The following is a 72,089-nucleotide window of genomic DNA, read 5'->3' on the forward strand; positions in this document are numbered from 1 at the left end:
TGTAACAAACTATTTTAATAAGTTTGTTAAAAACTATAAATCAGATCAGGAAACCTCTGTGCCCCCAATATGTAATAATCCTGCAGTTTGATAGATTCCAAAAAGCTAGGGACCTCTGAGGAAAGTACTAAATGCCTCAGAGAGAAAAGTATGGCCACAAGGGACTAGATAGCCATTCACAAGTTGCGTTAGCACCCAGGATGGTTCCACTTGTGAGTTACTAATTAGGCCAAGATACAATCAATGATAACAATGTAATTAGTAACTTCATAAATCCAGAAACGGTGTTTGTAGTGCTGTACAGCAGATTATAAACTACAGCTGCTCTGTGAGGATTTGCTCAGTTGGTACATGTGTGTGAGAGCTATTTTTCCTGCGCCATCCAAAAATGACTATATAGCAGTAATGAGCTTGGATTAATGATCAAATAATAAATCTCATTTACAAATAATAATGGATAGTAGTTACTCAAAAATACCATTGATAAATGAGTCACTCTTGACAGAGAATCATTAAAAATAAATTGCCAGAACTACCACTGCATCTCCTATTGAGAAGTCATAGGTTGCTGTTATAATGCTAGACAAATGATGTATCTTAGTGTTAAGGAAAAATGGTCATAAATCAAATGAGACAGACAACAGAATCCTGAAGCATCCCGGTGTTTTGACCCTACCCCTAACCTTCGCCTCCCACAACCTAACCGTAACAACAACAAAAAACAGGAGCTGATTGGTTAGTAGTTTCTCTTTCCAAGCCTTAGTACAGCTGCCCCACTATATGAGACTGGGACAATATTGCACCACTGATGGCAGGAAATCATGCATACTATATGTGGGTATGATAATAGTCCATGGTTATGCAGTTGCCTTCTTGGTATTCATAAATCAGCCAAAATTGGACATTCATCAACCCTATGTCTGTCTATAATTTAGTTATAGTAGTCCTATTGTAGCTGCTTGCAAAAAAAATGTGAATGGAAGTAGAAGATAACCAAAGAGTGTGCATTTACGGGGATGGGATGTGGTGGTGGTATAAATTTCTTAGTAATTAATTTATTTATTTATTTTTTGTTCAATACATTTCTGTAGAAAGAAGGTTGTCCCTGACTGCGGTGTGATGAGTGGTGTGCGCATGAATTTAAGAGCATAATCATTCCTCTTTAAGTGACTAACAAAAGTGTTAAGGCCATTTAGATCCCTCATCCCAAATGAAAAATAAATCCATATATACTGCCTGCTGTGGAGTGCCAGATTTGCTACATTAGGGGTACCCATCCATATGTAGGTAAGCAAAGCTTGTGCCCAAGCCAGTGCTAGATGTCTGTGAATAACTAACTCTCTTGTGCCAAAATAATATAGATCAAATTTAGAATTAAGTCTGTATGAATACCCTTTTGGTGAGGGATATTTGTTTATAGTGGCTCAAAGTTACAAGTGTTACTATTGGTAAAAAAAAAAAAAAAGAGAGAGACACAGGATATGTGCCACATTATAGGGATGTGATAATAGGCAGGAACATTGGTGCAAGAATGGAAAAGATAAATATTTTTCCTGCCTCTATATTTCTCCCTCAACCATGGCTTTGTCATGTAACAATTTAAAATGTTTCTGATATTGAAAGGTATGGTTAGATTATAATTTCATATACAGATTGGTATTTAGTTGTCTTAAGGCATCTGACATATGGGGGGGATTCAGTTGTTTTCTCCCTGTGGCAATGGAGAAATCCAATTGTTCATTGTGCCTGAATAGTGTTGGAAGACACATTTCAGCTCACAGCCCCCGGAGGTAGCGATCTGAAAAGTACATATACCGCAAATTAGGAGTGTCACTGGTGGGAAGTGCAGTATTTCTAAAAGGAGGTTCTTCACACCTCCAATGTAGTTTACATACAAACACTGCATAGAATACCGCTTAACCAGCACTGTAGATCACGATTAATTGTTTTTTCCCCTCTGATCCTTCCAATTTCGTGTGATGTTTCTCTGGTTCCCATGAAGTAGTAATTACACCTCAGAGGTTACGGAAAAAGGAAATGATATAGGAACAAACATAGTGTAGTACTATAGAGACACATTTAATACAATAAAAAAACACATCAACAACAGCAATGGTTAAAAAAAAAAAAAGAAGCTATGCCACACTCATTAGTCTGGACAATGGCAGAGATTCAACAATGGGTTGCACCCCTTAGTGGAAAAACAAGATAGCCAATTAATGGTTATAGGAGAGAACTGGCCGCAGTCAGTTCTTAAGCGCGTAATTCAAGTGTTCCAGCTGCAGCAAGGGGGATCTCCTGATGCCAAATCTGCTCCACACTCCGGGTCAGTCCAGGCAAGTCACCATCCAAAAATGGGTCAAACCAGCAAGCAGCCACCCGTTCCGACCTTTCTCGGGTCTTTATCATGGTCGTTTTTTTGCATCGTGCCTATCACTTTGGTCAAGTTTAGCAGTTTCATGTGGCAAAACAAGGTCTGTGGGCACGATCAGTGTGTTTAAAAAAAAAAGTAATTGTTCCCTGTGATCTCCCACTATTTTAGATTTGGATTGGGAGTGCAAAACAATTTTATTGCCCCCTTAGGCTCTAAGTTCCTGTACAACAATGCCCCTGGTATTATCTATTGGTTTTATAATTAGTCTTGTCGAAAATGACTTAAAAACCTTGTTTTCACCAACAGATGTGTATTTCATCATCTGAGGGGGAACGTGTGCGCTCTCCGGTGCATGTGCCAGTGCCATTTCCCTTGTGATCTTTTCACTAAATATAGTGTTGGGCACAAGGTAAGTGAATTTAATGCTACAAAGTTATGCCACACTCAACAGATAAGTTACTTAGAGTGTAGCCTTTATCCGGTGTAATACACACATTTCTAATTTTGTAAAAGCAAACTACTTTCACACTTTAAACAAGTTTCTTTTGATTTTATAAACAGTGAAAAATTCCCAATATAGTGTGACGAAAAGGCTCTTACAAGGAAAGGCGTTGAGGAACACAAAAATAAAAGTCACTATTACGGAAAATATGTATTTCTGCAGTTGGAGGACTAATATCTATTTTGTTTGGCACAGCTTCTTGGATGTAGCTTATTGACTAATTTGGCTCTAATAGCAGTTCCGCTTCAAAAGGGCCCCATACACTATAACAATAATGCCCGATTTCATCCCAATTCGGGCGGATATATTGGGGGAAATCGGGCACTTTCGTTGTGCTTTACACCAGATCCGATGCGCGTTCCCGTGAGCATCGGATCAGATCGCCCTAGATCCGACATATCACGAGTGCTGCACTCATGATATGTCGGATCCCGCAGGAATGGCTGGGAATAGTAAAAGATACATTGTATGCAAAAGGTTAGCATACGATGTATCTTTTACTATCCTGCCGCCCGGGAGGTTGAAGGGAAACCCTACACAACATGACGGACCGTCATGTCGTATAAGTGTATGGGGCCCTTAAGCCTATGCAACGTTATCTTCACCAGGTGTGAATTTGCAACAGTTAAGTCAATAATTGACCTTCAGCGCAATTTTACTTCTATGAACGGCCAATGAAACACACTCTACACCAAATGTGTATTATTACAAAAGAATTTACCCCTAAAGAAGTCCATTTTATCAGATGAAACACGCAGGATTTCTTGTGCTGTGTCCATGTGCTAAGAGTGAGGATTCTGGCATCGAGCTAACAGCCAGGCATTGGTAGGAAATATCACCACCTCTCCTGTTAGTGACAGTGGATACCGTGACACCTTTCTAATGCGGTAAGCAAGTTTTCCCCGGCAGGGTCCACAGGTTATCCACAGGATAACAATGGGATATTATGGTGCGTCAGCAGATTGGCACCAATCGATCAAAGCTTTCTGGCCTCCCAGAATGCAACGGGCCCATCCATATATCCCCGCCCACTGGCTCAGGCAAATCAGTTTTTTGTTTGGTGCGGCAGGAGCCGGACCATGGTCAGAGAGCTGCTGCTTTTTAGCAGCCCTAAGCTTTCTTATTTTATTTTTATAGTCTTACTATTTGTTTTGAGTGATCTTTCTAAACAGCGTCTTATACGCTTAGAAAGAGTTGCTCCAACAACTCTCCGCCGGGTCGCGACAATGGTTACCCACGAGTACAGTGCTGTTTTGGCGGGCGTCTGTGTCGGATATACTAGCAGGTCCATCAGACGTTACCAGGCTGTGGCCGGAGCAGGGGGAGAAGGTAAGGCATCGGTTCCGCTTAGCTAGATGGAATACGGACACAGCCGCGCTGTTTTGGGAGAAGACTATCAAACAGTAGCTGACGCGCTGCCACCGCGGGTGCTCCAGTGCTAGGCCTTAGGGATCATAGGCTCCAGGAATAGTATGAGGCCGTGATCCCTAGGGTTGATGTCAGCAGTGGAGAGTCAGACGCTCTCCTGGTCGCCCCCCCCCCCCCCCCCCGGTTCATGACCAGTTTCCGCTGAGTCTCCCGCCATGAACTGTTTCCTCGCTTCCATCCCAGACGCTACCACGAGGGGACCCGGTCGCAGAATAGGTGGCTGTGTGACTGGTGCATCTGTGTTCATTGGGCGTCTGTACACTAGTAGTGTCTGGATCCACTCAGCGTTTGCTGATGTATTGATCGATCCTGGAAGCGAGGTGAGTCTCCCTGTATCCCACTCTACTGAGTACGGGTTATACAGCACTGAAATCTCTACCTGTTTTGAGTACGAATAGTTAGATAAGTGCCTATTGCATATGAGTCTATACATTTACTGTTGTTTCTCTCGCATTGCGTCTGAATACGCTAGATCAGTTTAAACATGATCAGTAATTTGTTCTCCTACATGCTTAAAAGATGTTTGTAGTTGATGATGTGCTCATATTGCTAATTATACTAATGTATAACGTGACTGACTGCTAGTGTGATTGCTGACTTTATTATATGTCTGTTAATTGTCCTTTCTGATCCTCAATGCTGGTGCATGGGTAGGGTCAGATTGTATGTCACTTTAAATACTTAAAATTGATTACAGTCACAAATTGTGTAGTACACTGTGACAGTGCTGATTATTTATTATGTCTAAGAGCGGCAAAGGCGAGGAAGGTACACAAAAAAGCAACACCAACACAGACTTTGTTTGTCTTGCAAAAATGTATTATCCTCTCAGGTTCTGGTTCAGGATGGTTTGTGTACAAATTGCTTTAGTTTTTAGCAAACTACAAGGCAGATCCTGGTACAATGTCAGGTACAAAGGGATCCTCCTTGCGCTATGTTTGCACAGACCTTATCCAGTATAGCTGAACGGATAATTCCTACCCCATCTGTACCGGGAATAGGTTACACTATTAACCCTTACATGCAGCTCCCTACCTACGGTTTATCATTTCCACCAGCACCTTCTCAAAAGAAACAGGTGGATAAACCGAGGGTAAGTAAATCTTCACCTTCACAGGCTACACATGAGGCCGTGGAAGATTCATCGGAAGATGAAAGCTCAGATAATGCTACTTCGGCATACGAAGAGGAGGAGGAAGGTCTCAGCTCAGTTGATATAGCTGAGTTAATTAGAGTTATGAAAGCCATTCTTTCCTTAAAGGATTCAGCAGAGCCTGTGCTAAAAACCAAGGCACCTGTGTTTGAACATCCCAAAACAGTTAAGACTGAGTTTCCAGGGTCAGATCAACTGACGTAAATCATGGTAGAGGCTTGGGCAACGCCCAATAAGAGGTTTAGAATTCCAAAGAAATTGGATTCCAATTATCCTCTTCCAGCTGGGGATTGTTTAAAAAGGGAGGTGGCTCCTAAAGTAGATACGCATGTGATTCGATTTAGTGTGAAAATGTATTTTACCTTTGCCTTCATCATCATTAAATGATGTTACTTATAGGAGAGTGGATGGGTTTCTAAAAACCATTTTTTCCGTGGCTGGGGCAGTCATAAGGCCAGCCATGGCTTCAGCTTGGATTGTATAGGCAGTGGCTGTCTGTGCTGAGACATTGGAGCAGGATTTTTCAGTATCCTCTAAAGAGCAAAAATCCCATGTAGCACACATAAAACAGGCTGCAATATTCTTGGAAGAAGCAGCATTAGATAGATATGGGTACTATTGCCTCCCGGGCTTCAGCTTCAACAATAGCTGCTCGCAGAGCAGTTTGGTTATGTACATGGAAAGCTGATTGAGTCCAAGAAGGTTTTGGAATCTGCCTTTTTCTGGAAATATTATTTTGGTAAAGAATTGACAGATATTTTGGAGACAGAAGCAGACTTCAAAAAGGCCAAGTTTCCTTCCACATTCAAATACAAACCTAAAGTACCGGTTTTTCGGTCTCAAGGAAATGGTAAGGGGAAAAAGTGATTGCAAGCCCCAATACAAGAAGTCTAGTAAGACTAAAAAATATTGGGCTACCAGAGGGCCGGCTTCCAAATCAGAGGATAAGCCATCAGCCTGATGGTGCGAGCCTCCACCTGGGGGATCCCAGGGTAGGGGCCGATTTCTTCAGTTTGCACAGATTTGCCAACAGTCTACAACGGATACCTGGGTGCAGGAAGCGGTGTGTCTAGGTTATGCTTTTCCCTTCAAGAAGCATCCTCCCCAAAGGTTTTTCTGTATCAGCCCGAATCGAGGCGAAGGCCAGGGCTTTGCAAGAAGCAGTTCAGAAATTGCTTCAGTCAGGAGTAATTATTCCAGTTCCTCCTGCACAACAAGGACAGGGTTTTTACTCCAACCTGTTTTTGGTTTGGAAGCCAAATGGATCATTTCGGCCCATTCTCAATCTCAAAATGCTGAACAAATACATTTGGGTACCTCTATTTCACATGGAGATGTTACGTTCCATAATCTTGGCCATGGAGCCAGGAGATTATATGGTATCCCTTGACATACATGATGCTTACCTACATGTTCCTATAGCACTGTCCCATCAGTGTTATCTCAGGTTGGCTATCCTCCAACAGCATTTTCAGTTCCAGGCCCTAACCTTTGGGTTAGCCATAGCCCCCAGAGTATTTACCAAGATTATGGTGGTCATGGCAGCATATCTCCGCCAGCAGGGGATAAGAATTTTCCCATATCTCGGTGATCTTTTAATCCTGGCACAGTCACAGGAGTTTCTCTTTTATGTCATCTCCAACAGACAATAACTTGTCTGCAGAGACATGGGTGGCTCATAAATTGGGCAAAATCGTCTTTAGTTCCGTCGCAGCGGATGACTCGCCTGGGGGCTGTACTGGATTCAGGTCAGCAGAGAGTAATTTTACCTCGGAACAAGATATCCAAGGTACAGTCAAGGATTCAAGACTTGCTACACAGTCAAACGGTATCCATTCACGCAGCAATGCGAGTGATGGATTTGATGGTGTCAACATTCGTCATGGTGGAGTATGCATAATTCCACTCGAGGCCTCTGCAGCGTCTGATTCTTGCCAAATGGAATGGATTACATCAGACAATAAAGAAACAAACTATGGTACTTTCGGTAAAAGTAACAAGGTCGTTAGCCAAGTGGCTACAGACATCCCATCTGGACAAGGGGAGACCCTTTTGGATATCGGCCAAGTGGCTACAGACATCCCATCTGGACAAGGGGAGACCCTTTTGGATATGAAGATTGGGAGATTCTAACAACAGATGCCAGTTTCCAGGGCTGGGGAGCAGTGTCCGGAAGATTGTACCTCCAGGGACTATGGACCAAAGAAGAAAGTTGCCTGCCAATAAATGTGTTGAAACTTCGGGCCATATGCATGGCACTGATTCAGGCAAAGGACATTCTTCAAGGAAAACCAGTCCAGATCCGCTCGGACAATGCAACGGCAGTAACATACCTCAACCATCAGGGAGGAACTCGCAGCCAAAAAGCAATGAAGGAGGTAAGTCACATACTAAAGTGGGCAGAACTTCATCATCCAGCCTTGTCCGCAGTATTCATTCCGGGAGTCCTAAACTGGGAAGCGGACTTTCTCAGTCGACACACCATTCAAGCAAGCAAATGGGCGCTACCCCCGGAGCACTTCCAGACTCTAGTAGACAAATGGGGGTTGCCAGAGATAGATCTCATGGTGTCCTGCTAGTAAGCAAACGCTGGCAAGATAGCTTCGGTTGACGATTTCAGAAGCATATTCTCAGGCTGATCTCCCTGTTCCGGCTAATATCTCTACTCAGTCTACTCGTAAGGTAGGTCCCTCAAGGGCAGCACAGCGTGGTGCTTCAGCAGAACAGATTTGTAAGGCAGCCACATGGTCTTCCATTAACACATTCATTTGACATGCCTTGGATACCTTTGCCTCTCATGACGCTGAATTTGGGCAAAGGGTTCTCCTGGCCAATCAAGAGAGTCCCCACCACTAAATTGTTTTGGGAAATCCCATTGTTATCCTGTGGATAACCTGTGGACCCTGCCGGAGAAATATACGTTATGGTAAGAACTTACCGTTGATAACGGTATTTCTCCTAAGTCCACAGGTTCCACAGGAATCCCACCCTGAAGCACCTGATTTGAGAATCCTTCTACTCACTAACCTCTTCCTTCTTGTACGGAAGGGTGTGCATGTGTGTTCTTCTCGCCTGATTAGGGCTCTACATGATGCTACTGCCTTGTGCTTTGGAATACAACTGATTTGCCTGAGCCAGTGGGTGGGGATATATGGACGGGCCTGTTGCATCCTGGGAGGCCAGAAAGCTTTGATCGATTTGTGCCAATCCGCTGACGCTCCATCATATCCCATTGTTATCCTGTGGACTTAGGAAAAATACCGTTATCAACGGTAAGTTCTTACCATAACATATATTTATAAATTTGTATATTGTTTTAATTGAAAATAAAAACATTGATATTTAGTTACTGATTGGGAATTTTGGGGTGATAGGGTGTATTTCCAGAAATATTCTGGATATAACACACTCTGCATCTGGATAGCTATGGTGAATCTAGCTGGAAAAATTCTTACAACAAATTAAGACGACACACTGGTTCAACAACTGGACATTTTTGCACTTCACATATGGACACATGAACTTTTAATATTCTCAACATTGGGATCTACTGTGCGCCCTCAGGTTTTCTTTGTGTTTTTATATTTGCTTGACCTGTACTTTTTTTTTTTCTTTCTTTATATTAATAAGCCAGTGTCCTATGTGTTCTCATTATTTAGCTGCTTCATTTCAGGGAATGTTGATGCTAGGTGAGCACCTTCTCCAATATTTCAGAGATATGAGAAGTTGGTAAGCTGCCATTAAAAAAAGATAGTTATTATTGGTCACATTTAGTTTGAGGCATCTTTTTCAGGGCGTTGATCATTGACATCATGCTGGTGTAATCTTTTGCATTTGGGGCTTGTGCTGGAGTTTTCTTGGTTTGAGGTGTGTTCTTCATGGTACAGGTCTCCCTCACCTGCATACAGGACTCTTGTGGCAACGTGACTATAGGAATCTGCTCAATAACCTCCACTCCAGCGCTGTCACAGCTACTTTCATGAGACTGTAAGAGCTCTAGAAGTTTAACCTGTAGAAATAAAAGAAAAGAATAATACACTATGAAATGTTATTCAGTTTATTATTATCCTTTATATGGTGCCACAGCGCCATACAAAGGGTCTGATTCCTACAAAAACGATGTATGTTCTGCGTGTGAGCAATACTGGTCCTTTGTGATTTCTTGCAGTCCTCCGTAGCCTCAGCATGATTGCCATGCTACAGCTTATGGGGAGCAGAACAGGGGCAGCCACCGTTCTCCAGTTTTTTAGGTGGACCTAGAATAGGGTCTTCCTGGACCAACCAGAAGAGTTTCAATGGTCAGTAAACTTTTGCTTTACACAGGTGGCCGAGGGCTGCGATGGTGATCTGATGGGGTATATGTGGGGAAGAGAAAGCTTTTCAGTCTAAAGGGGGGGTGGGGGGAGACAAGACTGGAGTGGTGAGTTACGATGAGAATGTTATGGATTTATACTTTAATTTTGAATAATGAAAGTATACGTTTTAATGAGTTGGCTTGTTAAATTCTATAAATACAGTATCTAAAGTGTCCGTACTTTTGGACACACTAAAGTGATTTTCATAAAGATACATCTGCTATATGAAGGGAAGTAAATTGAAACTGAAAAAAATATACAAAACCCCTCCCCCCCCACTAGTGGATTATTAGCCATAAAGGTTGTCACTAAAGATACCAGGAGAGAAGCAAACAGGAAAAACAGAAGAATCTTAATTGAAAAGTTATATTTACAGAACTGTGTTATGGGGATCAGTATGAAAAACCAGCGGCCAGGAACCCGGCCGTCAGTATACCAACAGTGGGATCCCGGCCACCGGTATGCCAGCAGTGGGGAGAGCGCTAGAAAGCCCCTTGTGGGCTCGCTGTGCTCTCCACGCTGAAGGCACGGTGGCTTGCTGCGCTCACAACAGGTTATATTCTCCCTCTATGGGTATATTGGGCACCCACAGAGGGAGAAAAGCCTGTGGCGTTGGGATTCTGGTGGCAGTATTTCACCGGTAGTCGGGATTCTGGTATCGGCATTGTGACGTACAGAATTCCAGCGTTGACATTGTGACATCCGGGATCCCGACTAGCGCTATGGTTACCAGATCCTGTGTTACACAACTGGCCAAGTCCTATAGCAAATTAGCTGACTCCATTGTGGGTGGGCTTGGCTCTGGCATAACATCATAACAGAGAGAACACCTAGTGCAGCCTGACTGCTATCTTACTGCATCTTCAGCCTGTACCCATCAGCTTTTTATGTTTCTCTTACGTCCTAGAAGATACTGGGGTCCATTTAGTACCATGGGGTATAGATGGGTCCACTAGGAGCCATGGGCATGTTAAGAATTTGATAGTGTGGGCTGGCTCCTCCCTCTATGCCCCTCCTACCAGACAGTTTAGAAAATGTGCCCGGAGGAGCTGGAGACGCTTATGGAAGCTCCTGAAGAGTTTTCTGCATTTATTTTATCTGTATGTTATTTTCAGGCAGGACTGGATGGCACCAGCCTGCCTGCTTCGTGGGACTTAGGGGGGGGGACGGCCCAACCTCTTGAAGGGTTAATGGTCCCGTTCCTCACTGACAGGACACTGAGCTCCTGAGGGACCTATTCGCAAGCCCACCATGACGAGCGTACAGTCCCGCAGCACGCCGCCACCCCTAACGGGGTGTGGCCTAAGAAAAGGGGCGTGGCTTTGTGGAGGACCAGCGATCGTGAGCCATGCCCCCATTTTTCCGTCACTGAGGGGGCATGCCCAGCACTCTGTGAACCGCTGGCATGCCCCCTCTCCCTCTGACTCCAGTGAATAGACACTGTGCGCATGCGCACAGCGTCTATTCACCGCTGCTCTGCTAAGCAGGGCAGCGAGAGACAGAGCCTCCCAACTGCCCCCCCCCCCACCGCGGGACACTGCGGCCCGCGGGTGGGACAGCGGGACAGTCCCCAAAAATCGGGACAGTTGGGAGGTATGGTGGTGAGTACTGAGCCGGCGCCCTGGCTAGCGGGACGCAGGCCATTATGGCGGCATGAGGGTACGGAGACGCACGGCTTCTACACAGGGCGGAATGCGACTCCAGACACAGTACACGACTGCGTCCCCGTACAATGTACACAGTACCCATACTGGCACAACAGCCTTAAAACGGTTTTCTCCATTTTAAGCACCAGTTTCCTCAGCCAGTATAAAAAAGGCGGGAAGACCGCGTGCCATTGAAGGGGCGGGGCTTCACTATGAGAGGATCCAGCAACTCACCAGTGCCATTTTCCCTCTGCAGTGGATACAGACGCTGACAGGACAGGGACGCGCAGCTCCTCCAGTGTGATTCCAGATTACCTCAGCGGTACCCGGGGGTCATAGCAGGAGGAGAGCGATTATTGGTGTACCAAGTCCCCTATCAGGGTACTTGGTCTGCGACCCGGCTAAACTTGGCATTAGCGATAAGGGCGCAGTGGGGACTGGCTCCAAACAACTCTGTGTATCCCTGAAGGGCTCTTTGTGGGTTAATTGTGCTTAACCTTTCGTGTGTGTGTGTGTGCGCTGTCACATTACATTATGTCAGGCAGAGAGTGCGTGTCTTGTACCGCAGAGTGTTCCTCTTCACCGGGGGGCTCACCACTGGGTACTCAGGGTTCACAGGCTAGCGGGGCTGAAACGGAATGGGTTAATTCTCTTAAGGGAATGATCTCATCTCTTTCTACAAAATTGTCCTGCAATGAGAAAGAGATGCAATACTTAAAACAAACTGTGTATGAGTTTATGAACAGAGACTCAGTCCCCAAAACAGAGTCTCAGTCACCTCCCATTTGTCCTCAAAAGCGATCTCTGGCCCTTATCCTGCAGTCTGACTCTGACAGGTCAGACATGGAGGAGGGAGAGGTGGACTCAGAGGGGTGGATGCAGCTCTGTCACAGGGAATAGAGGCTCTTATAGAGGCTATCAGAGATGATCTGCATATTCCCGATAATGTGTCAGAGGAGAGTGTGGTATCTTATTTTATTGTAAAAAAGAAGTCCTCAGTCACTTTTCCTGCGTCAAAGGAATTGAATACCCTGTTCGAAGAATCATGGGTTAATCCTGATAAGTTTCAGATCCCTAAAAGTTTGCTCTCGTCTTTTCCTCTGGAGGATAGGAAAAATGGGAAAATCCACCGATAATGGACACATCAGTTTCTAGGCTGTCATGTAAAATTGTATTGCATGTTCCTGGTGCAGCCTCCCTGAAAGACACGGCTGATCGTAAAACTGAGACTACACTCAAATCATTGTACACAGCTGCTGGGGTGGTCCAAAGACCCACTATTGCATGTGCGTGCATCACTAAAGCCATTGCTAAATGGTCATGTAACCTAATTGAGGGGTTGTATTCCTTATCTAGGGGGGGACGTTGTCTTACTCCTGCAGCGTATACAGGACTCTGTGAACGTTATGGTGGAAGCCATAAAGGAAATAGGAGTGCTTAACGCACGCACCACCGCTATGGCAGTGTCGGCACGCAGAGACTTATGGCTACGCCAGTGGACTGTTGACGCGGATTCCAGGAAAGGTGTGGAAGGCCTACCATTCACAGGAGAGGCCTTGTTTGGAGATTAATTAGACAAATGGATCTCCACAGCTACTGCGGGTAAGTATACATATATTCCTTCCGCAGCCCCCCCAACCAAGAAAACTTATTCAGCTTCTTAGTTACAGTCCTTTCGGACGGGCAAGTTCAAGGGCAGATCCAGAGGTGCTTCTACGTCCTCCAGCGGCGCAAGATGTAAACCACGCAAACCAGCAACAGCAGGTGCTCAGGAACAGAGCTCAGGCTCTGCTTCCTCAAAGACTTCAGCATGACGGTGGACCACAATGCCTGGAAGGCTGTCAGGTGGGAGCACGCCTACAATTCTTCAGTCAGATCTGGTCAAATTCGTGCCAGGATCCCTGGGTCATAAATCTAATTCCCCAGGGCCACAGACTGGAGTTCCAAGAGCTCCCGCCTCACAAATTCTTCAAATCAGGCTTGCCAGTTTCACAAGAGGAAAGTATAACTTTACAACATGCCATCCAAAAACTGGTACAGACTCACGTCATTGTTCCAGTTCCACCTCATCAGTTAAACAAGGGGTACTATTCCAACTTGTTTGTAGTGCCGAAACCAGACGGTTCGGTAAGACCGATTTTGAACCTCAAGTTGTTGAACCCGTACTTACGTGTGTTCAAATTCAAAATGGAGTCTCTGAGAGCGGTGATCTCAGGTCTGGAGGAGGGGGAATTCCTAGTGTCTCTGGATATCAAGGATGTGTACCTTCATATTCTGATCTGGCCTTATCAGGCTTATCTACGGTTTGCACAGCAGGACTGTCACTACCACTTCCAGGCCCTGCCATTTGGTCTCTCCATGGCACCGAGGGTGTTCACCAAGGTGATGGCAGAGATGATGTTTGTACTCCGCAAACAGGGAGTGAACATAATTCCGTACTTGGACGATCTCCTGATAAAAGCACCGTCCAGGGAAAGGTTGCTGGACAGCATTGCTCTCCCAACTAAACTTCTCCAGGATCATGGGTGGATTCTCAACCTTCCGAAATCTCACCTGGAGCCAACACGGAGACTCCCATTCCTGGGAATGATACTGGATACGGAGTCGCCAAAGATGTTCCTTCCGTTGGAAAAGGCATTAGTAATCCAGTTGATGGTTCGGGATGTCCTGAAGCCAATCCGGATATCAGTGCATCTGTGTATTCGCCTTCTGGGGAAAATGGTCGCCTCTTACGAGGCTCTTCAATACGGAAGGTTTCACGCAAGACCCTTCAAGCTTGATCTGTTGGACAAATGGTCCGGATCGCATCTTCACATGCACCAGAGGATCCGTCTGTTGCCAAAAGCCAGGATCTCCCTTCTGTGGTGGCTACAGACTTCTCACCTCGTCGAGGGTCGGAAGTTCGGAATTCAGAACTGGATTCTGCTAACTACAGACGCAAGCCTCAGGGGTTGGGGAGCAGTCACTCAGTGGGTGCAGTTTCAAGGAAGATGGTCAAGTCAGGAAGTCTTCCTTCCAATCAACATTCTGGGACTCAGGGCCGTATACAACGCCCTTCTGCAGGCCTCACATCTTCTTCAAGATCGGGCCATTCAGGTCCAGTCGGACAATGTAACAGCAGTAACATACATAAACCGACAGGGCGGAACGAAAAGCAGAGCAGTAATGTCAGAGGTGTCGAGAATTCTCCTCTGGGCAGAGAGAAATGCTGTAGCATTGTCAGCGGTCTTCATTCCGGGAGTAGACAACTAGGAAGCAGACTTCCTCAGCAGACACTACCTGCACCTGGGGGAGTGGGGCCTTCACCCGGAAGTCAATGGGGATATCCACAGATCGACATGACTCAACAAGAAGCTCAAGCAGTATTGTTCAGTATTGTTCCAGGTCGAGAGACCCACAGGCGGTTGCGGTAGATGCCCTGACGACTCCATGGGTCTATCAGATGGTGTACGTGTTTCTTCGACTTCCTCTGATCCCAAGAATTCTAAAAAGGGAAAAGGTTCAAGCAATTCTAATTGCTCCGGACTGGCCAAGAAGGGCCTGGTACGCGGACCTTCTGGAGATGCTACTCGAAGATCCGTGGCCTCTACCTCTTCGCGAGGATCTTCTGCAACAGGGCCCGTTCATCTATCAGGACTTACAGCGGCTACGTTTGACGCTATGGAAGTTGAAAGGCTGATTCTAGCCAGGAGAGGGATCCCTAACAGGGTTATCCCGACTATGATCCAAGCCAGGAAAGGGGTAACGTCTAAGCATTACCATTGTATTTGGAAGAAATACGTCTCTTGGTGTGAGAGCAGAAAATGTTCTGCGGTGGAATTCCATCTGGGACGTTTCCTGCTTTTTCTACAAGCTGGAGTGGATGTGTGCCTACGTCTGGGCTCCATAAAAGTCCAGATTTCGGCCTTGTCCATTTTCTTTCAGAAACAGTTGGCTTCTCTCCCTGAGGTCCAGACGTTCTTGAAAGGTGTTCTACACATCCAACCTCCCTTCGTGCCTCCCACGGCACCTTGGGATCTCGATGTGGCACTGCATTTCCTCCAGTCGGACTGGTTCGAGTCGTTACAGGAGGTGGACATAAAATATCTTACGTGGAACACCGTCACACTGTTGGCCTTGGCTTCAGCAAAATGTGTGTCGAAGCTGGGAGCTTTGTCTCACAAAAGTCCCTATTTGATTTTCCATGAGGACAGAGCTGAACTCCGATCTTGTCAGCAATTTCTTCCTAAGGTGGTGTCTGTGTTTCACATCAACCAACCTATTGTGGTTCCGGTTGTCACCCACACCTTTGGTACTTCAAAGTATTTGGATGTTGTGAAGGCTTTGAAGGTGTATGTGAAAAGAACAGCTCGTCACAGAAAGACGGACTCACTGGTTTTTTTTTTTATGATCCCAATAAGATTGGGTGTCCTGCTTCTAAGCAGACAATTGCACACTGGATCAAACTTACTATCCAGCATGCTTATTCCACGGCAAGTTTGCCATATCCAAAATCTGTACAGGCCCACTCTACTCGGTCGGTGGGTTCTTCCTGGGCGGCTGCCCGGAGTGTCTCGGCTTTACAGCTCTGCCGAGCCGCTACTTGGTCAGGTTCGAACATGTTTGCTAGGTTCTACAAGTTTGATATTTTGACCTCTGAGGACCTTCAGTTTGGTAAATCAGTTCTGCAGGAACCTCCGCACTCTCCCACCCGGTTTGGGAGCTTTTGGTACATCCCCATGGTACTAAATGGACCTCAGTATCCTCTAGGGCGCAAGAGAAAATAGGATCTTAATTACCTACCGATAAAACCTTTTCTCGTAGTCCGTAGAGGATATTGGGCGCCGCCCAGTGCTTCGTTCTTTCTGCACTGTTACTTGGTTAAGTAATGTTGGTTCAGCCGTTGCTGTTCCTGTTTCAAGTTTGGTTAGCTTGGCTTTCCCCTTGTGTTGTGTGCTGGTTTGGAATCTCGCCACTATAATTTATATCCTTCTCTCAAAGTATGTCCGTCTCCTGGGGCACAGTTTCCTAGACTGAGTCTGGTTGGAGGGCCATAGAGGTAGGAGCCAGTCCACACTATCAAATTCTTAAAGTGCCCATGGCTCCTAGTGGACCTGTCTGTACCCCATGGTACTAAATGGACCTCAGTATTCTCTACGCACTACGAGAAAAGGATTTACCGGTAGGTAATTAAAATCCTATTTTTACATGGAGTGGTGGTTAGGATTGCTAGTCATTCTGTGCCGACGCACTGCTTTTACAGCCCACAAGGTTGTAAATGACCTAATTGGCCATGAAAACCACAGTGCATATTGCAAAGCTAATTAATATATCTGAAATACTGGAAGTGTTGGACATTTGTCCAGCATGCTGTCTCATGCCTTTGCTGATAGCAAGCATATTTTTTAATTAAAAAGGTTTCATTTTTGGCAATCCACATACAGGAATTGGGTAAAAATCTGGAACATCGGACCGGCTCCCTGCAGCAAGCTCTGGAGCTTGTAGTGCATGTCCACATCTGGGGGGGTTGTCCCATCCAGGTGGGTGTCAGCGACAGCTGTCACTGAGAAGGAAGAGATTACAGCCTCCTTGTGTGGTCTGCACTTTAGCTTTCTACCCCATCCCCAGACAATACGGGAAGGTTGTAATCTCTCACTCCCCTGTGACAGCGGTCACATACACCCCCCTGGATGGGACCTTCTCCACCTACTTCAGAGGCAGACGCATACCACAAGCTCCTGAGTGGCAGAGGCTGCTGTAGGGAGCTAGTCTGGTATGTTCCAGTTTTTCACCATCCCCCCAAAATATAAGTGTACTTGATTTGGTATGCAGTTTCCAATGGTGGATTTGGACAATAATTTTATTGGGAAGAATAAGGGGCATGTTAGTATGCAGTTTCCCTACTGAAAAGCAATGGGATGCAGCTATTAAAGTTTCTTTATGAAGTGTAGAGAAAAACTTCCATCACACTTTTCTTCAGTGAAAATCTTAACAATGAATATTACCTTAGATACAGAACTCAGAATGTTTGGTATACTGATGTTCTTTAATAATGTATTTGTTGCTAATATTCCTATTGATAATCATTGACAAGTTGCAGCCTGATTCATGGCTTACCTTTGTTGGTGCTTCTTCGTCGGCTCTCATGACGTTGCTGTGCTTTGGATTGGGTATTTTTGGAAAATACAGATTCTTCTTTTTTCTGTGACATAAAATGACATAGAGCATATTTTAATTCATGTCCCCAGGATCTACATTATTTTCCTGTGTTGTAGATGGGGGATTTAAGGCAGGAATTATGTGAAATACAATACCATAAACATTCTGTACATCATTTATAGTTTGGGAAGAGACAACGGAAGTACAGAAGACATTTCTTTTTGTGTAAGGAAGATTTACCAAAGTAAAGAGGCCCGGCGCTTAAAAATAAGGTGTTTGACCTAGAGCTGCTGTTAAAGGGATAGTTAGTCCCTAAGAAGAAAGTATAAAGAGAAAAATGTACAGGGCTAGAAACTGGATATAGAACAATATATATTTTTTATTCTGTAACTTTAAAAGATCTAGTTGCATCTAGCAAATGACATATAAAATAATGGATAAAAATCAATCTAAATGTAGACAGAAAAAGGGCAAACACAGCACAGTGAAATATTTGGTATATTACCACATAAGGAAGCCACACACAGTCTCCTATTTGTAATCCTTGGAAGAAATGCCACAGTCCAGGGGATATAGATACCGCTTGTTGTAAATTGTTTAGTCCATATGGAGTAAGATGGAATGACCTTTGGTTGCTTTTGGACAGTTGCAGTCCTGTTGGTAAGCTTGGTCTTGTGCTCCTTTCTTGGATGACAACAAGTGCCCCGTTAGAGATCGTAGGCGGACTTCTAGGCGTATTCCAGGATGGATGTAGTATCTGTGATAGCAGGCTCCTTAAAACCGACGATAAAGCTGTTGACACAGCGAAACGCGTCGGTTTTAAGGAGCCTGCTATCACAGATACTACATCCATCCTGGAATACGCCTAGAAGTCTGCCTACGATCTCTAACGGGGCACTTGTTGTCATCCAAGAAAGGAGCACAAGACCAAGCTTACCAACAGGACTGCAACTGTCCAAAAGCAACCAAAGGTCATTCCATCTTACTCCATATGGACTAAACAATTTACAACAAGCGGTATCTATATCCCCTGGACTGTGGCATTTCTTCCAAGGATTACAAATAGGAGACTGTGTGTGGCTTCCTTATGTGGTAATATACCAAATATTTCACTGTGCTGTGTTTGCCCTTTTTCTGTCTACATTTAGATTGACTTTTATCCATTATTTTATATGTCATTTGCTAGTTGCAACTAGATCTTTTAAAGTTACAGAATAAAAAATATATATTGTTCTATATCCAGTTTCTAGCGCTGTACATTTTCTCTTTATAATTTCTTTTTGTGACTAAATGAGCATACTATTTGGTTACTTTTAATCCATTTTTCCTTTTCCATACTCATGGCCAGTGGTGTAACTATAGTGGGTGGAAAGGGCGCCATTGGCATAAGGCTCAAAGACTTATGGGGGCTGGCTTTCCCTTCGCCCAGAGCCAGCTCACTTCAGCACAGAGCTGTATTAAGGTAGGGCATACAGGGCTTGTGTCCCAGGTTACCCTAATGTGACCTCCCCCCAAGGCAGGTCAGTAATGGTTACATGCGTTATACACTGCATAATGTCCCTGCCCTCCTTATAAAAGGCAGGCCAAGATACAGTAGAAAAATAAATATCCAAACAGAAATCAACAAACTAGTAAGAAAAGGTGTGAACTGGGGCCACTATACTGTGGCATAATGTGATTTGCTCTACAATGTGGCAGAATGAGAACTGGGGGCACTGCATTGTGGCATAATGTGATTTGGAGGCTCTACAATGTGGCAGAATGAGAACTGGGGACACTACACTGTGGCATAATGTGATTTGGAGGCTCTACAATGTGGCAGAATGAGAAACGGGGACACTGCATTGTGGCATAATGTGATTTGGAGGCTCGACAGTGTGGCAGAATGAGAACTGGGGCACAACCATGTGTCATAAAATGAACAATCACTGCAGAGAGAAGTGTCTATATAAAAACATTGCTTTTTCTGGAATCACCCCTGCTCGTGACAGTCCATACAACCACAGAGAAAATATAATAACTCCAGATAGTTAGGGTCATTGTGGGACTCGATCCCAAGACCTCAGTCCTGTGAGACAGTAATAATAACCAATAATAAAAACTGCTACTTCAACTATGGCAATCTCACATTTAAAATCACCCCAAAACATCAAAGAGTGGACTGGCAGATGGCGGAAAGATCTTTTACACATGAAAACAAGATGTGGGTTCAGTATGAATTACCGGCAGCTGGAATGTCGGCCGTCAGTATTCCGACCGCGGCATCCCGGCCACCAGTATGCGGGCAGCTAGAAAGCTCCTTGCCACACTGCGGGCATGGTGTCTCGCTGCGCTCACCACAAGTTATATTCTCCCTCTATGGTTGTCGTGGAGACCCACAGAGGGAGAATAGCCTGTGGCGTCTGTATTCCGGCGGCGGGTTTTCACCGCTAGTTGGGATTCCGGCGTTTGCATGGTGACTGCAAGGATCCTCACTAGCGGTATTTTAACCGCTTCCCCAAGATGCTATATTTGTTTTCAGTGTGTAAACACCATTTATTGTGTCACATAGTAGCTTGCAAGCAAATATTGGCTACATACCTGTGGATTGCATACACACAGACGCTAACTAATACAGCAGTAACAATTATTCCGCCACATGTAGATATTATAATACTTTGAAATTCAGCTTCAGCTGCGTAAGGAAAGAGGAAACACACCAATTAGTGATGATGACTGCTTGATGATAGCTAACCCATCATTTATACTACAAATTAACAGACTGTGAATCACTACTATTGCACTACATATAGATTTCTTTTTAAACATATTTGCTAATTTCATAGTTGTCCAACATTGACATTAATGAAGAGTTTATTATTACATTAATCATATTCATGGGGATGGGACGACAGCGACAATAGCGGATATTCTATACAGGTGGAGGAATCTCAAAGGTTCCTGTAAAGTGTCTGGTTGTGTGACTACATTTTTACACCAAATACATGTACTAGAGGTTTTTGGATGTTAAACCTTTTATTATAGAAGTGTTTTATTGTACTTTATGAAGAAATGCAAATGTTTGTATATTGATTCTCGGTTGTATTCAGTGTAGGGGATTCAGTTGTTTTTGGGTGCCTGCTGAGTGCTATTCATGTATTTTGCCAACTGGCGTGAATGTCACTGGTGCCAATTTGCCCAGCAGTTTGCGCAGGTTTAACCACATTACGCATCTAAACCTGGTGCATTTGGGCATAGGATGCCCGTGCCCCTTGGCAAAACAATTTAATATTTACCATCACAGACTCATTACTTATGGGCACACAGAAACAATTGGATTACCCCAGAGTGTATTATTGCTTTTACAGACTGTCCCCTACGGGTCTGTATAGCATCAGTCTGGATTATCAACAAAACTATCGCTGTGTAGATGGCTTGTCCCTATTAGTACAGCACCGGACACTATACGGTTTAAAGAGGGAATAATATAATTAATGCAACACATTAAAAGTTCTATTACCATAGCTGAGTGTTGTGAATTGAAGAGAAGCACTGGGCGCTCCTGTCCCTTTACTTGTCACTCCCGACACTGCCACTTTATACACACTGCCGCTTGTAAGTCCCAATAACATATGGCTTCTTTCACTGGAGAAATCCACAAACATTTCTGAGATAAAAACATGCAGGATGTTAATTGGGAGATACTGCAATAAGTGACTCTCTATTAATGTTTACAAGAATTTTTTTCTTTAATACATAAATAGTAATTTATTTAATTTCCACACTAAATAATATAAAGCCTTTTTGCCTCTTTATACAGTGCCCATAATGTATTGGGTCTTCTGGTTCCCCAGGGTACATGCTCTCCGCTACACCCGTTTGTTTGGTTTGCTATCTGAGGATCAGTCTAGAATGTTATAGCACAATTTCATAGTCTTCCTGCAAAGTGATAATACATACAGTATCTCTTCATCTTAAATATAAAATATCAGAGTTTGTTCTGGACGGTGCATTATCTAATCTTACCTAGAGTGGTGTTTCTTGAGATATCTGTGCAATATATCCTGTAGCCCAATAAGAAACCCAGACAGTCCTCTTCAGGAATATTTCCCCACTCCATAACTGCGGAAGTCTTGGTCACATTTCTTACAGTGATATTACTTGGACCTGTCCTAGGAACTTCAAATAAATGTCAGTACGTTCTGTCAAAGTCGAAAAATATCAATACATATGCCTTGTACTAACCCCATGCACATGCCCGCTGCTCGTGCACTCAGTCCGCCGTGCGTGCACATATCCGCAATTTGCGTAGGATCGCTCCGGCGATCATGCGCACGATATGGGTATTTACGGCGGAGTTTGTGAGCGTGTAGCGTGTTATTAGAACATAGCATATTTAACCCAAATAGCGTATATTGTAGATATAGTTTCCCTAGTCCATGTCAGCGAGTATTATTAGTTTAAACAGTTCCTGGACAGAGAGATTCGCCTTTGCAAGATAGGAAGGGTCGGATAAAGGTTGGAAGGTGATGTCTAGTATCCAGCTGTAGGGTATTTTGAGGGTAACATTCCGGTGTTAGTTAGAGAAAGATCGCTTGCTCCTGCGTATAGTTATGTACAAAAATAGATTCTGAACATTAACTGTATTTACTGTAAATTACATATGCGGCGGGAATCCAGAGGATACCACCCACAAGAGCAGTTGGAAAAGACATCGCCCACCTTTTCAAATCCACCTATGACCTTTGCTGTAATGTGGAGACATATCTCTGTGTCCAATGAACAATGAGATTACAGTGACCATTGTATTGTGTATGCATGTTGTGTATAAAAGGACCATTGTTGCCTGGCCGTTGAGAAGACTCTAAACGCTATCTGTATGACCAGCGGAGGACCGGATTCGGGTTGCGCTTGCGAATATTCTCCTGTACGTACATTCTCTGTAGCCATTATTCTGTTTAGATTTACTTGTTAGCCTGTAGTGTATAAATTGTATTGTTTTATCTTTTGGAATCAATCCACGGTGGCCTTAGAACCCTGTGGTTTCAACTACAAACCAGTGTTGTGTTTTCACTTTCCTGCATGGGCTTTAAAGTAGTTTAACCTGTTTAAGGTGTATAAGCATTGTTCAGGTGTACGCACTGCGAGTACTTTGTATCGCCAGCGCTACTTAAGGTTTAAAGGTATTACATCATTGCAGTACTTTGCTGCTAAAGGTTTAAAGTATAAGCATATCATTCCATTGTATCATTAACAAGGTTTAAAGGTTATCAATTGTGTGTGCGCTCGCTGTGTGTACTCCGTACACTCAGCGCAGCGTGTGTACGCCAAGTGCGTACCATGTGCGGACTCTGTACGCAAATAGCGTACAAAGTGCATAGCACGTGCTTTTAGTTTAGCGGCCATAACGGCTCCACGGTAAAAGTGTATTTAGAGGTATAGCATTGCGGTCTAAGATAATATCAACATTATCAATTGAGGGCTCGTCCGGTTCCTTCTCATACCCGCCGCTTAGCAGAGTTTTCGCAGACTTTATCAGCAAAGGGCGGAGAGGTATCCCCTGTACACCTTCTCTTGGTCGGGGGATACAAGTGCTGATTAGATAAGCGTCTGCCCTGCACGGTTTGAAGGGATGCTGGAGGGATCCGTAAGGTAAGAACGCAAAAGCTATTTTTCTCTTTAAAATTTGTAAATTTCTGTTTTGGCGCCAAATGCGCACGCAACACACGCACACACCGGTATTTTGTACTTTGCATATCTGCTCACACCATTGCCATGATCGCTGATTACTAGATTTATTTTGACCTGTACTGGAAAATGTGTTGCTATTTAGTTAACATATAGAGTTAATATTTAAGGGTGTAAGTATAAGACGCACACACAGCCTGGCCTAGTTGTAAAGGTTTATACAGTGGAAACTGTGTGTGTGTTAAGTGAGTGATTATAGTTAAATATCGCTTACATTTATAGAAGTGTGGGATTTGTAGTACTGCGGACGTACGGCCTTTGTACACGTGTCTCGGACAACGTTCGGGACTGCGTACGCAACGTAAAGGCCTACACACGTGGCGTGTTTACGCAACGTGCGTACAGGTACGCCCACTAAATACAAATCACACAATAGCATTGTTTCAGTTTAGGCGAGACGGTAGCCACGCAATAATAGCACAAATTTGTTCAGTTTACAAAATTTAGTTTAAAAACCTTTTTTTCTGTATTACTTCTGGGGAAAGCTATCTGTTAACAGGAAAGGATTTTTCTGATCAGAAAACTATAGAATGTTAGTGTGGGCTGAATAAGGTGAATGTATTGAATCCCACTTGGTGAGCTTGGTGAAACTTGGTGAAGCACGGTCTAGGTGAAAACGTGGTGAGCACGGCCTAGGTGAATACGTGCAACGGAGTGTGATAAAGTTTTCGTGGTATTACGCTCCGGCTGTTTTGGAGCACAGTGTGGAGACTCCAGTAATCCTACCACTTATAGATAGCAAGTGTCTATAAGCGGTACGATTGGACCACATGGTTGTATGGGCAATACGTGACGCAACGTGATACGAAGTTTTCCATATTTGTGCGTAGATCTCGTCATCATACGCGTTATAGGAAGCACATGCAAGTGTGATTTGTGTAAAGTAAAGGTTTAGGGAGTTTTCGCTGGTCTCTCAGGAAAATCTCCAGAGGCAGATATTCACTGGGTACCTAAAGGCCCAGGGGATATAGGTCGAAGTAGGGCCTGCAACGGCTACACGTGTCTGCTAAATAAGGCGGATCCGTGATACTCGGAGCTGAAGAAGTTAGTGGAAGAACTTTGAGGACTTCCACCGGTAGACTACTGTGGTGCATTTTAGGAAGTTTTCCCGTGTTAAAAAGGTTCACGATGGAAGCCAAGTGCACAACACAGGGACGTTCAGCAGTCAGGGTTCAGACTGCAGATTTCAGACCCAGGGGGTCAGCTCGGTTAGTAATGTGGGGGAAGTATGGTCTCCACACTGAGACCTTTTGTGATGAATGGACACGAATGACTGTGGGGGATAAAGAACCATTTCCTGGGATAGGTAGTTTTGACTCAGAGGTATTGCATAATCTAAGGTTTAGGATATGTCTGTTAAAATCCAGAAAACAGAGGATTAGACATACAGATTGTTTACATTTATGGCAACAGGAGGGTGATATGCAAAGGGGATTAGCTCAAACAGCTAGTTCCAACCCTAGCAGGAAACTGATAGCAACTGCACCACCACCACCGTACATTACAGGAGAGAAAGTGGCTACAGAGAATGGCATACTGATATATGATAAAAGTAAAGTTGATAAATGTATTAATGACAATAGGAGTAAAACTGATAAATGTATTAATGCTAATCCGTGCAAGTTGTATCCCATCTTAAACTTCCCTCAGGACTGCGAGCAAGAAGATGAGCCCAGCACGATATCGGCACTTTCTCTAGCAGCCACCATACGAGACACCCAGGTGGGCACGGCCCAATCGGTAAGAACAGTAGTAAAAACCCCTAGCGGAGGGACAGGTGAGGTCGTGTCCACAGGTAAGTACGGTACAGTACATTATGCAGAGACAACTGCACCTCGCACTGTAGAAGCAACCCAGAATGATGTAATTGAACTAAATCCTGTCAGGGTGATCGCAGTCCAATGGGAAGACTGTGAAGCTCAGGGAATCACTCCTATCAGGAACATTGCTATGCATTGCCCCTGGTCCCGGACAGAATTGAGGACAATTATGTCTGAATTCCCCGATCCCAGAAAAGATCTAGTCGCATGCCAGAGGTTTATTAAAGAATTAGGTAATGCCACCGAACCCACAAACAAAGATTGGCGAACAGTGCTACGAGTATGTCTACCTTCCAATATTGACCCTGCGAAATTTATTACTGATTGTAAATTAGACGCAGAAGTACCTCTCACTGAGGAGTACACTCAGGAGAATGTACGACAGATCAATCTGCAATTAGGAGTATATTTCCCTACTGTTGTCAAATGGAACAAAATCTTTTTCATAAGACAAAAGGAAGGTGAAACGGCATCTGAATATTTCCACCGAGCACTGCAGGAAATGTCTAGATACACTGGGATCAAGGACATTAAGGAAAATATACATCATAGAGAGGTAGCTGTGTCCGTATTAATGGACGGCTTGAAAGAAACGTTGAGAACTAGGGTACAAACCACTCAACCTAACTAGAGAGGTATCTCGTGACTGCATTAAGAGAGTCTGCTATCGAGCATGACCGTAATATCCAAAGAACCAGGGAAGCACAGGGAGAGCGGTTGATGGTGATGAGCATCCAAGCACTGGAAACATCAACTCGACCAAGACCCCAGGCCCCTGGCACGTGGAGGAAGCCAAGAGTTTGTTGTCTGTGTGAAAGGGAAGGGCATTATGCCAGCAACTGTAACAGCACACATAAATTCAGACCCCCTAGACAAGAACACGAGCAAAGTTATGATACACGTAATTGGGATCAGGGATCACATAGGAAAAATTTTGGGCCACACCTGTAGTCTGCAGCCAGTGAAATTGATTGCTAGCCTTGGTAGTAAACCTGAGGTCACAGTTGATGTAGTTGGTAGATCATTTCTTGTAGATACAGGGGCGGCCAGGTAAACTCTGTAATTTATCTTTAAAGTTTCCTCTTCATCTCTGACGTTCACCGACAGATTTACAGCTCAAACGTCACATATCTACTCAGTCTTTTCAGAGGTCTGCCCAACCCCAGTATATCTCACCAGCATCATTGTGCCTGGCCATGCACAGAGGGTGGAGAGTGGAAATACTGGTGAAGGGAGAATGTGCAGAGATACCGATAGACATGATGGTGTGACAGCCTGATGGTGAACGCAAATCTGACAAATTTTCTTTTTATTATTCTCTCTCTTTTTTTTTCTCATTTTCTACGGATGGTTTATTTCACACAACAGTTAAACACATGGTAATGCAAGATTTATGTTCCATACAGAAAGATCGCTGACTCGGAAAGAATATTGTATCACTGGAGCGTCTGTTCCAGGAAGGTTGAGAGGCAGCACTGTTGAGACGGCACCTGAGCACGGAGAACAACAAGACTAGAGGCGGTTGTCGTACCAGTTTTCTTTTTCCTTTTTATTATTTTCTCCATCTCCCATTACCCTCCTTTCCTCCCCCTTCCTTGCTCCTTTTTCTCTCCCCTTAACAACATGGACTTACCCCAAGAGACTGCATTCCGGGTTTTCCTGTTGACCCTGTTGTTGACCAGAGCAGTCTATTTCGGTGAGAGTACCAGAGAGGTCGAGAAAGGATCTGGAATGGGTTCTGATGACAAGGACGGATTTGTAGAATTCCAAGAGCAACACATTCACCGAGCAAAGGCGAGTATCAGAAAACGATCTGGTAGTCACGTAACTAGGAGACACTGTGAAGGGTTATTGGCTGAGGAAAATTGTATTTGTAGAAACTGTGAAAATATAGTTGAGGACGGGTGCATCCAGAGATGTCAGTCCAGCCTTAATATTAACATGGACCGTCATCCATTGAGTGACTATCACTCATTAGTGGGTAAGGTTTTAAACCAAACAGAATGCTGGGTGTGCTCACAAGTACCTCAAGGTCAGAGCAAGTCAGGACTAGTACCGTATCCCTTAACAATAGATGAGGTACTTGAATTAAGGGGTGGGAGACCGGTGGACAAGAAATTTAATATTTCTAGGCCCCCTAGTTTGAAGCTCCACCAATATCATATGGATAGATCCTTAGTATGCTTCAACATTTCCAATCCCCGAAAGCCGGGAAATTGGGAAGTGACATGGAATAACCAAACCATGGCATTTTCACATAGAGCCGACAGAATGCCCGTAGACTCAGAACTTATACGCCAAATTGCCGACGGTGGGAGGTATTTTCGGTACAGGTATACGCTAGGAAGTAGGACCATGCGGGTTGGAGGAGTATCTCCAGGGTACTGTGCGCATATCATACAGCCTGATACGTGTACTGAACAGATGAGAGAGATAGGGATAGGATTTTTCACCTGGAAGGTTTGCAATATGGTAATGTCATATTCTGTCCCATATGTTCTCCCCGATGATGCATATTTCATATGCGGGAGGAAGGCGTATAAGTGGCTTGCCCCAAACTCAGAGGGATTGTGTTACATTGGAAGAGTGTTGCCAGAAGTTATGACCATAACCCATAATAAGATGAAAGACATTCACCACAATGCTCAAGCTCCTTACACTCACACTCACACTCACTATGAACACATCGTTAAGAGACACCTTATAGATAGGACAGAGCACGCAGCCTCTGATTTGATCCACAAATCCACCGGGATTCAATTCCTACTCGCGTTAGATATCACCCGTACCTCCAGAGGAATTATACATTTTAGGTATATTCATGCGCTAGCGAACCTGATAGACAATATCACCGAGATGTATGATGACACCTTCAGGTATACAGGGAGGGAGTTGCAAGCTTACAAAATGGAACTGATCCAGCACAGGATGGTTCTCAATTACATCACAGCGGTGACAGGCGGGTACTGTGTCACCCTAGCAACTCAGTATGGTGTGAAGTGCTGCACGTACATTACAAACAGCACTGATGACCCAACCGAGGTCATAGATCAAAAGATGGACGATATCTTGCAGTTGAAATGGGAGTTCCGAAGGAGACACAACCTTACCCTTACGGCTGTGAGTAATGAACTGACCGGCTGGGTCTCATGGTTGAACCCACGCAATTGGTTCTCAGGTTTAGGAGAATGGGCTCAAAATGTTATCGTGAGTGTAGGAAAGTTTCTCCTTTGTATCCTGGGAGTTGTCATAATGATTGGTTTGATATTTAGATGTGTTCGAAGTTTAACGCGGCGCAAGCGCAGTACCAAAGTGATGAGTTTGAGGAGCGGGGGCATTGTCACACAAACTGATTTAATTTATGACCCATCAATAGAGACAATGTTGTGATAAGACGTGATTCCACGGTCCGTTTCTTTCACCCGTTTCTCCTTTGTTTTCCCTCAGCGAAAATACATCCATCCAAACAAGACTTTTGATGAACATTTAAACCAAAGATACATCCATCCGGAAAAGACTTTTATGGACACTCTAAAGACTTTGATTAACACCCACAGCAAGGATACACCCATACGGACAAGACTTCAATCAACACCCAAGGATGATTGCACAATTGTTATGTGAATGTATTTGTGATACGTGTCTTATCTTCATCTCTACAAACCTTCAGGTAGTATCACACATAGTCGACAGGTGATATCCACATATTAGCATTCACATATGTTCCCCCTCCATGTATCATCAACCAAATGTGCACCCCATTTGTTGGAACAAGAAGCCGAAAAGAGCTCGGTAGTGTTTGTTGGCCCAATTACAGACCCTTAATACGGGATAAGAAGGATTTAATGTATACTTCGCAATACCTCGAAGCTTATCTAGAACATGTACGGCACGATGATACATGCCCCTCAGACATGAAGTTCATACATACATGCGTTTACTATTCCACTAGGTCATACATTTCCCGCCTACTACTCTCCTACCACCCAATCATTTATAGATATTGTAGTGTATATTTTTCTGTTTAATGCTTAGATAGTGGCAGTTATTGTGGACTGTCAAAGTCGAAAAATATCATAATACATATGCCTTGTACTAAACCCATGCACATGCCCGCTGCTCGTGCACATATCCGCAATTTGCGTAGGATCGCTCCGGCGATCATGCGCACGATATGGGTATTTACGGCGGAGTTTGTGAGCGTGTAGCGTGTTATTAGAACATAGCATATTTAACCCAAATAGCGTATATTGTAGATATAGTTCCCTTAGACCATGTCAGCGAGTATTATTAGTTTAAACAGTTCCTGGACAGAGAGATTCGCCTTTGCATGATAGGAAGGGTCAGATAAAGGTTGGAAGGTGATGTCTAGTATCCAGCTGTAGGGTATTTTGAGGGTAACATTCCGGTGTTAGTTAGAGAAAGATCGCTTGCTCCTGCGTATAGTTATGTACAAAAATAGATTCTGAACATTAACTGTATTTACTGTAAATTACATATGCGGCGGGAATCCAGAGGATACCACCCACAAGTGCGTACCACGTGCGGACTCTGTACGCAAATAGCGTACAAAGTGCGTAGCACGTGCTTTTAGTTTAGCGGCCATAACGGCTCCACGGTAAAAGTGTATTTAGAGGTATAGCATTGCGGTCTAAGATAATATCAACATTATCAGTTCAGAGCAGTAAATCAATGTGTTTGCGCTACATGCATTATAAAGACCAAAAAAAGGGGAAAAAATCAGTTTAATTGCCAAGGATATTTGAACGTATTTGGGGGTTTCTGAATTAAAAAATTAAAGTCTTGGGTTGTTGTTTTTTTCAAATTAACTCTAGCTGTTGAGATAATGGCTACCCTCAATTAATAAGGAACTTAAGGGGGGTACTCACGGAGCGATCGCGTCTTAAAATTTAACAATCTGACTAGATTGCTTAGATTTTAAGCATGATCGCTCCGTGTATACCCCCCCACAGCGATAGCGACGCGCAGGGCTATCGCTGGTGCTAGATGCAGGCCAATCTAGCAGGTCGCTCCCACCCCCCCCTCCCCGCATGCTCAGCACACATCGCGCTGTGCTGAGCGGTTCGCTCAGCACACATCTCTCCCACATCGGCCAGTGAGTACTGGCCTTAAGGGCCTAATTCAAACCTGATCGCAACAGCAAACTTTTTCTCTAATGGGCAAAACCATGTGCATTGCAGGTGCGACAGATGTAACGTGCAGAGAGAGTTAGATTTGGGTGGGGTGTGTTCAAACAGAAATCTAAATGACATTGTAAAAATAAAGCAGCCAGTATTTACCCTGCACAGAAACAATATAACCCACCCAAGTCTAACCCTCTCTGCACATGTTACATCTGCCGCACCTGCAGTGCACATGGTTTTGCCCATTAGAGAAAGATTTTGCGATCAGGTCTGAATTAGGCCCTTAGACATATCTCGTGCATATGGGAACCTACCGGAACATTCCAGAAGGTGAGACCTGCAAATATTCTAGGTATTCACTCAGTGATCAATCTAGAATGTTCTCCCTCTGTATATAAGTGATTGGCCACTGTCAGTTGGCAGTTTTTCGGTTTGTGTTGTCTATAGTGTTTATCATGTTCTTCGTTCGTCTCTAAAAAATTAGAGCCAATCTGCAAAATCGATGTCCTATTTGGAATCGGCACCACAAAGTTTCCCCAAAATCTCCTTAATATGATTGGCATAAAAATTAGTGTTGATCAGTATAACAAAATCCACCAGCAGGTGAGATTTATTTTTAAAGGTTTATACAGTTTGGCTTTAATATGGTGTGTATGAAGAGATGGCATGTAGCTTGGATCATAGAGCCTAGCTTGTAAGTATGGAGAGGACAAAGATCTACTCACTGAAATCATCACCTTTACTATATGCACCTAGTGATTCCGAGCGCACCTCCAGCTATCTGCTGCCACCAGAATACTATTGTGACCATACACATCATCCCACTCTTCCATGTGTGAGAGCAACAGCATCATTACAATTGGCACGTCTACCTATCCCATGCTAGGGGCCGGAGATCTGTCTGAATGTAGCATCCAAAATGCATGCACATGACTCCCAATCAGGGTTGGACCTGCCCACAGGGGAAACCACCGGTGGGGCCCACCTCTTCCTCTTGGGACCAAGTTCCAGATTGTGCACTTGAATTACTCATTATATATGTTACCTTACACAGGACTATGGTATATTTTCTACAGTGCATTGCTGTTGTTATCATGCATGCAGTAGCGGTATTTACTACAGTATATATATTTACCAAGGGGCCCAGACCATGCGCTCTCTAATGGTTAGCCAAGCCTCTCAGGCAACTGGCCACACCCCCTCTGGAGACTGGACACACCCCTAAACATGGGTCCCTACCACTGCATTCCCCGGTGGGCCCTTCATGCCCCAGTCCGACACTGCTCCCAATAGTGTCTATAGTGTGTAACTATGGTGACACACCCACGGAATGGTTCAATTGTGTGTCTATACATTGTTATTGATGTAAAGTTTTCTTCTAATTTTGTTGTGTTTTGTAATGCTGATAAATCTCATTACGTCAAGTATAGGATGCACTCCACACTTATCTGGTTTGCATGGATGGCTTTGTGCGGCTACACCTGGAACTGACAGGCGCTTTAACTAACAATGGGCATCTGATCGGTGCAACATATGAATAGCTCCAGCAGGGGGCACAAAAATAACTGATTCAGACCCTAAGAATCAAGAGACGAAGGGTCCTGAGCATAGGTAGACAATTGCCATTGATTCTAGATCCTATCAAATGTAAGAGGACACTAATTTAAGATACGTGAGAGAAACCAGCATCAGGTTTCTGTGATACTTGTCTGATCCTGAGCTTAGCAATAACCTTTAACACTGGGATAAATCAGTACATTGATATAAATCAAGTGCTTAGTATCAATGCTGTAATTGTGCACAGGTCATTTCAGTCTGAAAGTCAGCGCAAAGTTTAGGAAGCTGACATATCTCCTGGATACAGAGGGATCAGGTTAATGGCTTGGCACTTCTGAGGTCTAATAGCTTAAAGATGACATCTCGCCATGCCTTCTAGTCCCAATAAAAGTCATTTCCTCTGTTGCTGTCTGTCAAAGTCAGAAAAATGTCTCAATGCACGTTGCCATATTTGCACCGCACACTGGTCCGCGCTGCGCGTGCGTACGCTCTCCCGTGGAAGCGCATACCCGCAATAGCGTGCACACGCAGGCGCGGTATGCGTATTTACGGTAGAGTTTATGTGGTCGTAGCGTGCGACTCATTCGTTACATATTTTCACAATTAATGTAGTTTATAGATCATGGTCCCTTTGATAGATTCTGAAAGTTTGGTTAAAATACAATGTCCCAGAGCTGAGGAATCCCTCTTTATATCGTACGAAGGGTCTAACAGGAATCATACAGCAGTGTTTGGTACCCATCGGAAGAGTATTTAATTAGCAATATTCCGGTGTTGGTTTGGAGCGTATTAATCGCTCGTGCGAATAGTTATGGACATAAGAAGTTTATGTCCATTTCTATTATTTACACATACTCAGGTATGCGGCGGGAAACCCAGTTTCCCACCCACCTGAGCTGTTGGAAATCGTCACAGCCCACCTGTATGAATCACCCTATGACCTTTTGTTATGATGCAGGGCCGAATTCCTTCGGCCAATGGACAATGGGATTGTAGGACCAGGAGATTGCATTGTGTGGGGGGCATAAATAGGCAGGCCGACCACATCCAGCTCTCACTCTCTCATCAACGGTTATCTGCTGATAGCCGGGAGCTGGATATCGAGGCGCAGGCGATCATACCCTTTGTGCGTAAGTTTCTCTCCGTAATCATTGTCTTTCTGTGAGCCAATTTCTCTCCATCTCTCTCTCTCTCTCTCTCTCTCTCTCTCTCTCCTCTTTTCTCTTATATCTCTCATTGTATTAGATAGTATTGTATTGTATTGCATTTAGGTCAGTGTAGTATCGTCTTTTTGTATTTATTGTTTAGTTCTGTGGTTAGGAAGTCTCTGTTATATTGTAGTGTATCATTTGTACTGTTATCCCCTTTTACAAGTATATTAGATATAATACAGTTAATAGGCTTTGGAACCTAAACCAGTATCTGTGCATTTTCTATAGTGTTAAGTGTTCACTTGAGTGTCGGTGACGCTCAAGCAGCTTTGTAGATAGTCAGGTTACACAAGGTTGCACTTACACCCTGTACTCACATTAAGGTATTCTGTGTATTTCATTGGTATAAGGTTTTAACATAAAGGTATAGTGTTGTAAGCGTCTGCATCGCTGGTGACCTCCTCGTGGTCTCGAGCGTAAGCTACGCTACAGCGAATCATTCCCCTAGACATAGCCAATAACGTGTCCTGTGATCACTGGGCCGTGAGCGAACGTGACGCTTGAGCGTCTCGCCTACGGCTGAGCGATCGCTACGCCAATAGCGTACCATTACGGTACTTCTTAAGTAAACAGCGTACAGTGTTCTTAGCTTCATAAAGGGTTGTTTATACGACAAGGAATTTAGCATTGTCAATTGTCCACCCTTTGGCAGTCAATAATAACTGCCACAAAACATTTAAGGAGAAAAATGTAAGTCAGGGGTTAATTGATTTCCATGGTTGGGTAGGGGAGAAGAGTGGAGTAGGTGTGAAGAGGGTATGACCTAGTGAGAAAGTAGAAGCATGTGTGTATGAGTCCATGTTTGGAGGGTCATGTATCATCGTGCCGTACGTGTGGTAAATCAAGCTTCGAGGTATTGCGAAGTATACATTTGAATTCCTTCTTGTCCTGTGGTACAGGTCTGTGGATGGGCTGTCAAACTCTACCGAGCTCATTTCGGCTGTGGTTGTAACAAAATGGGGATGCACATTTTAGTTGATGATACATGAATGGGGGAGGTATGTGGTTGCTGCTATCTGTGCCTGTATTCCCTATCGTCTATGTGTGTCGTTACCTGGGGGTTGCAGAGATGAAGATAAAGAACACTTACGAAAAATGCAATGATATTCTATGTCAGGGAAATGTACATCTGTCGTCGAAGTTGTTTTCGGTATCTGTTGAGAGTCGTCTTCTTTGCGCTGTATTGCTCCTTGGGCATGAGCAAATAGCTTTGTCTGAGCCATCAGATTTACAAAAAATGTTGGGCTAGCGTGAGTTTAAAAGTACTAGGGAAACTGGGGATCCATGGCAAAGTTCATCAAGTGTCCATATTTAAAGTTGTCAAATCTTCTTCTTTGGTCAATCCGTTGTCTGTATACATCTCGTCTCGTCAGCTTCCTCGTCCAAGGGGGTCTTTGTATCTTGGAGAAAAGCAGAAAAACAGGTGAAAGAAACGGACCGTATAATCGCATTTTCATCACATTCTGGTTTCTATCATTGGGTCATAAATCAAATCCAGGTTAATTACGGTTTCCTCACTCCTCAAGCTCATCACTTTTGTACTTTGTTTGCACCTCATTAAAGCCTGCCCGCATCTAAATATCAATCCAATCGATATAACGACACCCAAGATACATAGTAGAAACTTTCCAACATCCATTATGACTCCTTGAGCCCAGTCTCCTAAACCGGAGAACCAATTTCGCGGGTTCAACCATGACACCCAACTAGTCAGCTCATTACCTACAGCAGCAAGGGTGAGATTGTGTTTTCGACGAAATTCCCACTTTAATTGCAGAATATCGTCCATCTTTTGGTCTATGACCTCTGCCGGATCCTCGGTGCTATTTGTGATATACGTGCAACACTTTATGCCGTACTGTGTTGCCAATGTAACACAATATCCGCCTGTTACTGCTGTAAGGTAATTAAGAACCATCCTATGCTGAACTAGTTCTGTTTTGTAAGCTTGAAGTTCTCTTCCAGTGTATCTAAACGTGTCATCATACATTTCAGTGATATTATCTAACAAATTGGCGAGTGCGGAAATGTATCTATAATTCATCACACCTCGAGCGGTGCGAGTGAAATCTAACGCTACCAGAACCTGAATCCCGGTGGATTCATGGATAAGATCAGAGGCCGGATGCTCTAACCTTTCTGACAGTTGTCTTTTAACTCGGTGCTCGTAATGAGTGTGAGTATAAGGAGCTTGGGCACCACGGTGTATGTCCTTCATTTTGTCATGTGTAACAGTCATCACTTCAGGCAATACTTTTCCAATATAACACAATCCTTCAGAGTTTGGGGCAAGCCACTTGTACGCCTTTCTCCCGCATATGAAATATGCGTCATCGGGGAGAACATAAGGGACGGAGAAGGACATGACCATGTTACAAACCTTCCAGGTGAAATCTCCTGACCCTAATTCTTCCATCTGTTTAAGGCACGTATCAGTTTGTACGATATGTGCACAGTATCCTGGTGATACCTCTCCAACTCTAGTAATCCTATTTCCTAAGGTATATCGATACCGGAAAGATTTTCCTCTACTGGCTATGTGGCGTACGAGCTCTGTATCTGTAGGCATTCTATCTGCTCTGTGTGAAAAGGTCATGGTAAGGTTGCTCCATGACACTTCCCAATTTCCCGGTTTTCTGGGATTGGAGATGTTAAAACATATGAGGGACCTATCCACATGGTATTGGTGGAGCTTCAAACTAGGAGGGCTGGAGATATTAAACCTCCGGTCCACCGGTCTCCCACCCCTTAGCTCAAGTACCTCCCCTAACGTTAAAGGAAATGGTACTAGCCCTGATTTGCTGTGACCCTGAGGTACTTGAGAGCATACCCAACAATCGGTCTTGTTTAATACGTTACCCACTAAGGAGTGATAGTCACTCAATGGATGCCGGTCCATATGGATATTAAAACTAGATTGGCATTTCTTTGTTACAGAGCCTACAGATACAACTTTCTTTTTGAACTAACATTCCTTCACAGTTGTTTACAAATAACATGGTTGTTAGATCGTGCCCGGTACTCGCCTTTGCTTGGTGATTGGGTTGCTATTGGAAATTTACACCTCCGTCTCAGTCATCAGGACCTTTCTGGATCCTTTCTCGACCTCACTGGTACTCTCACCGAAACAGACTGCTCTGGTCAACATCATGGTTAACGGGAAAAATCCATATCACAGTCTCTTGGGGCAAGTCCATCTTACAGGAGGAGAAAAGAAGAAATTTGTAAATGGGGTATAAGAAAATCAGTTTGAGGGGGAGAGAACTCGTTACGATAATAAGTTCTCTCGTCTTGTTGTTCTTCTTGTTCTGCTGTCCTCTCAAAGGTGTTGTCTCTCAGTCTTCAAAAACGATCATTCTGGTGATGCAATATTCCTTCCTAACCGACGATCTTTCTGTAAGGAGCAAAAATCTGGCATTACCATTGGTTAACACTTAGGGGTGACATACCATCTTTAAATCATGGAAACATGAGTGAGGAGAGAGAGAAAATAAAAAAACAAAAGAGATAGAGAACAATTCATGTGCATATATACATTACATAACCCGACAATAACCACCAATGAGAAAAGAGAAACAGAACATTTTTAAACATTGTCAACATTAAGAAAACATTGTTAGCATTAGAAAAACATTGTCAGATTATCAGGCTGTCATATCTACGTGTCTAATGGTCTCCTTGAGCAGTCCCTCCCCACCAGCACCTGCATTACTCCACTGTCTGTATCTGGCCAGAAATACATTGTGGCGGAGGTCATGCTGGGGTTTGGTAGACTTCTGCAAGGACCAAGTGGATATGCAATGTGTGAATTCTATCAATGATCGTCAGAGATGGGGAGGGAGAAAGAGAGAGAGAAAAAAAAACATTTTTCACAAATACATTTACAACGTTTAACCTGGTCATTCCTGTGTCTTCAGTGAATGACCTCCCACTTTATTAACCGTTTCCTCAGGCTTACCATCAGTCGTATGATCACCTTTCCTGCCTATGTGATTCTTGATTGTGTTCCTCCATACAAGGTACCTCCGTGTTTAATTTACAATCAGCAATGAATTTTTCAGGGTCAACCCTGGAGGGCAAACATGCCCTCAGCACTGTCCGCCACTCTTTGTTGGTGGGTTCTGTGGCGTTTCCTAGTTCTTTAATAAACCTTTGACATTTGGCTAGATTTTTCCTAGGATCAGGAAATTCAGACATAATTGATCTCAATTCGGTCCGGGACAAGAGGCAGCGCATTGCACTGTCCTTGACGGGAATGATTCCCTGATCGTCAGTCTTCCCATTGGGGACTGAGATCACCCTGGCCAGATCGAGCTCAGTTACATCATCTTGTTTTGGTCTTACAATATGGGGTACATTTGTTTGTGCGTGATATAAAACATTGTACGTACCTGTGGACACGACCTCACCTGACCCTCCGTTAGGGGGTTTGATTATTGCCTTTACCAATTTGGTCGTGTCCACCTGGATGTCTTGTAGGATGGCTTCTGGAAGAGGTGCCGACATCGTTCTGGGCTCACTTTCTTGTTTGTATTCCTGAGGAAAGTTTAACATGGGGTGCGACTTGCATGGGTTAATAGTTGTACATTCAACAGTATTACAATAATCATTGTTACATTCATTACACTTATTCTTATTATCTATACTACAGTTGCTAAGAGCATTTTTATTGTTCCACTTTTGTGCTTTTCTCTCCGCAATCAACTCCTCTCCTGCTGCCATTTCTCTCCCCTCAAGATAAGAGTCAGAAAAGTCAATAGACTCTTTTTGTAATTCACTTTCCTGTTGCCATAACTGTAAATAATCATAATATTTACTTTGTCTCTTTGTTGGGTCAATGAGACATATCCTCCTCCTTAAATTTTGTAACACTTCTGGACTGGAGCTACCTATTCTTGGGAATTTGTCCCTGTCTTGTACAGTCATTCTCTCCCATTCATCACATAAAACCTCTGTGTGACTACCGTATTTTTCACACATTACATATCGTGCCGACCCAACTGGTCGGTTCTCTGAATCAACCCGAACCGAGGTTGATCGCCCCCTACCGGAACAAATGGCCCCCATAATCTGCAGGCGTTGCTTATTCCTCCTTGGATCTTTATCTCAAGGTTTTCAGCGAACCCTTACAAACAAACCAAGATGTCCTTGGGCAGGCCGGCGGTGGTGGTTTATCAAGTACCCCACTTACTTCTCGCCCACGTTGGCCAGTACTGCAATCACTGTAACCAGAGCTGCGGTACCCAACCCAGGGCCCCTGTGAACCTTTATTTACTGGGGCGTGCTGGACCTACCAGTCCCCAGCAAGTATCGGTTGTTGGATAGTTCCCGAGTGACCAGCGAACTTCCCTTTTAAAAATAAAAAATTACACAAATCACGTCAGAGTGTACAAATAGCGTTTGTGACCACTTTACTCTAATGGTATTAGGTCAGATTACTAACTACTGCACACAATTACGTGCGGTCCAATCGTTCAGTACACGAGCACTACTTGTCATGTACTGAAAGATCAATGGAATCGATGTTTCCGGCCGCGATTCCTTCAGCAAGAGCTTGTATGGCCTATATGGGTTCTGCACCAACACCCCAGGCGTTGTGCCACTGGACTTTTATAGCGGACCTCTTTGTCTATCTTACCTGTTAGCTTATGACCTCCTGGTCTGTTACCTTATGACCTCCTGGTCTGTTACCTTATGACCTCCTGGTCTTGTTACCTTATGGTCCGCTATACTCTAATGCTCAAATATTATTTAACCAGGGATGCCTCCCTAGCCACCGTATATGTCACTTACACGTATGTCCCTTGACGAGTACCCGGCTTTCCTTTTGGTTCCACCTTAAAGTTATATAAACTTTTGTATACAAAACACACTCACTCAACACATGTACACTTTGTTTCTATATCTATTTCTGCGCAGAAATTTTTTCTTCAGGCCAGCAGTGTTACCAATTTGGAGCAGGATCTGTTAAACTAAATTTCAGATTTTTTCAAAAATAGATTTGCGTTATTTACCGCGTCGCGTTATCTACCGCTGTGCGTTAATTATCGCCTTTGCGCTATTTCAACTTTTCGTGACGAGCTACGTGGGCGTAACCAGACGCTACGTTGCGTAATGTACGCTGCGTGCGTCTGCCTTTTGGATTGCGTACGCTAGTCTTTGTTATAGACACGTGTACGCAATGCAAAGATCCACCGTAACACAATATATTTTTATCAATGTAAATGATCCCTGATCATCTACCGCAATCCACACTGACTGCCTTGTTTTCCAGACAAGCCGTGTGTTGTTCTATACTTTAACTATTACCTCTACTATGAAATAACAGCAAATCTCCTTTTAGCACTTTCTATCAACTATAAAATTTGGCAAACAGGAATAGTGATATACGAAAAATGAAATACACAAGTGAAAAGAAATGCAGGTATGTATGCGTACGCAAGACAAAAGAAAAATAAGCAGTTTTAAAAAGACACAAGCGTTTTGTTCTTACTTCCGGTTACCGGGTTCCTTCAGCACTCTTTGTCTAAGCGAAGCAGACGCTTATCCCGCCAGCAACTGCGAGACAACCTCCCACCCTTTGCTGGGGGATAATGTCTGCTGATCTACCTAGTGCAGATGTGAGAAGTATAGGACGAGTCCCCAATTGACAATGCTAAATTCCTTGTCGTATAAACAACCCTTTATGAAGCTAAGAACACTGTACGCTGTTTACTTAAGAAGTACCGTAATGGTACGCTATTGGCGTAGCGATCGCTCAGCCGTAGGCGAGACGCTCAAGCGTCACGTTCGCTCACGGCCCAGTGATCACAGGACACGTTATTGGCTATGTCTAGGGGAATGATTCGCTGTAGCGTAGCTTACGCTCGAGACCACGAGGAGGTCACCAGCGATGCAGACGCTTACAACACTATACCTTTATGTTAAAACCTTATACCAATGAAATACACAGAATACCTTAATGTGAGTACAGGGTGTAAGTGCAACCTTGTGTAACCTGACTATCTACAAAGCTGCTTGAGCGTCACCGACGCTCAAGTGAACACTTAACACTATAGAAAATGCACAGATACTGGTTTAGGTTCCAAAGCCTATTAACTGTATTATATCTAATATACTTGTAAAAGGGGATAACAGTACAAATGATACACTACAATATAACAGAGACTTCCTAACCACAGAACTAAACAATAAATACAAAAAGACGATACTACACTGACCTAAATGCAATACAATACAATACTATCTAATACAATGAGAGATATAAGAGAAAAGAGGAGAGAGAGAGAGAGAGAGAGAGAGAGATGGAGAGAAATTGGCTCACAGAAAGACAATGATTACGGAGAGAAACTTACGCACAAAGGGTATGATCGCCTGCGCCTCGATATCCAGCTCCCGGCTATCAGCAGATAACCGTTGATGAGAGAGTGAGAGCTGGATGTGGTCGGCCTGCCTATTTATGCCCCACACACAATGCAATCTCCTGGTCCTACAATCCCATTGTCCATTGGCCGAAGGAATTCGGCCCTGCATCATAACAAAAGGTCATAGGGTGATTCATACAGGTGGGCTGTGACGATTTCCAACAGCTCAGGTGGGTCGGAAACTGGGTTTCCCGCCGCATACCTGAGTATGTGTAAATAATAGAAATGGACATAAACTTCTTATGTCCATAACTATTCGCACGAGCGATTAATACGCTCCAAACCAACACCGGAATATTGCTAATTAAATACTCTTCCGATGGGTACCAAACACTGCTGTATGATTCCTGTTAGACCCTTCGTACGATATAAAGAGGGATTCCTCAGCTCTGGGACATTGTATTTTAACCAAACTTTCAGAATCTATCAAAGGGACCATGATCTATAAACTACATTAATTGTGAAAATATGTAACGAATGAGTCGCACGCTACGACCACATAAACTCTACCGTAAATACGCATACCGCGCCTGCGTGTGCACGCTATTGCGGGTATGCGCTTCCACGGGAGAGCGTACGCACGCGCAGCGCGGACCAGTGTGCGGTGCAAATATGGCAACGTGCATTGAGACATTTTTCTGACTTTGACATGTCTTATGAAGTTCAATATTTTTTGTACATACTAAGGCAAGAGTTCTGCTTCATATCTGACTATATGGTGATCACCACACACACACACATACCTCCTTCTTCTGGATAAATAGAGGTGATGCCAAAGGTTGTTTCCTTTCTGGAATCCTGACATTGACACGAGTCATAGATGTATAACATTATCCTGTAACGCTCCATCCTGTGAAATGGTCCTGCATGTTTCCAAAGGATAAACCAGAACAATCAACGTTTAGAACAGACCTACATTGTTTTTACTCTCATAATGAACTTTTAAAGGTACTAAAGTTAGAGGCCGGCACCTATACATCTATGTGGATGGGGCAGCATGGAGCTGCCAGCTACTGTCCGGCCGGTCAGTGGGAGGTAGAAATATGGATATGAAAAACAAGATTTCCATTTGTTAGTGGGCCTAGAGTTCAGCCATTGTTGTAAGATGGAGGTTTATGATATCATAGCACACATTGAAGACATCAATAAGCTGTCAGGAGGAACACAGTGTAACATGAATTACTCAAGCTTTTTCTTATCATGTACAGTAGTCGCCTATGGCTCTAACCATTCTCCAAGTACCCACTAACATATACACAATTTATTTTATTAAGGTCTTGTATTCCTGCCCTCCACATCACTCCCGTCACCGGCCATTCCTTTCAGGGGTGAGTACTGTGAACACCTGTGCCACCTGAGATGATGATCTCACCTCGTTGCCCTGACTTGCTGTACATGAATGTTTACCAAGTACCTAGGGAAATATTTACTAACTAGCCCTTCTGTTTCTTGTATCTATTAATCCATTCAAATGTTATACTGACTTAAGCTACCTCTATGGAATACCTGAAGGTGTACGCAGAGATTGGGAAACAAGCTGCCTGATACTGCATGTTCAGAATCCTGATACTGGGCTAAATCAATTCATTGCTATAAAACAAGTGCTTTGTACCCAGAGGCGGGCTGGTCCGGGGGCAGGGTGCCATGTGCCCCCGGGCCAAGCTACTGACAAGGGTCACGGGCCGGCCACCACCTTCCACTACACCAGCGGTGGCCAACCCGCGGCTCTTGAGCCACGCGCGGCTCTTTCTATCTCCGCATGCGGCTCCCGCTGCCCTAATCTGCAGTGCCCGGCGCCGGCCCGTGAGCCTATCAGAGCTCGCGGACCGGCAGCCAATCAGGAGTCTTAGCTGCCGGTCTGCGAACCCTGATTGGCTCACAGACCGGCGCCTAATTAGAGAGAGTCAGTGGAGACTGAGGGGCAGGAGAGGCGCACGCTGCGCTCTCCTCCCCTCACAAGCAGCAGACTGAGCAGAGCAGCAGCGCGACGGTGAGCAAAACTTGGTGGGGGGGGCGCAGTGTGGGGACATGTGTATCTTACACTGGGGGGAGGTGTATCTGGCACTGGGGGCATATCTGGCACTGGGGGGACATGTGTATCTTACACTGGGGAGATGTGTTTCTGGCAGTGGGGGCATATCTGGCGTTATGGTGACATATGTATCTGGCACTGTGGAGGAATATATGTATCTGGCACTGTGGGGACATATATGTATCTGGCACTGGGGGCATATACATTATGTATCTGGCACTGTGGAGGAATATATGTATCTGGCACTGTGGGGGCACCCAGTTTTTGGTGTTTTTGTATGTATGTGGCACTGTACAGGGGCTTTATTTGTATATGGCACTGTACAACATGACTAAAAATGGGGTTATGACACAAGGTCATACTCCTACAAACGTAACACTGAAAGGTGAGCGCATAAAAATGGGGTGTGGCTTTGTGACAACTATGCCACGCCCCCATTTTTGCTTGCGCTCCTTTGGTGCGCGCATGATATGGCTCTTACTCTTGACTACAGATATTTTCTGGCTCTTTGCCACTGACTGGTTGGCCACCCCTGCACTCCACAGCTCTGCTGAAGCCGCGGCCACACTGACAAATTTATAATAAAGTATTTTTGGGATAATCTACACCAGGCTTAATTTTTTTTTATTAATAAATATTTTTTAAACAAAAAAACCTACATTTAAGATGGCGCCATTACTTATGGGCCAGTGCTCTGGACTTGCCCCTCAGGCTAAATGTTGCCAGCCAGCCCCTGTTTGTACCAATGCCGGAATTGTGCACAGGTAATTTCCTCTGTGAATTTAATTAACTGAAGTATTTTGCCGTTCTAATACAATCTAGACAGGCTGCTATCCAGTACAGCGGAATACAATAAAAGCTACCTGGGATTGAATAGTTGGCAATTCTGTCCATCACTGTTTTTGACTCCATTGCTAAGTAGCTAGTGCCCCAATTGATTACAACAAAGTCGCATTGGAATAATGGTCTCCATGTCAGGAAAATGGTGCTGTTTGTATGTGTAGCAAATATCTGTCCAGGGAAATCTGTTGGAATGCAGAGTAACACAAAAATATGCATAACATTTTATTTCAGTAGCCACTAATTTGTCTAATCGTTGCAAATGTGGGTCTATTGTTTTATTTAGGGGTCTATTTATTATTGATTGGGTTTATGAACTGATTACATATAAATTAGCATTTTAGCTCCAATTTCACAGAGCTACTTATCTAAGTTTAATTGCCAGGATGGCAAACCTGAAAGAAGCTATCCTAGCTAACAGCTGTCCCCATTGTGGCGTCTTAGGTTGGGGCCATGCTCGGAAAAGCTAAGCTTTGCCCAGGCCGCAGTCCCCATTACAAATAATAGGCAGGGCTGGATTAAGGGAGGGGCAACAGCAGCGGCCGTCCCGGGGGCCCCCACACCACACACTGTGTTGTTCAATCGGAGGACTCCTCGGTAGCTCAGCTGTGGATAATCAGTCTCACAGGATAGTGAAGGGAAATCTTGCGAGACAGTGACTGTGTGCCCAGGCGCGCTGTCCCACATGCTGCTCCGTGAGTGATATCCCAGCTGCAGCCTGCTGCTCCATGCGTGTGTGTGACGCCAGCAATTTTAGTAGTGAGGGACCCCACCAGCCTTAATCCAGCCCTGATAATAGGGACTGCATTACTTCGCATAAAGCTGATATCTCTTGGTAACTACCGTGTTAGGCACTTGTTAATACCCCTATCAGACCGCCTCAGGTGGGTCGCACCCGGGAGCCTGACATGGGAGCTCCCAGGGGTGGGTGACTTGGCGGGGGTGGCACTTGGAGATCACATGATTTCCAAGCGCCGCCCGTCCACACACAGTGAACGGGAAATGGGTCACATCGACCTGCTCCCATTAACATCGCACAGCGAGCCGAGTTGAGCACGTGTTCAACCCTGCTCGCTAACTGAGTTAGAATACCGGGTCGCTCGACCCGGTATTTCAACCCTGCCACCTTTCAGACCGCACATGAACACGGGTTATGCGTGTTCATGTGCCAACAACCAGTGTTTATAGCTGGCGGTCAGAAAGGGGTATGGATAGGAACTGTACTTAAAGTTTCCTAAACTATATGGAAACCGTTTTTTCTATGTTTGTTAGCCTTATTAAATATACCCCATAGTCTAATTATGGAGGATATAGACCAGGCATGTCAAAACTGTGGCCCTCCAGCTGTTGAGAAACTACACATCCCAGCATGCCCTGACACAGCTTTAGCATTCTCTGACAGCAAAACTGTGTCAGGGCATGCTGGGATATGTAGTTTCACAACAGCTGGAGGGCCGCAGATTGGACATGCCTGGTATAGACCCTATAATCTAATGATGGGGGAAATAGCTCAAAAGATATGAAACCATAAGGTACAAGTCAACTTTTTGTGTAGAATTTTTTACTCACTATCAAATAAAAGTGGTCTGTTATGTCTATTAATATCTTTCAAACGTTGCTAATAATAATAATAAATGTGATCTATCACCTGCCATAGATAAAGGATGGACCACAGAGCTGACTAAGGCGGAGCTCCCTGCTTTATTGTAAGCACTTAGGAAGACATTGAAGAAAGCCACAGAAAGATCGATGTGTAACGATGTGTTTGTTGTCGTTAAGGTGATATTGTAATTGCAGCCACTTGGCAGTCTCTGAATTGTTACCAAGTATCCATCCACATAGTCATGTTTGATATACTGCAGGAACAACAAGAACAAACAGTCATTATAAGTGAGCTGCTGTATAACACACATTGCCTGGCTTGCGTATTTGCCTGGGTGACTGTTCTCAAACTACTGTTACTGAAAAAAATGACATCCCTGCCCATTTACAAAGGTATTTAACAAATTTCCTTTTACAAAGATTCTATGAAATTATTTTGAAAAATATTTAGTACAGATGTCTGTTTGTTCCGTAAGATTAAAACAAAATGTAGATGAAATAAGTTAATGGATTTCTTTTTTCTAGTTAAATGATAACTAAGAGGGTGATTCCGCCCCATGCAGGCCCCAGTCAGTGCATGTGCCGGAGCTGCAGTGCGCACATGCTGTAATGTCACTGCGACCCCAGTCACAGTGCCCTGTCAATCAGGCTGCGGGAGGAGACAGGGTCAGTTTCCCCGACTCTTTCTCTCACTCGGTGTCCCCCCCCCCCCCCCCTTCCCTGGCGGTCTTCCCCATTTCTTTTTTTCCCTTTATCTTCTCCCTCTCTTTATTGAACAGCTTTTTTTATAATGTTTCTGAATTCACGCACCTTCAAGTAGTTTCTCTCTTAGGAGTCTATGTACTAAGCCTTGGAGAGAGATAAAGTACCAGCCAATCAGCTCTTGTAGTTTTCAAACAGAGCCTGTGACATGGCAGTTAGAAGCTCATTGGCTGGTACTTTGTGTCCTTCCACTTTATCTCTCTCCAAGGCATAGTACATAGAGCCCTAATTAATCTCTTTCAAACTATTACGTTTAGGCTCTGTCTCTGTTTTATTTCCAGACTATATTTGTTGTTTATTCACACTGTGCTGTCATTTTTCTGTAGGATTTTAATGTATTTTGCAAAGGAAGATACATGCACAAACATGTTCCCTGTGAAAGTGGCATCCAGCAGTGTTGGGGAAATACTGCGGTGAGTGGGGAAGGTGGATTATGCTCTGACAAAGCCGTGCCAGGGCAGGCTCGTGTCACAAGTGTGACAGTGGGAAGCTGTGAGCTGCGTGCACGTGTTGGGTATGGGATGCCGGTGGCCGGGATCCCGGGCACTAGAATGCCTCCAGTGGGGGGCGTGCGTAACGAAGCCCCTTGCAGGATTGCACTCGCCACACTGCCAGCTCAGTGGCTCGGTGCACTTGTCACAGGTTCTATTCCCACTCTGTGGGTGTCACCAGTGCTTAAAGTGGTCCTGGAGAGTTGGTGGAACTCACCTTTCCCCCCCCCAGTGACCAAGTTCTAAAGGTATTGCGTGCACTGCAAAATAGGGGCGTGGGCTCAAACAAGAAAGGGGCGTGGTCACCCAATAGTGTCCCCAATTCAAATGTTGGCGCACGGTAGCACAATCTTATGCTAGGACACACATTAATGCCCCTTACACACAAAGCCCACAGTAGTAGTATGCCAAATACACATAATGATCACAGCAGTAGCAACCCTTATACAATGCCCTCAGTAGTAGTGCCCCTTATGCAATGCCCACTGTAGTGGTAGTGCGCATAGTACATATGGTCAGCCCCCAGTGGTAATGCCCCATGTAGTATTGCCCCCAGTACAGATGCCCCCTGTAGATATGCCCCAGTACAGATGCCCCCTATAGTGATGTCCCCAGTACAGATGCCCCCAGTACAGATGCCCCCTGTAGTTATGCCACCAGTATAGATGCCCCCTAGTAGAGCTGCCCCCTATTAGCACCACTTCACACACACAAAAAAACCCACACACAATACTCACCAGCCCCGCTCCTGCCCTCCGCCTGGCGCCCGCTCCTCGGAACTACGGGAGAGACGTCATGATGTCTCTCCCACAGCGCTGCACAGAGACGGAAGCCGCTGAGGGGAAGGAGCCGGTGCCCTCTGGTAACACAACCTCAGTGGGCGCCCGGCATCCCCATGTGGATCCGGGCTCACATTCCTGGTTAGGTGAGGCGGAACTGCGTTCAGTCTCCAATTGGAAGTGACAGAACGCAGTTCCACCCCGTTCCGGCTCACTTTAACCTCCGGGTGTCATGGACACCCACGAGTGGGAATAGCCCCTGTTAGCCAGGATTCCATCTGGCGGCATTGGCCCTCATTCCGAGTTGTTCGCTCGCTGCTGATTTTAGCAGAATTGCTAATAGGCTAAAATCCGGCAGTTCTGCGCATGCGTATGCATCTCAGGGCGCACGCGCTAAGCAAACTTACACAAAACTATGCTTTTTTACTCACAGGTGAACGAAGCTTTTCAATCGCTCTGCTGATTGACAGGAAGTGGGTGTTTCTGGGCGGAAACTGTCCGTTTTCAGGGAGTGTGCTAAAAAAACGCAGGCGTGCCAGGTAAAAACGCAGGAGTGGCTGGAGAAACGGAGGAGTGGCTGGTCGGACGCTGGGCGTGTTTGTGACGTCAAACCAGGAACTAAACGGACTGAGGTGATCGCAATCTAGGAGTAGGTCTGGAGCTACTCAGAAACTGCAAGGAAATTACTTTCGTTAGCAATTCTGCTAATATTAGCAGAATTGCTAATCTTTCGTTAGCAATTGCTAATCTTTCGTTAGCAATTCTGCTATGCTAATATACACTCCCAGAGGGCGGCGGCTTTGTGTTTGCATTTCTGCTAAAAGTAGCTAGCGAGCGAACAACTCAGAATGAGGGCCATTGTCCGTGGTCGGGATTCCTGCATCGGTATCCTGACTGCCTGTAACTACATCCTGCGATGCACTTGCCACTGGTCTGAATGTAACTGTGCACATCAGTACATATATTAAAGTTGTATCTTTGGATGAAAACACCAAACAAACGTTAAAGAGTCACAAGGGTCTTTATTTAGCGTTAAGTAAATACTCTATAGGCTGGTGGAAATAAATACCAGTTTCACTATAAGCAAGCTGAACCTCACAGCAACACCTACCCCTCCTACACAGACATTAAAGGGAATGTACCTTCCACTCAATAGTAACTCGCTGCTTGCCAGGAGATAATCTCTTAGTGGTAACAAAAATATTGGGTGCTCCAGTTAATTCTGAAATAGATGAATAAATCACAGAGATTAGGAAATATGGGGTTGATCCCAGTGTATCAAGCAGTGAGAAAGGCATGAAGCTGTTACATCCAGCCATGTTCCAGCAGTCACCTGGTCTATGCTGCTTTATGGTCATCCTAGTTCAGACGGATGGTCATTCCGAGTTGATCGCAGCAGCAATTTTGTTAGCAGTTGGGCAAAACCATGGGGGTAATTCCAAGTTGATCGCAGCAGGAAAGTTTTTAGCAGTTGGGCAAAACCAGGGCCCTCATTCCGAGTTGATCGGTCGCAAGGCGAATTTAGCAGAGTTACACACGCTAAGCCTACGCCTACTGGGAGTGTATCTTAGCATCTTAAAATTGCGACCGATGTATTCGCAATATTGCGATTACAAACTACTTAGCAGTTTCAGAGTAGCTTCAGACTTACTCTGCCTGTGCGATCAGTTCAGTGCTTGTCGTTCCTGGTTTGACGTCACAAACACACCCAGCGTTCGGCCAACCACTCCCCCGTTTCTCCGGCCACTCCTGCGTTTTTTCCGGAAACGGTAGCGTTTTCAGCCACACGCCCATAAAACGCTGTGTTTCCGCCCAGTAACACCCATTTCCTGTCAATCACATTACGATCGCCGGAGCGATGAAAAAGCCGTGAGTAAAAATACTATCTTCATAGCAAAGATACTTGGCGCAGTCGCAGTGCGAATATTGCGCATGCGCACTATGCGGAATTTCACTGCGATGCGATGAAAAATACCGAGCGAACGACTCGGAATGAGGGCCCATGTGCACTGCAGGGGAGGCAGATATAACATGTGCAGAGAGAGTTAGATTTGGGTGTGGTGTGTTCAATCTGCAATCTAATTTACAGTGTAAAAATAAAGCAGCCAGTATTTACCCTGCACAGAAATAAAATGACCCACCCAAATCTAACTCTCTCTGCAAATGTTATATCTGGCCCCCCCCCCCTGCAGTGCACATGGTTTTGCCCAACTGCTAAAAAATTTCCTGCTGCGATCAACTTGGAATTACCCCCATGGTTTTGCCCAATTGCTAACAAACTTGCTGCTGCGATCAACTCAGAATTACCCCCAGGACGCTGTGAAATCCTGTTTGCATAGAACAGAGCAGCATCAGGTCACTGAAGTCACAGGCAGACATGCTGGACCACAGTCGCATGGATTTAGTATGAAATACCTACAGTCAAAATCCCGACAACAATTGACTGATGGTCAAAATACCGACATTTAAAGTACCAAGAAGGTCAAAATACCGATATTTAAAATGTCGACAGGGCAAAAAGTCGACATGAGTTTTTCTCTTTTCTCTAACGTCCTTGAGGATGCTGGGACTCCGTAAGGACCATGGGGAATAGACTGGCTCCGCAGTAGATAGGGCACTTTAAGAAAGCTTTGGACTCTGGGTGTGCACTGGCTCCTCCCTCTATGCCCCTCCTCCAGACCTCAGTTTTACACTGTGCCCTGAGCAGGATGGGTGCACTGCAGAGAGCTCTCCTGAGTTCTCTGCCTAGAAGCATTTTTGTGTGGATTTTTTTCTACTTTTTTACAGGGAGCACTGCTGGCAACAGGCTCCCTGCATCGAGGGACTGAGGAGAGAGGGGCAGACCTTCTTGTCTAAGATAGGCTCTGCTTCCTCGGCTACTGGACACCATTAGCTCCAGAGGGGGTGAACACAGGTTCTTACTGGGCGTCCACCCCCAGAGCCGCGCCGCCGTTCTCCTCACAGAGCCAGAAGAACCGAAGTCAGAAGACGTCAGGCGGCAGAAGCCTTTAACTTCACTGAGGTAACGCACAGCACTGCAGCTGTGCGTCATTGCTCCCGTACACCTCACATACTCCGGTCACTGTAAGGGTGCAGGGCGCAGGGGGGGGGGGGGGAGGGGGCCCTGGGCAGCAATATAACCCCTCTATTATGGCAAAAGACAATATACATGTACAGGTGAGCACTGTATATGTATATAAAAGAGCCCCCGCCATATTTTAGTAAGTTTGAGCGGGACAGAAGCCCGCCGCCGAGGGGGGCGGGGCTTCTCCCTCAGCACTCACCAGCGCCATTTTCTCTCCACAGCACCGCTGAGAGGAAGCTCCCCGGACTCTCCCCTGCTTACACACGGTGAAGGGGTGTTTAAAAGAGAGGGGGGCCACATAATTGGCTGATAACATATTATACAGCGCGGCTGGGGGAAAAACATTTTGTGTTGGTCTCCAGGGTCATTGCGCTTGGGTGTGTGCTGGCATACTCTCTCTCTGTCTCTCCAAAGGGCCTTGAAGGGGATACTGTCTTCAGAAAAGAGGTTCCCTGTGTGTGTGAAGTGTGTCGACATGTTTGACGAGGAAGGCTTGCTTAATGTGGAGGGGGAGTGCTTGAATGTCATGTCGCCGTCGGCAACACAGACACCGGAGTGGGTGGATATGCTGAATGTCTTGAATGCAAATGTCAATCTATTGCATAAAAGGTTAGACAAGGCTGAAGCTAGGGATCAGTCAGGTAGCCAGTCCATGCCTGTCCCTGTGGCGCCAGGCCCTTCGGGGTCTCAGAAGCGCACCATATCCCAGATCGATGACACAGATACCGACACGGATACTGACTCTAGTGTCGACTATGAAGATGCAAATTTACAGCCGAGGGTGGCAAAAGGTATTCGGTACATGATTATTGCCATTAAAGAGGTTTTGCATATTACTGAGGAACCCCCTGTCCCTGACACATGTATAAAGGGAAAAAGCCTGAAGTCACCTTTCCGTCCTCATTTGAACTGAGTGAATTGTGCGAAAAGGCTTGGGAATCTCCGGATAGGAGACCACAAGTTCCCAAAAGGATTCTTATGGCGTATCCTTTTCCACAAACGGATAGGATACGATGGGAATCTTCGCCTAAAGTAGACAAGGCGCTGACACGCTTGTCCAAAAAGGTGGCACTGCCTTCTCAGGATACGGCTTCCCTCAAGGATCCTGCTGATCGCAGGCAGGAAATTACCATGAAGCATATTTACACTCATTCAGGTACTATTGTTATACCGGCTATGGCATCGGCCTGGGTTTGTAGTGCGGTTGTGGCATGGGCAGATTCCTTATCTACGGAGATTGACACCTTAGATAGGGATGCCATTCAAATGACCATAGAGCATATCAGAGATGCTGCCTTGTATATGAGAGATGCTCAGAGAGACATTTGTTTATTAAGCTCCAGAATAAATGCTATGTCTATTTCTGCGAGGCGGCTCTTGTGGACCCGACAGTGGACGGGAGACGCAGATTCAAAGCGGCATATGGAGTCCTTGCCTTACAAAGGGGAGGAGTTGTTTGGAGACGGCCTCTCTGACCTTGTCTCTACTGCTACGGCTGGTAAGTCGAATTTCTTACCTTATGTCCCCCCGCAGCATACAAAAAAGGCACCTCATTATCAAATGCAGTCCTTTCGTTCCAATAAAAACAAAAAAGTACGGGGATCGTCCTTTGTTGCCAGAGGGAAAGGCAGGGGAAAGAAGCTGCACACAGCTAGTTCCCAAGAGCAGAAGTCCTCCCCTGCGTCTGCAAAGTCCACCGCATGACGCTGGGGCTTCCCGGGGGGAGGAAGATCTAGTGGGGGCTCGTCTTCGGTTTTTCAGCCACGTCTGGGTTCACTCGCAGGTGGATCCCTGGGCATTAGAGATTGTTTCTCAAGGATACAGGCTGGAATTCGAAGACTTGCCTCCTCGACGGTTTTTCAAGTCGGCTCTGCCGGCTTCCCCGTCAGAGAGGGAGCTAGTGTTGGCAGCAATCCGAAAATTGTATATTCAACAGGTGATTGTCACAGTTCCTCATCTCCAGCAAGGAGAGGGATATTACTCAACCCTGTTTGTGGTCCCGAAACCGGACGGTTCGGTCAGACCCATTTTAAACCTAAAATCCCTGAACCTGTACTTGAAGAGGTTCAAGTTCAAAATGGAATCACTCAGGGCGGTCATCGCCAGCCTGGAAGGGGGGGGATTGGATGGTGTCCCTGGACATAAAGGATGCTTACCTTCATGTTACGGTATTCTCCCCTCATCAGGCGTTCCTGAGATTTGCAGTGCAGGACTGTCACTACCAATTTCAGACGTTGCCGTTTGGGCTTTCCACGGCCCCGAGAATTTTCACAAAAGGTAATGGCGGAAATGATGGTGCTCCTGCGCAGGCAGGGGGTCACAATTATCCCATACTTGAACGATCTCCTCATAAAGGCGAGATCTCGGGAGAAGTTGCTGGACAGCGTGTCTCTGTCCATGAAGACGTTGCAGTTACACGGCTGGATTCTCAATATACCGAAGTCCCAGCTAGTCCCGACAACGCGTATAACTTTTTTGGGCCTGATTCTAGACACAGACCAGAAAAAAGTTTTTCTTCCGGTCGAAAAGGTTCAGGAGCTCATAGCCCTGGTCAGGAACCTATTAAAACCAAAACAGGTTTCAGTGCATCATTGCACGCGGGTCCTGGGGAAGATGGTAGCTTCATACGAGGCCATCCCTTTCGGCAGGTTCCATGCGAGGACTTTTCAATGGGACCTCTTGGACAAGTGGTCCGGGTCCCATTTACAAATGCATCGAAGGATCACCATGTCTCCCAGGACCAGGGTATCTCTCCTGTGGTGGCTGCACAGTGCTCACCTACTAGAGGGTCGCAGGTTCGGCATTCAGGACTGGGTCCTGGTGACCACGGACGCAAGCCTCCGAGGCTGGGGAGCAGTCACACTGGGAAGAAATTTCCAAGGTCTCTGGTCAAGCGGAGGAATTGCTTCGGGAAAAACCGGTTCTGATTCAGTCAGACAATGTCACGGCAGTGGCTCATATAAACCGCCAAGGCGGAACGAGGAGCAGAGTGGCCATGGCAGAAGCGACCAAAATTCTACGCTGGGCGGAAGGCCATGTAAGCGCGCTATCAGCAGTGTTCATCCCGGGGGTGGACAACTGGGAGGCAGACTTCCTCAGCGGGCACGACCTGCATCCGCGAGAGTGGGGACTTCATCAAGAAGTCTTCGCACAGATCACGGGTCGGTGGGGAATGCCTCAAATAGACATGATGGCATCCCGTCTCAACAAAAAGCTAAAGCGGTATTGCGCCAGGTCAAGGGACCCTCAGGCGATAGCGGTGGACGCTCTGGTGACACCTTGGGTGTTCAGATCGGTCTATGCGTTTCCTCCTCTTCCTCTCATACCCAAAGTGTTGAGAATAATAAGAATAAGCAGGGTCAGAACAATCCTCATTGTTCCAGATTGGCCACGGAGGACTTGGTATCAGGAGCTGCAAGAGTTGCTCACAGAAGATCCGTGGCCTCTTCCTCTAAGGCAGTTACAAGACTTACCGCGGCTGCGTTTGACGGCATGGCGGTTGAACGCCGGATCCTAGCGGAAAAAGGGATTCCGGAGGAGGTCATTCCTACCCTGATCAAGGCTAGGAAAGACGTGACGTTAAAACATTATCACCGTATATGGCAAAAATATGTTTCTTGGTATGAGGCCAGAGCTGCTCCTACGGAGGAGTTCCATTTGGGCCGTCTACTTCACTTCCTTCAAACAGGAGTGACTTTGGGCCTAAAATTAGGGTCCATAAAGGTCCAAATTCCGGCCTTATCCATTTTCTTTCAAAGAGAATTAGCCTCTCTTCCTGAAGTACAGACTTTTGTGAAGGGTGTGCTGCATATTCAGCCTCCCTTTGTGCCTCCGGTGGCGCCTTGGGATCTTAACGTGGTGTTACGTTTCCTCAAGTCACCTTGGTTTGAACCACTCAAAACTGTGGAGTTGAAATACCTCACGTGGAAAGTGGTCATGTTGTTGGCATTTGCTTCGGCAAGACGTGTTTCAGAATTGGCGGCTTTATCACATAAAAGCCCATACTTGGTTTTTCACGTAGATAGGGCAGAGTTGAGGACTCGTCCTCACTTTCTGCCAAAAGTGGTCTCATCTTTTCATGTGAACCAACCTATTGTCGTGCCTGTGGCTACACGGGACTTGGAGGATTCCGAGTCCCTGGATGTGGTCATGGCTTTGAAGATTTATGTGACCAGAACGGCTAGAATCAGGAAGACTGAAGCTCTGTTTGTTCTGTATGCGGCCAACAAGGTTGGCACTCCTGCTTCAAAGCAGACTATTGCTCGCTGGATCTGTAATACGAATCAGCAGGCGCATTCTACGGTAGGTTTGCCATTGCCTAAATCGGTTAAGGCCCATTCCACTAGGAAAGTGGGCTCTTCTTGGGCGGCTGCCCGAGGGGGTCTCGGCATTGCAATTGTGCCGAGCTGCTACTTGGTCGGGTTCAAACACCTTTGCAAAGTTCTACAAGTTTGATTCCCTGGCTGAGGAGGACCTCATGTTTGCTCAATTGGTGCTGCAGAGTCATCCGCACTCTCCCGCCCGTTTGGGAGCTTTGGTATAATCCCCATGGTCCTTACGGAGTCCCAGCATCCTCAAGGACATTAGAGAAAATAAGATTTTACTTACCGGTAAATCTATTTCTCGTAGTCCGTAGAGGATGCTGGGCGCCCGTCCCAAGTACGGACTTCTTCTGCAAGACTTGTATATAGTTGTTGCTTACATAGGGGTTATGTTATAGTTTATCGGTTGAACCGAGGCTATGTTGTTGTTCATACTGTTGACTGGGTAGTGTATCACAAGTTATACGGTGTGATTGGTGTGGCTGGTATGGATCTCACCCTTAGATTTACAAAAATCCTTCCTCGTACTGTCCATCTCCTCTGGGCACAGTTTCCCTAACTGAGGTCTGGAGGAGGGGCATAGAGGGAGGAGCCAGTGCACACCCAGAGTCCAAAGCTTTCTTAAAGTGCCCTATCTACTGCAGAGCCCGTCTATTCCCCATGGTCCTTACGGAGTCCCAGAATCCTCTACAGACTACGAGAAATTGATTTACCGGTAAATAAAATCTTATTTTGTGTATGTGTATGTCGACATGGACACCGTATAAGTGTACCGCGTCCCCTCGCATGGCTCGCTGTGCTCGCCATGCTTCGGGCACGGTGCCTCGCTTCACTCGCCACACTATTATATTCTCCCTCCAGATCCACTGGCATAGTAAAGTACTGTATGAACAAGTCGGTTTCAATGAAAAGATCATGAAAAACTCATGTCGACTGTATGACCTGTCAACATTTTAAATGTCTGTATTTTGACCTTGTCGGTATTTTAAATGTCGGTATTTTAAATGTCGGTATTTTCCCGTCGGGCACTGGTTGTTGGGATTTTGACCATCTGGATTTTGATTGTAGGTAAATTGACCACATCCCCAGTCACATAGTGCATGAGTGTTATGGGCACAGGAGGCACCTGATAAAAGTGTATGTATGTTTGTTTGTTTGTTTGTTTGTTTGTATGTATGTATGTATGTAAAACACCTCTGAAATATGTCTCCTGTTATTCATGTTTGAGGGTCTGGAAGATGAAAGATATATGATATATCAGATCAGACAACTATTGATAGATAACACTTTAGTTTGTCAGTGGAATAGGGCACTGATATGAAATAAAAGTGATTAGCGGAATAACTCACCATGTGGTATAGTTGTATCACTTCCCCACCGGCAGTGAAAGCAAAATTCACCCAAACATCTTTGCTGGACTACGTATGATGTCGGCACCAATGTTTCCGGCACTGGCACGGTGACCAACGCGTTGGTTACATTAATCTATGGCAGAAATGGTAGATCATCATATGTAATGATCACATAAAATTACCACATTTTAGTCAGTAGCCAATCAGTTAATGTACAGTATATTGCTTTGAGCACTATTATGGCCTCAAACATGGGGCAGGATGTCCTATTCATTTCTATAGCCCATGCACTTTAAGGTAAACTGTCTTTACTAACTAAATAAGAAAGTACAGCACGGGGGCGTGGTCTGGAGGCTGAACAGAGAGGCAGCAAGAATAGTGAGCTCCAAGATTGCTGAGGGGAAAATACCCTTAATGTCCTCCCCCTGTGCCCTGGGAGCCTTATATTTTCAGCCCCTATAGTAGAAATGACCCCTTACAGTGGTGGGCTAGCGCTGTGGAATCGGGGAGCCGGTATACTGGCTCCTGCGGGTTGCGGCCTGCCCACCACTTAGAAGCCGGGGCCTTGATTTGTGATTTGTGACCAGTGTGGCCGGCCGTGCAGTGTCTGCTTCGGAGCGCCTGACGGGGACCCTTGACTTGAACTCCCGCGCCCGGATCGCCTCTCCTGTACTGTGGGGATCGGCGGCACGGCGAGAGAAGAGAGGGGCCGGCTGGACCAGGAGGTCCGGAGCCCCGGCGGCGGCGGCCATCTTGCGTCATGCATCCTGGGAGCCGGAGAGGAACGCGGAGGATGCTCGGCGCAGGGGATCCCCCCTCCCGGAGAGGTGAGCTGTTCCTTCCTCCTGCCCTGATTATCGGTGGTGATTCCCCCCATTGACGCCCTGCACTTGCTGGATAGCAGCCCTGAATGCGAGAACAGGCTAGTCGCAGGACCACTCCTCCTGCGTGTTTAGCCTGGGGCTGGCTTCTAGTCTCCTCTGAGACTGCATCACACACCCCTCTCCACGTGGATCATTTAAACAGGTCTCCTCTTGCTCCCTAGAGCACACGTTAACAGGAGGCTACTTGAGTGTAAGAGCCTCTCAGCTGCAGGCTACAGTTCAGGCCCTGCCAGAAACAACATTGGCAGCTGGGCTCTGGGCAGTTGATCGGCTTCACATTGAGCATCTAGCTCCCACGGTGCGGGGATAGGCTGCTTTCTGGTATTGAGGCCCTTCAGATGGGGGTGTTTACTGATCGACCCCACGCATCAGGTCTGTCGGTACTGTGCTGAGATGTGACCCTTCTTGCATCATGCTCTCCTAATACCTTCCCGCAATCACTTTAGCCGATACATACCTACACGCTGCGCAGTCGTTGCCCTTTTGGATTGAAGACAGTTGTACCCCCTCTCTACTGTATTACGGGCTTCTCTGGGAAGTCCAGAGACATGCCTCCGAAGAAGCATAAAGCCTCCAAACCGGCCACTCAAGTCGCCTTCTTTAAGCCCTCTCCCTTCCGCACTAAGCCTCAAGAGACTGGAGCACATGTGGCCGGCTCGTCGTCGCCCCATGATATGCTGTCCTCTCCTCTGGTGTCTGTTTCTCCTTCCACTGACGCACCCTCTCCAACGCGTCTTGAGGACGGTGAAGCCCTGACAGTGGGCAGTATGAAGCTTTTGTTGCACCAGTTTAAAGAAGATGTGGCTTCTGAGTTTAGAGCCATGTTGAAATCCTGCCAGAGCTCTATCGATGACTTGGGCGAGAGGACCGGCCAACTGGAAACGAAGATGGGTGAAGTGGTTGGCTCGCATAACTCCCTCATTGATTCCCATGATACCCTCGAGGGTGAAGTAGCTGCTCTGTGCGATAAAGTGGCGGATTTGGAAGACCGCTCACGCAGAAATAATCTTAAGCTCAGAGGGGTCCCTGACTCAGTTTCCAATAGCAGCCTTCATGATTACACTATGGAGATCTTCAAGAAATTGTTGCCTTCCGCCAGTTCCTCGGACCTGCTAATAGACCGCATCCATCGGATTCCGAAAGCCCGAGGTGCTCCAGGGGGATCGTCTAGGGACATTTTGATGCGAGTTCACTTCTTCCATATTAAAGATTCCCTTCTTAGAGCTGCCAGACCTTCTCTGACTCAGCAGAGGCCTTGGGCCAGCTTCAATTATTTGGAGACTTGTCGCAGCATACTCTTAATAAAAGACGCTCTTTCCAACCTGTTACCACGGCACTTCGGAAGGCTGGCATTCTCTATAGATGGGGCTTCCCCACTCGCCTATTAATTTCCAGAGATGGCTCCACTATCGTTCTCTTCGGTGGACGATGGTATGAAGCTCCTCCGTAAATGGAATCTTGGGGGAGATCGTGGATCTGGCTTACCTGACCGCCGACTCCAGCAGGACTGGTCGACGGTTAAGAAGTAGAGTTATGCCTCTATATGGTCTACTTGCCATGAGCGGCCTCCGTTTATATAACGTTACGTCTCCAGGATGTCTACTGCAGAGACTGCTACAGTGCATAACTGTGTTAATTATTACCATTGAGATAAAAAAAAATTGTTGTTCCTTTTCTTAGGTTTGCTCATATTTGCGTAGTTCAGAGTTCTAGTTTTAAGAGTCAAGATTTCGTCTTATGTCTCATTCTGACTATTCTTTTTTTTTTTTTCTCACTGTTGTCTCCATGTAAACCTATTTGCCCTAAATCTCAAAGAGAGGTTCTGAAATTCATGTCTTTGTAGTTCTGCACCTATATAGTGTCCGCTCTGTATGTCGTGTGGGTTTACACATGCCGAGCAGGGACGTGCAGTCAGGGGAGGCAGTGCCTCCCCTGTCATTAATGATTAAGATAATACAAAGAAGATGCATATGACACATATTCTGTGTCATATGTATCTTCTTAATATTATTCTTTGCATTGCTGTTTTCTTTTTGTGTTTGGGAGGCACCGATCGTGGTGCCTCCTGTTGTCACTGGGGAAAGTATGGGGAGCGGGGGGCGGGCACGGGCGGGGACTAGCTGTAAAAGCCCATTGAAAATATATGGGAAAGCGGCACCATTAGTGGTGCCGCTTTCATACAGGGACGTGCTTTCAACCTATGAAAGCACGTCCCTGTCAGTGAGGCCACAGTGATTGGCCAGCGGATCCGTCACTGGATCCGCTGTCAATCACTGTGTGGGTGACGCTGGCGGAGGAGGTGCGGGCGGCTGGATGCGGTGATGGTGCGTGCAGCGGGATGCGGTGGTGCGGGTGGCGGCGGTGCGGGTGGCGGCGGCGGAAATTTACCTTTATCCTGCAGAGTTTGGCAGCGGAGCGGTTCCAGTTTCAAAAATGGCGCCTCAGCGTCATTTTTGAAATTCAAGATGGCCACCGCGAGCCAATCACGGCTCGCCGCGTCATCGCCCCACCCCCTCCGGCTGACTTATATAAGTCAGCGCGAGGCGGAGGAGAGTCAGTCCGACGGCGGAGGAGCAGTGAAGAGCTCCTGAAGAAAGAAGACGCCGGAAGTCCTGGCTGGGCGGCGGCTAAGGAAAAGAGCTTAGCAGCCGCCGCCCACCAGGTGAAGACGCTGGAAGCCCTGGGGGGGTGGCGCCCCCCAGGTGAAGACGCCGGAAGCCCTGGGAAGGCGGCGGCCACGCAAAAGAGCTTAAAGGCCGCCGCCCCCAGATGAAGACCCAGTTTAATAAAGCTTATTTTCAAGACGTGTGGTTTTATTTTAATATTTTCTTTACAGGTGGACTACAGGTGCCAGCGGGCCCTTTATGTCCGGGCATGCTGGCACTTGTGGTTCTCCAAGTGCCAGCATGCTGGGGCAGGCTTGCTGGGACCTGTAGGCTACCTGTAAAGAACAATATTACTATTCTTTGCAGGTGGACTATGGGTGCCAGCGGGCCCTTTATGTCCGGGTATGCTGGCACTTGTGGTTCTCCCAAGTGCCAGCATGCTGGGGCAGGCTTGCTGGGACCTGTAGGCCACCTGTAAAGAACAGTATTAACACACAATGAACCCCGCACCCACCGCCACCAGGGGTGCGGGGCATAGCACTGGGCTATCAGCCCAGTGCTGGTTATTGCTCGGGAGGTGGGGACCCCATTTTTATTTTTTGGGGTTCCCACTTTCCTAGGAATTCCAACCCTGGGCTGACTGGCTGGGGGGGCAGATTAATGTTATGGCAGGGGGACACCACACTGAGTGTCTCCCCTGCTATAGCATTGCCCCCCCTGGCTGGTTCTGCCTAGTGCTGGTTTTACTGATGTGTTGGGGGGACCACACTTTTTTTTTTTCCGGGGGGGGGGGGCTTGTTAGCTGCCAGTGCCTCCCCAACCAGTGACCTCACCGCACGTCACTGATGCCGAGATACATAACCTTCGGCAGTTTTGTTGCGGGGAGGTTGGCCACCAACCCCTCAATTTAGTAGTGTGAGGCGCTGGATGTTTTGGCGTCTTACTATGGCTCCGTATCTTTACGGGGTCTGTTTCCTTTCTCTCTTTCATACTTCTTTCCTTTCTGCCCCTGTCTGTTCCCCTCGTGTGTCTTGTCCCCCCCAGGGTTATGTTTCTACTGTGGTACTTTGTTCTATATACAAAGTTACTTTTACCTACGTTTGTTGGTTTCAGCGGTTGCTTTGCTCCCTATTTAATCAGTCATTGTCAGGATAGTCTCGCTAAATGTTAATGGACTTAACTCCCCACAGAAACGTAAGCTGGCTCTGTCCTCCTTCTATAAAAAGAAGGCGAATGTGGTGGCAATTCAAGAAACCCATTTTAGGAAATTGGACCCCCTAGATTTCAGGATAACCGCTTCCCTACTTGTTATATGGCCAATGGTCCTACAAAAAAAGCTGGGGTGGCTATACTTTTTTCCCTGAACTGCTATTTCACACTAGAGTCCCAAATAGTTGATCCCGAGGGTCGGTATCTCATATTAATAGGGTTACTAGAGAATGTTCTGGTCACTTTAGTCTCATGCTATGCCCCGAATTCTGGTCAGCTTGCGTTCTGTAAGAAGCTATGCTCCTTGATACAAAAGCACACTAAGGGGGCTCTTATGATTCTGGGGGATTTCAACTTAGTTGTTGATCCTCTACTGGATAGATCTCGCACTACTAGGAGTACCTTGTCTGGGAATCGGATCACTCAGGATGGGAGGACTGGCCTTCGCCAGGTACTAGGCGAATATGATCTTTATGATGCATGGAGGACTAGACATCCCACTGAGCGAGATTACTCTTTCTATTCACATGTTCACTCCACGTACTCTAGGATAGATCTTGCCTTGACTAATAAAGAGACTCTGACGGCCATACGTGAAATCACTATATTGCCAATGACCTGGTCTGACCACTCCCCATTATTGGTAGTCTGGGACCAGGAGGCCTGTAGGGTCTCCACGGAGACTGGGAAAGTTCTTACTTAACCACCCTGATGCCTTTCTCACTATACGACGTTCTATACAGTTATTTCTTGACACAAATAAACCGGAAGATACCTCGATTTTTAATAATTGGTGCTCTTTTAAGGCGGTAACTCGAGGTTCTGCCATTCAAACAGCTTCCAGACTTAAACGCTCACAACAAGCTGAACGGTTGTTGGCTGAAAGTGAGGCTGCCAGACTGGAATCGCTGCGCAAAGCTGACCCTCTCAATAGATCTACTTTTAAGCTTCTGCTAGCCGCTAGGGAAAAAGTTAATGTTTTCTCAATCCGAGAGGTGCACCGTAACATTGCTCGACTGAACCAGAGGTTCTATGTGTTTGGCAATAAGGCCGGTCGCCTCTTAGCTCGGAAGTTACGGGGTAGGCGAGCTAGAATTCACTATGTTTGTTCCTCCACGGGATATTGCAAACATCTTTGCAGAGTATTACTCCCAACTCTATGGTTTAAAATCAGACCAGTCTACTCCCCAACCCAGAGCAGTTGACATTCAGTCTTTCTTGAAGGAGCTCTCCCTCCCGACGCTGGACTCCGCGACCTGCCTGTCCCTTAGCTCCCCTTGAACACTAGAATAACTGGAGGCAGCCATTTTAGATCTCCCGAGAGACAAGGCCCCTGGCCCTGATGGCTTCCCCTCCAATTTTTATAAATCATATAAGACCGATTTGGCCCCCATATTGTTGTCTGTTTTCAATGAGGCATCGGCTGTGGGGAGGTTTCCGAGAGAAATGCTTGAAGCACAAATAGTTGCTATCCCTAAACCTGGTAAACCCCCCAGATCCGTCCAAAACTACCGTCCCATAGCCCTGTTGAACACAGACGTTAAGCTTTTTGCGAAGCTTATCGCCAATCGTCTTTCCCCGCTACTTCCTTCCCTCATAGCTGACCAGGTTGGCTTTGTCCCGGGCAGGCAGGCCCCGGACAACACTCGGAGAGTGTACAACATATTGGAACATTGTGATGCACGTAAAACGCCCCTTCTCATACTCTCACTGGACGCCGAAAAGGCGTTTGATAGACTCCACTGGGGATATTTGAGAGCTGTTTTAGATAAATTCAGGTTTGTTGGGAGGTTCTTGGATTCTATCCTTGCTTTATACTCTGCCCCATCTGCAAGGGTGTTTATTAATGGATGTTTGTCCGGGGACTTTAATATTTCAAATGGCACAAGACAAGGTTGCCCCCTGTCGCCCCTCATATTCGCCTTAGCCATTGAGCCGCTGGCCGAGGCCATTAGATCTGAGCCGAGAGTTACAGGTCCAGAGATAGGAGGTCTATCTCATAAGATCAGTCTATTCGCTGACGACATTTTGCTATGTCTAACTCACCCTGACACCTCTCTACATGTGCTCCATAGTATCCTTGATCGGTATTCCAGCATTTCCTATTACAAGCTAAATACTTCCAAAACCGAAGCTCTACCGCTTCACACCCCACTACGCACAGTGGCCTTGCTTAAAGACCGGTACCGATATGCTTGGCAAGAGAGATCTATCAGGTATTTTGGTATCCATCTCTCCTCAGACAGAGACTTGTACGACTGTAATTATTTGCCCCTATTACGCGCTTTTGAAAAATTAATCAAAGAATGGTCCCTTCATAAAATTTCCTGGTTAGGACGCATCTCAGCGACTAAGATGATATTACTCCCTAAACTTTTATACTTGTTCCGGGCTATCCCTCGTAGCTTCCCCAAACCCCTTACCGTAAGGGTTAACAAGATAATTTCCCATTATATATGGTAGGGGTCTAGACCTCGTATTGCAAGACAGGTTTTGATGTTACCGAAGACTGTCGGAGGTGTAGCCTACCCCAATTTGGAAGTGTACCACTCTGCTTGCCTTCTCAGCCAGGCTCGGGATTGGTTCAACATGCACAATCCCAAACCATGGGTCCTCATCGAACGGTCCTTTTTGGGTCTGATTGACATGAGACCTTTTTTTGCTTCCCGCCCACAGCATTCCAAAATGGCAGGACCCTGGGGAAGCGGTTAGATGCACCTTGAAGCTTTGGCATGCGATTGTCGCATCTGATTCATCGATTTCGTTGCCGTCGGCCGATTTGCATATTAGCACCATCGCTTGTATCATACCTAATCTTGTGTTGGAAGCTTGGATTGATGTTAGGATTGTGCATTTGAGGGATCTATGCTCGGAGGGAAGCTTGGTGCCCTTTCTAGACTACAAAGACATTTAGGTATCTCAAAACAGGACTTCTTTAAATATTTGCAGATATGACATTGGCTTCAGTTCTGTGCTGGTGGGTCTGTTAGACTCACCCCTCTTCCTGCTTCTGTACGCTTTAGAATGACTTCCCCTGAGCATGGCGGTGGAATTTCTAAATGGTATCAGTACATCATTCTTCTGTATAAAACAGGGTAAGACCCCTTCGCAGCTGAAATGGGAAAGAGACCTCTCTATTGTTTTGCGGGAGGAAGAGTGGGACTCCATTTCCTCACAGTGCTTTAAGATTTCGAAATGCCTCCAACATTCAGAAATGTATTTTAAATTATGCCAAAGGGCATACTTTACTCCACAGCGACTTCATAGCATTTGGCCTTTGGTCTCCCGACTTTGCTGGAGGAACTGTGGCCAGGTGGGTAGTATTTTGCACATCTTTTGGAAATGCCCGACTCTGAGACCGCTGTGGACCGAAGTATTTTCTCTTATTCATGAGGTGTTGGGGGTGAATGTGCCAATGAACCCCATGTTTGCCTTATTCCACTATTCATCGTTGGATTTACTGTATTGTGACAGATATGTTGCTGGCCATGTCCTCATATCTACCACGGCGGCAATTGGACAGCTGTGGAAATCGCAGAATATACCCACTATCCAAGCTATTGTTAAAAGTACCCATAAGCATTTTCTATTTGAAACAGCAGAAGGTATATATTCGATATCGCCTCCCTCGGTGTGGAAAAATTGGTTGAAATGGCAGGAATTTCAGAAGCGGGGTGAGTTACCTTTGGCCCTCACTGGCTCTACAGACCTATCACAATTGCATTCCCCACAATCTGATGTTACCTGATTACGTTTGTTGTATCTCATTTATACCTTACATTTATGTTTCACTGTGCCATTTTGGGAACACTCCTATGATTGGAGTTTGACCCGTGTCTGTATGTCTCCCTGTGTGTGTCACTGTATTGTCTCTCTCATCTTACTCTCTTTCTCTCTTTCTATCTGTTGTTCTCTTAGGTCAATATTTGTTCTTTGCCGAGTTCGGTAGTGTATGTTAAGTAAACTGAATATCATGATGTACTGTTATTGCTCTGTTATATAAGCTGGTTTCCCAATTCAGTCAACCTTTTTGGACATCATTTGTGTTGTACACTATTGTGCTTGGCTTTATATGTTTTCAAACTAATTAAAACCATTATAAAAAAAAAAAAAGAAAGTACAGCACATGTACCCGATTCTGGAATGCCGGCGATGGACGACCATATTGTTCAACGATATAGCGTTCAGTGACGTCACTGCCGGCATTCCTGAACATGCACCTCAGCCCGACACTGGACCTAATTCAGACCTGATCAGTGTTTTGCGTTTTTGCACAGCAGCTGATCAGGTCTAAACTGCGCATGCGCCGGCACCACAGTGCGCCTGCCAGACAGCCGACGGCTGTCTCTGCCCTGCGATCGCCTCTGCCTGATTGACAGGCAGAGGCGTTCGCTGGGCAGGATGGGGCTGGTCGGCGGTGTTTGGACGCCATTTTAGAGACATGGTCTGGGCAACGCAGGCGTGCCCGGACCATGCAGGGGGTGGGCCACAGCATCTGCGACCCTTACAGCGACAGGAAGCTCCCTGCCAGTGCGCAGGAGCTGTGCTGGTGGGGAGCTACTCTTCAAGTACAAAAGCATCGCCGCCGTGCGATGCTTTTGTACTAGTGCGACGGGGCAGGGCCTGACATGCGGGGCAGACTAGCCCTGTGCTGGGCGTCCTCCCGCATGTCAGGGAAGCTGATCGTAGATGTGCTAAATTTAGCACATCTACGATCAGGTCTGAATTAGGCCCACTGACAGGTTGAGCTGCATGTCAGCTCAATATTGGTGATAGCTGAACGGTGTGCGGGAGCACGTATCATTCATCGGTCACCAGTATTGCCCCTATATACACTGGACGATATAAGCCTAAAAATAAACCATAACGAAATTTATGTCGTTATCGTTTATTTTTTAGGCTGAAATTGCCTTAAGAAGTATAATAAACGGCATTACAATCTCATCTCAATTTTATATTTTTTCACAACAATAGCCAACAAACAGCAACAACAAAAAGAATGGTAGGGAGGGGACGGGACCCCACGTCCCTCGGGGATAGCAAATAAATGTCACTTGACAGTAAGGGGAACAAGGAACACCAACAGCAGAGCTCAAGGACGTGGAGGTGAATTCTGCATTTCTGTCTAATGCAGCCAAGGTGATTTCCTCCATTTATACAGTATGTAAAAATCAAGACTGCAAATCCAATCCCCAGTTGGAGCAGGAGCAGGGCACCATCGTTGACACATTATTAAAAAATGCCTCAGAAGAAAAAATCTGCCTTTATTCTGCTTGTTACCTCTCAAGCACCTCAATGACCATTGTAAATGTCTGTCATCAGAAAGGCTGGCTCTTTGAACAACGCCGCCATATGTGCTAGGGTATCCCAGGGGACCAGCCATACTTCCAGCATACGTCAGACAGACCGGAAACATTTTGATAAGAACGCTGGCGCATCTTTACCATCTGGTAAGAATGAAAAACAAATAAAGCCCATCCATTTTAATAGAATTTCTTTAAGTTGCACACACCTCCATTGAAATGAATGAACTGTAGGAATGAATGGGCCATAGAATACAGTGCAAACAATTCAGTACAATAGTGGTTAGACTATTTGTGTTTACCTATAATGTGTGAACACATTAAGGAACTAATGCTTAGATTTATCAAGCTTTGGAGAGTGTTAAATAGCACGGTGATAAGTACAGGTTGAGTCTCCCTTATCCAAAATGCTTGGGACCAGAGGTATTTTGGATATGGGATTTTTCCGTATTTTGGAATAATTGCATACCATAATGAGATATCATGGTGAAGGGACCTAAATCTAAGCACATAATGTATTTATGTTACATATACACCTTATACACACAGCCTGAAGGTAATTTTAGCCAATATTTTTTATAACTTTGTGCATTAAATAAAGTGTGTCATTAATGGCCTTTCCTCCGACCCTCTACCCATACGTAACGGCACCCGACAGGGCTGTCCCCTTTCCCCCCTACTCTTCGCCCTCATTATGGAACCGTTGGCAGCTAGAATTAGGCTGAACCGTAACATATCTGGTATCATGTCGGGAACCCACAATCACAAAATTGCTCTATATGCCGATGACGTCATTCTCACCCTGACTGACCCATCTGCCTCCCTTCCACATCTGATGGAGGAGATAGCTACGTACAGCCGGTTTTCAAATTACAACATTAACTCAGACAAAACCGAAATCCTGGCCCTACATGTCGCGGACCCAGATCTTCGGCTCCTACAGGCCTCCTTCCCATGTGCTTGGCGGGCTGATAAACTCAAATATCTGGGCATCTATTTAACTAAGTCCTACTCTGGTCTCTATGCTGCCAACTTTCCCAGACTCTTAACCTCTATTAAACACGATATGACCAAGTGGAATAAATATATCCTGTCCTGGTTTGGATGGATGACAGCCGTTAAGATGACTCTACTGCCCCGCCTGTTATATCTGTGGCAAACTCTTCCCATCCACGTTCCCACCTCAATCCTTAAAAATCTCCAAGCAGAAGAGTAAAGATGAGAATCCTCCAAAAGCATGGCCTAGAGGGGGGTCTGGGAGTTCCTGACCTCCTTAAATACTATAGAGCTGCCGACCTAACCACGTGTGTCCTTTGGCACGATAAACCTGGACACAGAATCTGGACACATCTGGAGGCCACCACACTCCACAGATATTCCCCCTATAGCCTGCTCTGGTGTCGACCGAATAGTCGTCCCCCCGCCTCCTCGCTGTTGCCCACAGTGAGATTTACCCTTTCCATCTGGGACCTTTGTTCATGACTTTACCGGCTACTTTCCTTCCATCCTCTACTCACCCCTCTGTGGAACAACCCTGCTTTCCCGCCAGGGGAGAACCACCTGGCTTTTGATTCATGGACCAACCATAACACACTCTTTCTTCTGGACATTGCTCCGCTACATACGTTCCCCACATTTGCCGACTTGCAATCCCGTTTCTCCCTCCCACGCTCAACCTTTTATCAATTCTTACAGATACGCCACTTTTTCGCCTCTACCCCCGGAGCACCGCCCATGGGAGGTAAATCGAGCTTTGAATCCCTCTGCTGCACCTGCCGATCAACTAAAGGCTTGCTCTCAACTATATACCAAATCTTGTTAGCTCACAACTCGCCCCTGAAAGAACCCCACGAACTGGCGTGGGAACGGGAGGTGGGTGAAACCCTGACGCCAGATGATTGGTCTGAGATTAGGCAGGAAATCTCCACGAGCTCCATTTCGGTCCGAATTAAATAAAATGCCTACAAATTATATTATCGTTGGTACCTGGTGCCATCGCGTCTCCATTCAATTTACTCCTCTTGCTCGGATAGATGTTGGCGTCAGTGTGGCCGGCGCGGAACCCTACTGCACATTTGGTGGAACTGCCCGCAGATTAAGGGATATTGGACTAGGGTCCATAGACTTATTTTTAAGGTCCTTGGACTGACGATCCCGATGTCACCTCTCTATTCCCTGCTCTCTCGCCCAATACCTCACACCCTTCGCCACCAACAGAAGCTAATTAAGCATATCCTAAATACGGCCAAATGCCAAATTGCGGCTAACTGGAAATCTCTGTCACCCACCACAATCCCTGCTACTATTAATGCTATATGGCAAACTTATAGACTGGAACGTATTACTGCGGTTCTCCGGGACACCCCAGATAACTTTACCACTACGTGGTCACCCTGGACGTCACACTTCGGTGCTGAACCTCCGCTAACTACCATATAAGATAATGGGAATCATCACGATACCCTGTCCACCTAAGGATAACCTGACGCACTGCCCAGGCGGCTGGGACCGCCCGACTATCCCTCCCCTACCTCCCTCCCCAATTCTCTCCCTCCCCTTCTTTTCTCTTCTTGCCTCTTTTCTCTTCTACTTCTATCATTAAATTTACTTTCTGCTCCTCTTTTATAAGCTATATTGTTCCACTAAGAGATATTCCTTCGCCCTTAGCTACGGTGCATACCAGACGCATAACACTACCTATTGATGGCTTTCCATGTATAGGCATACATATCTGTTTGATTCTCCACTTACTCGCTGTTGTACATGGATAGATATTCTGTCACTGCTAATCAACTGTTAACTGCGTTATGTGCCAATGTGTGACACCTGTAATATATACTCTACGAATATCTTGTTAAAAGTATAAAATTCAATAAAAACTTTTTCTCAAAAAAAATAAAAAATAAAGTGTGTCTACATTTACACAATTCATTTATGTTTCATATACACCTTATACACACAGCCTGAAGGTCATTTAATACAATATTTTTAATAACTTTGTGTATTAAACAAAGTTTGCGTACATTGAGCCATCAAAAAACAAAGGTTTCACTATCTCACTTTCACTCAAAAAAGTCCGTATTTCGGAATATTCCGTATTTCGGAATATTTGGATATGGGATACTCAACCTGTACCAACCAATCAGCTCCTGTCATTTTTTCAAACCCAGCCTGTAGCATGGCTGTTAGGAGCTGATTGGCTGGTACTTTATCACCGTGCTATTTAGCACTCTCCAAGGCTTGATAAATGAGCCCCTTAAAGTGATCTGAATGCACTGAAGGGAAGCAATCGTCAACAAAAAAATGGCACTGTATGATGCAGCTGTACACTGACACTAGTGAAAACATAAATTGGTGTGGATGCATTGAATACAATGGATTATATTTTAGGCAAGTCAGGAGCATTGTTTAATCACAAATGAGTAACTGAGTGCCTAAAGATGCTAATAACAGAGGTGATAATATAATAAGTACATCTGATAAACACTGCAAAATGTCTACATACCCTGTACCCTGAAGATCCCTCTCAGCAAAGTTAGGATTGCTTTACGTTCTTCAATAGAAATTCCTTTAAGCCTTCTGTGGGCCTGTAATTAAGTATCCTGCTGAGTAAGCCTACTTGCCCAAGAAAGAAGCTATAGGTACTCGCACAATTTGATGTACATTTCACGTCCAGTTGTGGTTTTTCACTGCAAAGCTATGGTGATGCATCTTGTAAATGAACTGCAGTGTCAATCCCTTATATAAAGGGTCTATCTATCTATCTATCTATCTATCTATCTATCTATCTATCTATCTATCTATCTATCTATCTATCTATCTATCTATCTATCGCACATCGGTCCTAATTCAGAACTGATCGCAGCAGTAACTTTGTTAGCTAATGGGCAAAAACGTGCACTGCAGGTGTAGCAGATATAACATTTGCAGAGAGAGTTCGATTTGGGTGGGTTATATTGTTTCTGTGCAGGGTAAATACTGGCTGCTTTATTTTTACAATGTAATTTAGATTTCAGTTTGGACACACCCCACCTAAATCTAACTCTCTCTGCACATGTTACATATGCCCCACCTGCAGTGGACATGGGGGGTAATTCCAAGTTGATAGCAGCAGGAAATTTTTTAGCAGTTGGGCAAAACCGTGTGCACTGCAGGGGGGGCAGATATAACATTTGCAGAGAGAGTTAGATTTGGGTGTGGTGTGTTCAATCTGCAATCTAAATTGCAGTGTAAAAGTAAAGCAGCCAGTATTTACCCTTCACAGAAATAAAATAACCCACCCAATTCTAACACTCTCTGCAAATGTTATTTCTCTGACGTCCTAGTGGATGCTGGGAACTCCGTAAGGGAATAGCGGCTCCGCAGGAGACTGGGCACAACTAAAGAAAGCTTTAGGACTACCTGGTGTGCACTGGCTCCTCCCACTATGACCCTCCTCCAGACCTCAGTTAGAATCTTGTGCCCGGCTGAGCTGGATGCACACTAGGGGCTCTCCTGAGCTCCTAGAAAAAGAAAGTTTATTTTAGAGACTCACTGCTACGAGGGACTAAGGGGAGAAGAAGCGAACCTACCTGCTTGCAGCTAGCTTGGGCTTCTTAGGCTACTGGACACCATTAGCTCCAGAGGGATCGAACACAGGGCCCGACCTCGATCGTCCGGAGCCACACCGCCGTCCCCCTTACAGAGCCAGAAGCAAGAAGATGGTCCGGAAAATCGGCGGCAGAAGACTTCGGTCTTCAACAAGGTAGCGCACAGCACTGCAGCTGTGCGCCATTGCTCCTCATGCACACCTCACACTCCGGTCACTGATGGGTGCAGGGCGCTGGGGGGGGGCCTGAGCAGCAATATTAACACCTTGTCTGGCAAAATAACACAATATATAGTCCTAGAGGCTATATATGTGTAAAATACCCCTGCCAGGATCCATAAAAAAGCGGGAGAAAGTCAGCCGAAAAAGGGGCGGGGCTATCTTCCTCAGCACACTGGCGCCATTTTCTCTTCACAGTGCAGCTGGAAGACAGCTCCCCAGGCTCTCCCCTGTAGTTTTGAGGCTCAAAGGGTTAAAAAGAGAGGGGGGCACTAAATTTAGGCGCAAATCTGTGTATTATAGCAGCTATAAGGGAAAAATCACTGTGGGTAGTGTGAATCCCTGCATTATATAGCGCTCTGGTGTGTGCTGGCATACTCTCTGTCTCCCCAAAGGACTTTCTAGGGTCCTGTCCTCAGTCAGAGCATTCCCTGTGTGTGTGCGGTGTGTCGGTACGGCTGTGTCGACATGGTTGATGAGGAGGCTTATGTGGAGGCGGAGCAGATGCCGATAAATGTGATGTCGCCCCCTGTGGGGCCGACACCAGAGTGGATGGATAGGTGGAAGGTATTAACCGACAGTGTCAACTCCTTACATACAAGGCTGGATGACGTAACAGCTGTGGGACAGCTGGCTTCTCAGCCCGAGCCTGCCCAGGCGTCTCAAAGGCCATCAGGGGCTCAAAAACGCCCGCTACCTCAGATGATAGACACAGATGTCGACACGGAGTCTGACTCCAGTGTCGACGAGGTTGAGACATATACACAATCCACTAGGAACATCCGTTGCATGATCTCGGCATTGAAAAATGTGTTACACATTTCTGACATTAACCCAGGTACCACAAAAAAAAAAAAAAAAGGGGTTTTATGTTTGGGGAGAAAAAGCAGACAGTGTTTTGTTCCCCCATCAGATGAGTGAATGAAGTGTGTGAAGAAGCGTGGGTTCCCCCGATAAGAAACTGGTAATTTCTATAAAGTTACTGATGGCGTACCCTTTCCCGCCAGAGGATAGGTCACGTTGGGATATATCCCCTAGGGTGGATAAGGCGCTCACACACTTGTCAAAAAAGGTGGCACTGCCGTCTTAGGATACGGCCACTTTGAAGGAGCCTGCTGATAAAAAGCAGGAGGCTATCCTGAAGTCTGTATATACACACTCAGGTACTATACTGAGACCTGCAATTGCCTCAGCATGGATAGTGCTGCTGCAGCGTGGTCTATTACCCTGCCAGGACAGGGATACTATTTGCTAACCATAGAGCATATTAAAGATGTCGTCTTATATATGAGGGATGCACAGAGGGATATTTGCCGGCTGGCATCCAGAATTAATGCAATGTCCATTCTGCCAGGAGGGTATTAGGGACCCGGCAGTGGACAGGCGATGCTGACTTTAGAAGGCACATGAGATTCTGCCTTATAAAGGTGAGGAATTGTTTGGGGATGGTCTCTGGGACCTCGTATCCACAGCAACAGCTGGGAAGAGGAAAAAAATGTACCTCAAGTTTCCTCACAGCCTAAGAAAGCACCGTAT

General features: G+C 45.7%; 1 protein-coding gene across 1 annotated transcript; it reads right to left on the reverse strand.

The window, feature by feature from the left end:
• Positions 1 to 8,961: 8,961 nt before the first annotated feature.
• Positions 8,962 to 48,343, reverse strand: LOC134884649 (leukemia inhibitory factor receptor-like). Its single transcript, XM_063913007.1, has 10 exons — positions 48,319 to 48,343; positions 48,128 to 48,207; positions 45,000 to 45,207; positions 43,375 to 43,536; positions 41,223 to 41,342; positions 21,602 to 21,754; positions 21,096 to 21,242; positions 20,177 to 20,270; positions 17,555 to 17,639; positions 8,962 to 9,466 (listed from the first exon to the last, which is right to left on the reverse strand). The coding sequence occupies exons 1-10, from the start codon at positions 48,341 to 48,343 to the stop codon at positions 9,215 to 9,217; spliced, it is 1,326 nt and encodes a 441-aa protein (XP_063769077.1). The 3' UTR covers positions 8,962 to 9,214.
• Between the last annotated feature and the right edge of the window lie 23,746 nt (positions 48,344 to 72,089).

This window comes from Pseudophryne corroboree, chromosome 1, assembly GCF_028390025.1.
Source record: "Pseudophryne corroboree isolate aPseCor3 chromosome 1, aPseCor3.hap2, whole genome shotgun sequence".
Classification (NCBI taxonomy): domain Eukaryota; kingdom Metazoa; phylum Chordata; class Amphibia; order Anura; family Myobatrachidae; genus Pseudophryne; species Pseudophryne corroboree.

What these genes read in the sequence shown, in the direction of transcription:
- LOC134884649 (XM_063913007.1), bottom strand. Translation starts at nt 48,343, where the DNA reads ATGACCATAAAGCAGCATAGACCAG. An exon ending in GAGTTACTATTGAGTGGAAG is followed by an intron (nt 45,208 to 48,127) that starts GTACATTCCCTT and finishes TTGTTCCTGCAG; the next exon opens with TATATCAAACATGACTATGT. An exon ending in TGCCAACTATTCAATCCCAG is followed by an intron (nt 41,343 to 43,374) that starts GTAGCTTTTATT and finishes GGAAACATGCAG; the next exon opens with GACCATTTCACAGGATGGAG.